This window comes from Pinus tabuliformis, chromosome 4_2 (assembly GCF_031772625.1).
Source record: "Pinus tabuliformis cultivar Carrire ecotype Pingquan chromosome 4_2, CPIR1, whole genome shotgun sequence".
Classification (NCBI taxonomy): domain Eukaryota; kingdom Viridiplantae; phylum Streptophyta; class Pinopsida; order Pinales; family Pinaceae; genus Pinus; species Pinus tabuliformis.
In genome coordinates, this window is record NC_142304.1 from 600940192 (window position 1) to 601012280 (window position 72089).

Genomic DNA, 72089 nt, shown 5'->3' on the forward strand with positions numbered 1-72089 from the left:
ATACATAAGAAAACGTGTTATGTTTTTTTTGTTGTTGGGGCGTTGACCATTATGTTATGAAAATATAACAAGTGAAAAGTGCTACGTTTTTTGTTGGTTGTTTCACATGGGAGATATGTAAGAGCGCAGCAGCGAAAGACCAGAGAGCTCGTGTGTAATTTTTGTTATGTATTGACCATTTTGTAATATGAGAGCTTGGGAGAGAAAAAAAAAAGGAGTGCACAGCAGTGCATGAAAAAGAGCAGAAGTGGAGCGAATATGCTTGAGTGAGGCATGTGTAGAACATCGCACAGCAGTGCGTAGTGTGAAGCAAGGAGGGTATAAAGAAATCAGTGTTGATTTTTTTGAGAAACCAGAAAAGCAGCAGCGTAAGATGAAGCCAAGTCTTTGGTATTGTATTTGAAAATATTTTGTGAGATGTTGTAATGTGCAGAAGCACATAACGTTTTTTTTTTAGCTACATATGTAAAAGTTTGTTTTACAAGTAGTATGTGTAAAATATTTTTACAGCAGTATGTGTAAAAATAGTTTTACACAGTAAATGAAAAAAAGGGGTTTTACAGCAGTAAACCCAGCACAAAAAATTCTAAGAAGGAGACAGTCGTTTTTGGTGAATCCCTCTCAGCAAAGAGGATGAATATGTATCAAAGTTGGCTGAATGTAATTTTTGGTAAATCCCTCTGAGTGAAAGAGGATGAATGTTGTTTCAGGCTTTATATTTTAATGAATAGAAAAGTTTTTTATGGCTGCGTAATACTCTGTTCTGAGATTTTTTTAAAGCTTCTCTGTGCACAAAAGATCCTATGGCAGAAGGAAAACAGAGCATTGGCTCTGTGGTGTTTGTTTGTTTGTTTTTTGGTATTTTCCCATGAAAAATACCCAACAAAATTGAAGGAGTGTTACACGTATATATTTGTTTGAGGTTTGGATTCATTAAATTTTGTTTTATCCCTTGATAATTTGGATTTTTGCGTCATCGTCCTCATGTAACTAACTTGAATTGGCTCTCGCATTGGCATTTTATGTCTCGTTTAAACGTAAGTTCCATTGACCTTTGTTTTATTTGTGAAATCGTTTACGATACTCATTCGAATGCTTTCCTTTCATATGTTCACTGGTCATGGTCATAATATATGGTGTTCCCCTTGATATCAAGATACAATTTATAATTGCGACATTATGTCTGTTTAGAAATGTAAGTCCAAAAATCATAAGCTAATTAATTTAACCACTATGAAACGTAACACAACTTAAATATATTTGTGACATGCCTTTCTTAATCCCTTTATATACATGCTTTATGTGTATGCTTATACCATATACAACATAGCTATATGAGATATATAATTACAATTACTAAGGTAAACAAACATTAGTAATGTTTGTTTAGGTAAATTTTTATAATATTTATAATGTAAAATAACATAATGGTCAATGTGATATATGATACATGAGAATAAATTATTTTATTTATATTTATTAAAGTTATATATAATGTTTACAAGTTGTCTTACATGTTTGTTTGAGTTAAGCGAATGGCATGTGAAGTTAAAGGAAGGCCAAGATCAAAATAACGTGAAGAAAGAAGTCTTTGAAACAAGGAGCCAAAAAAATAAAATTTTCAAATCAAGAACAGCATGTGAGAAAATTTCATTCATAGAAAAACTGGTCAAAAATGTTGGAAATCTTGTATGGTGGAAATCCACTTTAAACAATATCATAAGATCTATCAAATTACTGAAATCTCCGCCCAAAATCACTGATTTGCTCGTTAATATTTTTATGACCAGCTAATATGCCCAAGAAAATGTTTGTTAGAAGTTATAGATGAGTTGATTTAGTACAATGCTATTCTTAATATGCTTCCAATTGAGCAACTAAGGTTGCACGCTGATGCAACCACACTATTGAAACAAATTTTAGTACAATGCTATTCTTAATATGCTTCCAATTGAGCAACTAAGGTTGCACGCTGATGCAACCACACTATTGAAACAAATTCTTTAACTACTTGGCAGATCCAAAGATGTACTAAGTGTCATTGACTATTTTAATATAAAAGTGTTCAGATTCCATTTATTAGAAATTTAATTAATAAATGTCTTTTTAACTAGAATTTAACAATATAATTTAGCTGAAATTGTAATATTTTATTATTTAAAATGTAGTTTTAAATATATAAATAAATTTACCATCTTAAAAATTCTTTAAAACACTTAAATTTTGAAATTTCCACAACTTAAATTTACAATTTTAAAAAATATCTAAACAAACTTTAACCAAATCCAACAAAACAAAACACTACTTAGAATACAACATTCTACTGATATTTTCATTGTAAAGCTCATGATCCAATAACGTTTGTCTTTATGTAATATTAGTATTATTTGTGAAAAATATGTTGCTTTCTTTTAGTGAGTCTTTGCATTTAATTCACATAGAGCACATATTTGAGTGACACATTTGTCTTTTATGATTATTGATGCAAATTTTCCTCTATTTCCCTCACTTTCTTGAGTGGGGTCATGCATTTGGGTGATATGAAGCACATATTTTAATGAAAATTTTGTCCATATTCTTGAAGATTGTCTATGCAAGTTTAATCACTTTCTTTCATGAATGGGGCCTTGCAATTGAGTGATATAACATTTGGTTGACATAGAGCACATACTTCAACAATTTTTATTTTTTTTTAAGTTTGAGTATCTTTTAAGAATTTCACATTTTCATTTTTTTTTTAATTTTTTTTTATAATTAAATATATATGTATGTTAAGATATCTTTACCATTTGTAAGAGTACATTTGGATTGTCTGAGATCTTTACCAATTGTGGGAGTATATTTGGATTGAGTATTAACACTAGCATGCAATGTTTTAAATGTTTGATTTTCGTTATTGGTAATTAGTGAAATATTTTGGTATTTTATAATATGATATTTTTCAATTATTAATCTAAATAGATATGCTGTAAAGAATACATTATTTTAATTATCAATAAAATTTTCCCTAAATAAATTGAGATTAAGAGTAGGAAAATTTTATCCCTTGGGTTTATAATATCAATCTCTTGGGTTTATTAATTTAAGGGTTCAGATTCCTAGGGTTTAATATTATTTGTGCAGGTTTATAATCCCTTGGGTTTTTAGCATTAATCCTTAGGGTTTATTATTCCCTTGGATTTATAATACCAATCATGGTCAACCATGGTCAACCACGTTCCAATATCACATTGTGATAAAGATTATCTCAATTTGAAAAACAATCATGATCAACCATGGTCCAACGTCACGACTCACATTGTGATAAGGATTGTCTCAATACGAAAATCAACCACATTTATTTTAGTGTTTGTAATATTTATCTTAGGGTTTATATGCCTTGGGTTTATAATCATGGTCAACAATGGCCCGACGTTGCATTGTGCCAAGACTTGTCTCAATATTGAAATCAACCATGGTTAACCATGTTTATTTTATGGTTTATATACCTTGGTTTTATAATTTTTATCCCTTGGGCTTATTATCCCCTTAGGTTTATAATATCAATCCCTTGGGTTTATTATCCTCTTAGATTTATAATATCAATCCCTTGGGTTTATTAATCTAAAGGTTCATATTCCTAGGGTTTAGTACTATTCCAATCATGGTCAACCATGGTCAACCATGGTCAACCATGGTTTAGTACTATTCCAAGCATGGTCAATCATGGTCAACCATGGTCCAAGTCACATTGTGACAAATATTGTCTCAATATGAAAATCAACCATGGTCAACCATAGTCAACCATGTTTATATTAGTATTTATATACATTGGGTTTGTAATATTAGTTCCTTGAGGGTTTAATATTATTCTACCATGGTCAACCATGGTCCAACGTCGCATTATGACAAATATTGTCTCAATATGAAAATCAATCGTTGTCTCAACTATTGTCCAATGTTGCATTATGACAAAGGTTATCTCAATATCATAATGATGATAAAACATGGTCAATGATGGTCAACCTTGGTCGAACGTCACATTGTGACAAACATTGTTTCAATATGAAAATCAATAATTATCTCAATTATGGTTCAACGTCAGATTATGATAAATATTACCTTAATATGATAATCATGGTCAACCATGGTCAATCATGGTCAAACTTGGTCAACCATTGCCATCCATGGTCAATCATGGTTGACCATGGTCGAACATCACATTGTGACAAAGATTGTCCTGATATGAAAATCAACCATGGTTAGGCATGGTCAACCATGTTTATTTTAGGGTTTATAATATTTATCTTAGGGTTTATATACCCTTTGTTTATCATTTTTATCCCTTGGGTTTATAATATCAATCCTTCGGGTTTATTAATCTAAGGGTTAATATTCCTAGGGTTTAATATTATTCGCTTAGGTTTATAATCCCTTGGGTTTCTAGTATTAATCCCTAGGGTTTATTATTCTCTTCACTTTATAATACCAATCATGGTCAACCATGGTCCAATGTCACATTGTAACAAAGATTCTCTTGATTTGAAACTCAATCATGGTCAACCATGTTTATTTTAGTGTTTATAATGCTTCTCTTAGGTTTATATAGCTTGGATTTATAATATTAGTCCCTTGGGTTTAGTCAATCGTAAATCAAACATGGCCATCCATGGTCAATCATGGTCAACCATGGTCGAATGTCGCATTGTGACAAACATTGTCTTGATATGAAAATCAACCATGGTTAAGCATGGTCAACCATGGTTCAACGTCGCATTGTAGCAAGGATTGTCTCAATATAAAAATTATCCATGGTCAACCATGTTTACTTTAGTGTTTATAGTATTTATCTAAGGGTTTATATAGCTTGGGTTTATAATCTTAGTCACTTGGGTTTAATGTTATTCTCTTGGGTTCATAATCCCTTGGGATTTTAGTATTAATCCATGGGGTTTATTATTCCCTTAGGTTTATAATATCAAACACGTGGGTTTATTATCCCCTTGGGTTTATAATATCAATCCCTTGAGATTATTATTCCCTTAGGTTTATAATACCAATGATGGTCAACCATGGTCAACCAAGGTCGAATGTCGCATTGTGACAAATATTGTCTCAATATAAAAATCAACCATAGTCAACTATGGTCCAATGTTGCATTGTGAGAAATATTGTCTTGATGTCAAAATCAATCATGGTCAAGCATGGTCACCCATGGTCTAACTTCACATTGTGACAATGATTGTCTTAATATGGAAATCAACCATGGTCAACCATGTTTATTTTATGGTTTATGATATTTATCTTAGGGTTTATATGTCTTTGTTTTATCATATCAATCATGGTCACTCATGGTCAACCATGGTCCAATGTCACATTGTGACAAATATTATCTCGATTTGAAAATTAATAATGGTCAACCATAGGTAACCATGGTACAATGTCACATTGTGACAATGATTGTCTCAATATGAAAATCAACCATGGTCAACCATGGTCAACCATGCTTATATTAGTGTTTATAATATTTATCTTAGGGTTTATATACCTTGTGTTTATAATATTAGTCCCATGGGTATAATATTTTTCAACCATTGTCAACCATGTTTTATAAAATCAATCATGGTCAACCATGGTCAAACATCACATTGTGACAAGGATTGTCTCAATATGAAAATCAACCATGGTCAACCATGTTTATTTTAATGTTTATAATATTTATCTTAGGATTTATATACCTGGGGTTTATAATATTAGTCCCTTGGGTTTAGTCAACCTTGGTCAACCACGGTCAAACATCGCATTGTGAAAAAGATTGTCTTGATATGAAAATCAAACATGGTTAAGCATTTTCAACCATGGTCCAACGTCGCATTGTAACAAGGATTGTCTCAATATGAAAATAAGCCATGGTCAACCATGTTTATTTTAATGCTTATAATATTGATCTTAGGGTTTATATACCTTGGGTTTATAATCTTAGTCCCTTGGGTTAAATATTAATCCCTTGGGGTTTTAGTATTAATCCCTTGGCTATATAATATCAATCCCCTAGGTTTAATATTCCATAGGATTTATAATACCAATCATGGTCAACCATGGTCCAACATCTCATTGTGAAAATATGGCCTTGATATCAAAGTCAATCATGGTCAAACATGGTCACCCATGGTCCAACTTCGCATTGTGACAAGGATTGTCTTAGCATGGAAATCAACCATGGTCAACCATCGTCAACCATGTTTATTTTTGGGTTTACAATATTTACATTAGGTTTTATATACCTTGGGTTTATAATATTAATCATGGTCATCCATAGTAAACCATGTTTATTTTAGGGCTTATAATATTTACCTGATGGTTTATATACCTTGGGTTTATAATATCAATCATGGTCAACCATGGTCAACCATGGTCAATCATGGTCAACCATGGTCCAATGTCACATTGTGACAAAGATTCTCTCAATTTGAAAATCATAATGGTCAACCATGGGTAACCATGGTCCAATGTCACATTGTGACAAGAATTGTCTCAATATGAAAATCAACCATGGTCAACCATGCTTATTTAGTGTTTTTAATATTTATCTTAGGGTTTGTATGCCTTGGGTTTATAATATTAGTCCCATGGGTTTAATCTACCATGGTCCAACGTTGCATTGTGACAAATATTGTATCGATATGAAAATCAATCATGGTCAAACATGGTTAGCCATGGTCCAACATCGTATTGTGACAAGGATTGTCTCAATATGAAAATCAACCATGGTCAATCATGGTCAACCATTTTTATTTTAGGGTTTATAATATTTATCTTAAGGTTTATATACCTTGGGTTTATAATATTAATCTCTTGGGTTTAATATTATTTCGTTGGGTTTATACTCCCTTGAGGTTTTAGTATTAATCTCTTGGGTTTATAATATCAATCCCTTTGGTTTATTAATCTAAGGGTTCATATTCATAGGGTTTAATATTATTCCCTTGGGTTTTTTTTTATCAATAATCCCTTGGTTTTTTTATTAATACAATATTTTCTTAATGCATAATTAATATATTAATATTATTGATAAATCCCTTGGGTTTAGTATTAATTAATATAGAATAATATAATAATATTTAAATTAATATTTACTAATACAATATTTTATTAATACAATAATTTTTAATATTATGGTTTATAATATAGGTTTTATAATTAGGACTTATAATATTGGCTTTGATATTAGGCTTTATAATATTAAGTTTAGAATATAGCATATATTAAGTTGACGCCCATGGTGTATATCAACCACATTTATTATTGTTGTTGTGCTAGTTATATTTTCTATCTAGATTTAAGTTTCCCATGTTAATTTTGACCATGAATAAATATTCAAGAAATAAAATGATGATATGTGGGAAATTATGACACATGAAACCATATATCTTATAGTGATTTTTTGAATAAGCAATCTCAAGTCAACTTCACTTAGTTTATTCCTTTATCTTCATGACATATTTATTTCTATTAATTTTTATTTTGTTCACTCTATTTAGATTTTTAGTTTGTCTCCAAGTTTTTCCTTGGGACACCTAAACTCTCTATCCTTTAGGTGCTCTTTTCCTCAATGCATTTTTGGATTAATGACAAGTGTCAATTTTTTTGTAAGTTAAAATTGTATTGCCTCAAAAAATCATGTCAACCAAATACATCATATAGTTAACTAGTTAAACATGTTTTACAATAGGTTGTATTAATCTTCTTTGTGGGAAACCAAATGTTTGTTACCACCTACCAATATACTAATTTATCCAAAATTCAAACAATTTCAAGAGATTCAACATATTTCTTTTTTTACTTGAAATGGAAGAATGAGAAACCCCAAAGTACTTCCCCACATTTAGTCGATGGTAAACTCGGTAAACTTTCATCCTTGATTATCAGAGTCTCGCCCCAAGGGAATCGAAGAGAGTCGAAATTGTGATAAAGAAACAACTAGCTACTTCACATTTGACTCTCGACCACTTGAGCTAACCCTTGGGGCTTTATAGATTCAACATAATTAAAGTATCTACTGTTGAATTATAAAGAAAAAAACTACCGACTATCATGAACCCTTGGGGCTTAAGAGTTTTAACATAATTAAAGTATCAACTATCAAATTATAAAGCAGAAAACTATGAACTATCATGCAGGAAATTAAGAGTCTGTTGATGTAATAGGGGCCAGATCTCTAGCTTTGGATCTTAGAGGAGTTGAGGGAGCAGGAACACATTGAATATGGCACTCGATGTGACCCAATATAGCATCCATTCTTTCTAAGCACACCCACTAAACCCTCTATACACATTTGATGTCTCCCAGGCTTGCAAATACATTATATCTTTCCTCTTGTTTTTCTGTGAGAACCCTGCCCAATAGGGTTTTTCATTTTCTAGTATAATCATATAGCATTGAAATACTACTTCCTCATCCCATTTCTTGCATAATCTCAGAGTCAGAGCAAGCATGTTTGTACCTAGCAGCAAGGGTTTCCAACTGACGGATTTCATTTCACATTTAAGGGGGATCGTTGAATGATAAGTTTCAACAACCTCCTCGGAAATAAAATAAAATAAAAAACGTTTGAAATGAGTTATGGTTTTTTGGCATCTGTTATTGATGATAAGCCATGGTGTTGACCAATGGTGTAGTAACAATGCCCATTTACAAAGCCTATTTATAAGTTAATAATATCCATGGCAAAAGGGTTTGAATATCTATGGCTATGAATCTTGTTATATTGTAAGTTTTTTTTTTTTTTCCCCTAGGAAAAAATCGTAATTTTATTCATGTTGATAAAATTACATTTTGTAGATGCTTATAGCATATGCAAATGGCTGAACCTGTAATAGGCAGCGACAAAAATAAAAGCTCAAAATGGCAAAAAACAGTTCCTGAAATGACAGGAAGACAAAACAAAAAGTAAATGTTAGCAGGCCTATTTCCTGCCTTTTTTCTTTTCTACTTTACGCCAGACTCCAGTGCTGATAGTAGGATCAAAAACAGCAAGTTGGTTTTCCTCTGAGTACGCTGGTTGATCTTTATCTGAGTCCGATCCTTCTGGGCTATGGGCTCTTTTGACTCCGCTTATTTCCAATTGTAAATTTTGCTGCTGTACCGAGCTGTGTGTCTCCAAATTGGGCTTCTCAGTGCCTTCGTTAGACTCTTCCCCCTGTCTCATTTGTGCATCTGTTGGTTCTGTGTTCAGTGCTTCCTCCTCCAGTGGTTCCGTATGCTGCCAACCTTTTGGTTTTTTCTGTTGTTTCTTGTTCCCTTTTGTCTCCCTACTAGTCAATGGACATGTGTATTGCAGGTGCCCTGTCTGCAGACATCTACGGCATCTGAATGCCGTGTTCTCGTAGTCAAGATTTTGCGTCCACAGTGAATTATTGAAATTCAATGTGATGTGATCTGGCAATCCTTGACTTAGATCCACCTCTACACATATTCTAGCATATGTGAATAATCCCCGCATAGCTCTGTCTTCATTTGTTTTAAGATGTTTTCCTATAGAGTTCCCAATGGCTGTTAATGCTTTGCGGTGCCAAAAATGCAGTGGGAGGTTGTGCAGCCTTACCCAAACTGGTGTTGTCGAAACAATCATGTTGTTGGCATCAAAGTCTGGGAACCAGGGGGTGATGAAGAGGCCAACACTTCCCCAAAACCAAGGCCCCTGGTTAATGATGTTGTCTCGTTCTAGTTCTATGTTAAATCTGACTATGAAGAAACCCTTAGGGCATAGGTATATTTCACATTTGGTTGACCATGATGTAAATACTCACTGATGTAATGCATCTGCTTTGGGCCAGTAACCATTAAATCTGCATATAACGACATTTTTCATTAAATCAGAGTATAGATCTGATACCTACGGCAATGTTACAGTAAGTAAAGGTGATTCTTGCTTCTGTTCCACGATGTAGGGACCTGGTAGCTCGGATGTGGGTGCTGTTCTGTGATTCAGTGGTTCCTTTCCTTTGACTGCGTCGCGGAAGGTTCCTGTAGTTTTAGAGCTGGTTCCCTTACAGCCGCCTCGTAGTCTCAGGTTGAGTATGATGGTTGAATCATTTGCAACTCCATAGTGCTGGAGTGTGTGATGATCCTGCATGCAGAGTCCGGAGTATAAGAGATTTTGGACTGTTGCTGGAATTCCCAATTTGATCTGGATCTCCTTTTTTAACCCTAAGACATCCATCCCTTCCCTGATCTGTATACAGTGATGTCTACCTTCTACAGATCTGATAAATATTTGAGTCAAGACTGACGGATCGGCCCTGTTCAAGCCCCGATCTATATGACTGAGCTTCAGATCTGGCGGATCTATAGTGATTCTGGAGTTTTCATGCCTTTCCGTTGAATAAGAGGGTTTGATACCTCCTATCCGCGGTGTTCTGGCTATCTCTGCCTCCGCTTTTCCACTTCCGCCATCAATATCCATCAAGGACTTATGATTATGGAGACCCTGATACCTGTCTAAAAAAGCCCTCATCTTAATGCTTACCTTGCTGATCGCGTCGCGCTTGATAAATTCGTAGAAATCGGGATGTGCGGTGGCGTAAACCCCGATCTCCGCATCTTTGGCCCTCACGTAGGCCTCGCCGCCGTCCAGTATGCTAAGACTCTGCCGCAGCAATATATTTCCCCCATCGATCTGTAACCAGCACTTCAGATCTATCAATATCTGCATGAAATCTTTGATCGGCCATGCGAATACGGGCATCAGGCTTCCATCTAGTTCTGCTGCTGCTCGGAACAGGTCCTTCTTGCCCAGGACGCGGAAGTTTCTGAATAAGCCTGTGGCGGCCATTCGATACCCTAGGTTCGCGGTTTGCTTCAGAGAAATCGCCGGGAGCTCAGGATTCGGCCTCCTAACAACTTTAGAGAACTTTTTTATTATATTGTAAGTTAATTATAAGTAGTAAGTTTTTATGGCTTATTAGATAAATCTATATATTTTTTCTTTTAGATTTAATTTAAAAAATGTTACTTAAATAAAATAACTATAAATATTTTGATTTTGAAATGAGTTATGGTTTTTGAGCATCTAGTATTCATAATAAGCCATGTTATTGTAACAAAACCTATTTAAAAGTTAATAATATCCATCGTAAAATTGGATGAATATTCATGGTTATCAATTTTATTATATTATAGTCTTATTATATTATAAGTTTATTGTAAGTATTAAGTTTTTATGTTTTTATTAATTAAATTTAAATCTGGTTACATCATTATTTTACACCAATAAATCTCATCCATACCTTTTTTGCTTTTAAATTAAAATTTTAAAATGTTATAAAATTAAATTAAAATAAATTTAAAAAATGTAAACATAATTTTTTTTCTTATATTATGTCTAACACCTACACATCTTCCCATATCTCTATGCTATTATAAATTTTATAAATATAACATGTTAATATGTTTTAAATTTTATAATTATAATAGATTAATACGGTTTAAACTAGCAATTGCACCAGATGTTACAAAGGAAACACTGTAAGGCATAAATTCTAGAAGAATCATGACGTCTAGAAGATCACTAAGTATAAAATTAGTAAACAAAATTCCATTCAAAGCTAGAAGATAAAGAGAAATCACTTATATGATGCTAAATTTACATATTCTAATAACCTTTCCAATATATATTGCCTCTCAAACTTCAAAGATGCTCTTTTAAGTTCTAGAAACAAATATTTGATCGAAAAGATCTTTTAAGTTCTAGCGACAAACATTTGATCAAAAAGATGCATTCATGTACCACTTTCTCTTAAGGTGATTGGAGTTTCATTTTCTTGTCCTTGCTTTACTTCTTTTAGGCATTTGGACTGGTTTGTGACACAAGAGGTTTATTCAAAGTTTTTTTTCCAAAATGACAAATTCAAAATTTACCATTGGATGAAATAGGTTTATTCAAAGTTTTTTTCCAAAATGACAAATTCAAAATTTACCATTGGATGAAATAGTTTAAACCAGAGCTACTAAATAAATATATCAATAAGGATAGTCACTGACATAGCAACTTTACACTTTACACTTTACACTATTTAGGATAGTCACTCACATAGCAACTTTACACTATTTACACTATTTGATAGGAGAGAACTGGATTTTGTTGAGCATTGATTAAATAATTCTTTTAGCTAACATAACAACTTTGATCCACTATTCATAGGTACCATGGTTTACTGTCATCCATTATAGAGGAGCCTATTTTCCTTTCCCACATATCTTGCCCTGTCTTTGTAGCACATGATGTTTTCTATTTTGATTAAGTTAGGATCCTAGAGAATTATCAATCCATTGAGGAATCCTTTGGATGGTATCACTATTTCTTTACATGTGTTCTAACATATCTTCACAAAAGAGAATGATTTTTTTCTTGTCACACTTTGTACACCATAGTGGAGTAGTGGAGTGGGTTTTTCCTGATTGATTATTATCTTTAACATGTGATGTTTTCTAGGATGAGAAGGGAGGTACTTATCTTTTAGGTTAATGGCCTATTATCATTCTACTAAGAGTCTTTTGACTTTATTTAGTTTCTATTTTGTATATTTTCATATTCCATTGTTCTCCCGTGCATTCATTTATCTTACTTTGATATTTGAGAGAGGTCATAATACCTAGTCCTTTAACTTCATTAGATTTTTACGATGACTTAACAAATTTGATATTTCTTCCCAGATATTTCTTTTTTCAACTACTAGAATGATTGAAATTATATATTTTCCAAGTTATATTCTCCATGATCCACTAAGGGGGTTAGGATGTCAATCTACATCATTTAGGTCTCCCTTTCTATTTTATGTGATTCTTCCTTAGACTCTTGAAGTTCCTCTTCCTTTGTCTCAAGTTTTTCTTTAAGATATTAGATTAGTAATGGAGAGCATTAGGTGATTTTTTTTTTTCCTTTTGGAGTTGTGTGGGGTTTATTTTGGTGAAAAATAAGGGCTCTACTCATAGTCCAAGTTTTGCACTAAAATGGAATGTACTCATAGTCCAAGGTTTGGATCCATTCTATATCTTGGTAGCATATGTTGATAGACTCACGGAGCACTCCATTCACATTCACATACACACAAATATGAACATATGAGGTGTAATCATCCATTATAGTGAGTTATGAAACTTTAACAAAGGAACTTAGGTTGCTTTCAACACCTTCAATAGTTTCTTGTTCCTAGAATTCTGAAGGTAATTCATTTTGTTACAAACACAAACTTTAATGAATGTTTCTTTATTAGGACTAAATACTTTAATGAATATTTCTTTATTAGGAATAAATCATATTTTTCAGTGTCTCATATTGATGCAGGAGCATCGGGACGGGCCAGCAATGTGGGAAATTGCCCACATGTTGTGGCTTGAAAAAAAAAACCGTATTTCATTTGCTGTTGATAGAGAGTCGAGTTCACAGTTAGTTTATTGTTGTAATAGTTAAAATATTTCCATTTGGTGTTGATTTGTTAGGCGCATCTTCTGTTGGAATAAATTTATGGTGATCACCTTATCTATTGTTAGAGTAATTAGGGGAGTAACAGCAACTAAAGAAGGGCGATTCTGGTGGAAATAAATGGCAAATTGAAGATCTCTTGGAGCGGATCAACGCCGATTTCTGTGGGCAATCTTGATTTAGAGCGCCTGAAATCTGGTAAATTGTTTAACCATGTGTTATATACCTGTGCTAACCACCGATTGTGGCAATTACAGCTGTGTTGGACCGGATTCTTGGGCGATCATCGAACCTGCATTAAACATCCAACTGAGATATGGCGGAGGGGCGTATTCATTGGAAGAAATTGCGGTCAAAGGAGAATGCGTGGATGCTCTTCCCAAAACGCGCAAGATCCAATCACTAATAACCATTACGGTGGTGGGAATTAGTTGAGGCTCGGTGTTGGACCAGCGTCTTTTTGGTTTTGTTGTTCATTTAGCAATGTAAATTGAGGAATAGATAACAGATGTGTGTTTTTTCCTTTGTTTATTGAGGACCTGCGTTGTCAAGAAATAGATGAACAGATGTTTCGTTTGATTTCTTTTGTTTTTAGTTGTGATCTATTATGCGTAGGTTAAGCCTGTGATGTGCTGGGTGATAGAACGCATCGTATCGGTGGATGCAAATGGATGAATGAATCTGAAACATTTGGTAAATTGTAATAATATAGCGCAGGTGGAATACAACGTACTCTGTTTTGTTTGAACCTCACAGGTGTCATATTTTTTTTATTTGCGTTGGGAAAAGGGTATGATGGCAGCGTTTATATGTTGCTAATAAAATCCCGTTGATGTGAAAAGAATAGAGGCACTGTTTTGATAGTCCGACAATTTCAAGTTGTTGAAGATCGCTTATCTTTACTGAAGTCTGTTGTTTAAAAAGAAACAGAGTTTTCTATGTTTGTAGATCGGCCTTTTAAATCTGAAGCAAATTGATATGTATGGTTGCTGAGTCCTGTTGCTTGTAGATTGAGCTAAAGACTTTCAGGTACATTATTTTTGGTATCAGAGCCATACTAACGGGTGTTTGCAGCAAAAGATGCCGCCAAGGAGAGGAATTGGTCGAGGAAGACCAGAACCTAATGCAGTCCTGATAGAAGAAGTGCGAAGACTGCGTGAACGAATGGAGACAATGGAAACAACCCAGAGAAGAGCGCCTGATGAGGGGGCTGAAAGCTCTTCAGAAGAATCTGAGGAAGATGTGGAAGCAGAAGAATTGAATGAAAACGTTAAACTCGTGAAGATGCTGGCGAAGGTTGGAAGCAAACCCAAGATAGAAATTCCTATGTACGAAGGGAATTTAAATGCCGAGGAGCTCATGGATTGGATCAGATCCATAGATCAGTATTTCGATTATGAAGAGGTTGAGGAAAATAAGAGGGTGAAGTTTGCAGTCACTAGACTGAAGGGCCATACAGCCATCTGGTGGGACGAGTTACAGACATCAAGAACGCGGAAGGGGAAATCTAAGATCAAGCAGTGGGATAAAATGGTAAGCAAACTCAAAGCTAAGTTTTTGCCTAAAGACTATCATTTGAATCTTTTTAAGCAGATGCAAAATTTGAAGCAGAAAGGAATGTCTGTTAAAGAATATACTGAAGAATTTTACAGGTTAAACATCAGAACAGGGCATGTAGAAGATGATCTGGAGAAAGTAGCCAGATATGTTAATGGGCTAAGGTATGAGATCCAAGACGAGATTAGCCTGTTAAGTTTGAAAACTGTTGAAGATGCCTATCAAGCAAGTTTGAAAGCAGAGGAGAAAATATTGCGGAAACAGAGTCAAAGAAACAGAGGAAAGAGCTCAGCAAGAGGTAGAGGATCAGTCAGATCCAGAGGAACACAGCATCAGTTTGAAGCAGGAAGTTCAAGCAGCAGATCACCACAGATGGGTGACTCTAGTAGAGGAAGATTCGCGCCCAGAGGAAGAGGGCGAGGAAGAGATGTCAGGTGTTATACCTGTGGAGAATGGGGACATACGTCGTGGAATTGTCCTCAGAACAAATCAGCAAGCCAGAGAGGTGCAAATGTGGCTGAGGCAAAGCCGGAACCACCTCGACTTGTAGAGAAGGAAGAACCACCGAAGGAAGGTGAATCATTGCTGCTCAGAAGAACTTTGTTGAGATCAGAAAAAGAGATTGGAGAACCTGCGCAAAGGAAGAACTTGTTCAGAACTACATGTAAATCAAAGGGTAAGTGCTGTAAGGTTATAATTGATAGCGGGAGTACTGACAATCTTGTGTCTACAGAGATGGTGGAAAAGCTTGGGTTAACAAAGAAAGCGCATCCTGCACCTTACAAAGTATCTTGGCTTCAGAAGGGTCATCAAGTCACCGTGACAGAGCAATGTAATGTGGAAATGCAGATTGGCACATACAGAGATGTGATTTTATGTGACATAATGCCCATGGACGTATGTCACCTGTTATTGGGGAGACCATGGAAATTTGACCGAAAGGCGATTCATGATGGAAGAAGAAATACATATACCATAGAAAAGGATGGAGTTAAGCATACGTTGCTGCCAGTGAAGAATGACGCTGATAAAGAGCTACCTGAAAATAGTATCATGTTGGTGAGTGGTAAGGAACTGCTACAGGAGGTTGATAAAAGCGAAGAGGTGCATTTCGCTATCGTGGGAAGACCAAAGGTAATTTTAACCTCCACAAATTTAAATGATTTGCCTGAAGAAATTCAATCTGTGTTAAATAGTTACGTGGATATCCTTGTGGATGAATTACCAAATGAATTACCACCCGTTAGAAGTATAAGTCATCATATCGACTTAATACCAGGAGCAAGTCTACCTAACAAAGTTGCATATAGATTAACTCCTCAGGAAAATGCAGAAGTTGCAAGACAGGTTCAAGAGCTGATGGACAATGGGCTGATTCGGGAAAGTCTGAGTCTGTGTGCTGTACCAACGGTGCTTAGTCCGAAAAAGGGAGGAGAATGGCGCATGTGTACCAATTCCAGAGCTATCAACAAGATAACAGTCAGGTATAGATTTCCTTTGCCCAGGATGGATGATTTAATGGATTGTTTAAGTGGATCCAGGTACTTCACTAAGATAGATCTGAAAAGCGGGTACCATCATATCAGAATTCGGGAAGGCGATGAGTGGAAAACCGCTTTCAAAACCAACACTGGATTGTATGAATGGTTAGTGATGCCTTTTGGGCTCACTAATGCGCCCAGCACATTCATGAGATTAATGAATGAGGTTCTAAAAGAATACACAGGTAAATTTGTTGTTGTTTACCTTGATGATATCCTAGTTTTTAGCAAAAGTAAAGAGGAGCATTTGGAACACTTGAAGTTAGTTTTGAAAACTCTGCAGAAAGAGAAACTACTAATCAATCTGAAGAAATGTAGTTTCATGAAAGAGGAGCTGGTATATTTGGGATTTGTGATTTCCAGAGACGGTTTGAAAATGGATCGGGAAAAGGTACAAGCAATCAAAAACTGGCCTACTCCCAGAAGTGTCTTTGAGGTAAGAAGTTTCCATGGACTTGCTAGTTTCTATCGAAAATTTATAAAGGGATTTAGTCAAGTTTGTGCACCAATCCTTGAGACAATCAAGGAGGTCAATCAACCATTTCGATGGACAGAAGAAGCTGATAGGAGTTTTAATCTGTTGAAAAGAAAGATAACAGAAAATCCAATTCTAGCCTTACCAAATTTCGAGAAAGTTTTTCAAGTGGAAACCGATGCAAGTGGAGAAGCAGTTGGTGCGGTGCTAAGCCAAGAGCAAAGGCCAATAGCATATTTAAGCAAGAAGTTAAATGATGCAAAGAAAAAATATTCCTCTTATGATAAAGAATTTTACGCTATTGTGCAGGCATTAAAAAAATGGAGGCATTACTTGCTACCGAAAGAGTTCATCTTATATTCAGACAACCATGCTTTGCAGTTTATTAATAACCAACCAAAGCTAAATCAGAAGCACGCCAAGTGGGTGGAATTTCTGCAAAGTTTCACTTTTGTAATAAAGCATAAAAGTGGTAAGTCTAACAAAGTAGCGGATGCATTGAGCAGAGTAAGTTTTCTTTTGCAAGAATTTAAGGTGGGTGTTGTAGGATTTGACGAAATGATAGAGATGTACAAGGATGATGAGGATTTTAAAGACATCTACACAACAGTGCAGAACCCGGTGAGCAATAACAGAAGTCAATGGATGGATTACCTTGTTCAAGGAGGCCTGCTATTTAAAAGCAACAAATTGTGCATCCCAAAATGTTCCATGAGAGAGAACATCATTAAAGAGAAGCACAGTGGAGGATTGTCTGGTCATTTTGGACAAGACAAAACTTTTGCTCAGGTGAATGCTTTTTATTATTGGCCTAAAATGCAAACTGATGTCAAAAAGTTTGTTGAGAAATGTAGGGTATGCCAGTATGCCAAAGGAAGGAGTCAAAATACCGGACTATATCAGCCATTGCCCATACCAGATCGACCATGGGATGCAGTCAGTATGGACTTCGTTTTGGGTTTACCAAAAACTCAAAGAGGAAATGATTCTATATATGTTGTTGTAGACAGATTTTCTAAAATGGCTCATTTTATTGCTTGTAAGAAGACTAATGATGCCACACACATAGCAAATTTGTTCTTTTCAGAGATTGTAAGATTGCATGGTTTGCCTGTAAGTATTGTATCAGATCGAGACACTAAGTTTGTAGGGCATTTCTGGAGGACACTTTGGAAGAAACTGGGAACTAAGCTCAGTTTTAGTTCAGCTTACCATCCTCAGACGGATGGACAAACTGAAGTTGTAAACAAAAGCTTGGGGAATATATTAAGAAGTTTGGTACATCAAAATCCCAAACAGTGGGATTTGGCATTAGCTCAAGCTGAATTTGCTTACAACGACACACCAAACCGAAGCACTGGAATGAGTCCATTTCAGATTGTGTTTGGAATGCATCCGAGAGGGGTATATGAGCTAAGAGACTTGGGGAAACAAGAAACCAGAAGTGCAAGTGCTGAAGATTTTGTCGAACAAATGCAGAAGCTATAGGAAGAAGTTAAAGGTAAACTACAGGAAAGCAGCAAGAAATACAAGCAAAAGGCATATCTGAAAAGAAGAGAAAAGGAATTTCAAGTGGGAGATTTAGTCATGGCATATTTGAGAAAAGAGAGATTTCCTACAAAAACGTACAACAAGCTGAAACTGAAGAAGATAGGGCCATGTAAAATCAAAAGGAAATTTTCAGCCAATGCATATGAGATTGAGTTACCAGAAGGGATCGGAATATCTCCCATTTTTAATATTGTAGACCTGTATCCATTCAGAGAGGCAAAAACAGAATTGCAGACTGAAGCTACAGGTGATGAAGTTCAAACTGTGGATTGGGCGAAACAGGTAGCAAAAACATTCAAGAAAGAAGTTGAAACTATTTTAGATCAGCGGATATCCAAGAAAACTCGAGGGCAGACATATTTTCAGTATCTTGTCAAGTGGAAGGAGCAGCCAGTGGAAGATTCCAGTTGGTTGACAGCAACTGAATTGCAGAAATATGGCATAACTCTTGAAAGTTTAAAGAAACAATCTTTTCTTCTTCGGGAGTCTGATGCAGGAGCATCGGGACGGGCCAGCAATGTGGGAAATTGCCCACATGTTGTGGCTTGAAAAAAAAAAACCGTATTTCATTTGCTGTTGATAGAGAGTCGAGTTCACAGTTAGTTTATTGTTGTAATAGTTAAAATCTTTCCATTTGGTGTTGATTTGTTAGGCGCATATTCTGTTGGAATAAATTTATGGTGATCACCTCATCTATTGTTAGAGTAATTAGGGGAGTAACAGCAACTAAAGAAGGGCGATTCTGGTGGAAATAAATGGCAAATTGAAGATCTCTTGGAGCGGATCAACGTCGATGTCTGTGGGCAATCTTGATTTAGAGCGCCTGAAATCTGGTAAATTGTTTAACCATGTGTTATATACCTGTGCTAACCACCGATTGTGGTAATTACAGCTGTGTTGGACCGGATTCTTGGGCGATCATCGAACTTGCATTAAACAGCCAACTGAGATATGGCGGAGGGGCGTATTCATTGGGGGAAATTGCGGTCAAAGGAGAATGTGTGGATGCTCTTCCAAAAACGCGCAAGATCCAATCACTAATAACCATTACGGTGGTGGGAATTAGTGGAGGCTCGGTGTTGGACCAGCGTCTTTTTGGTTTTGCTGTTCATTTAGCAATGTAAATTGAGGAATAGATAACAGATGTGTGTTTTTTCCTTTGTTTATTGAGGACCTGCGTTGTAAAGAAATAGATGAACAGATGTTTCGTTTGATTTCTTTTGTTTTTAGTTGTGATCTATTACGCGTAGGTTAAGCCTATGATGTGCTGGGTGATAGAATGCATCGTATCGGTGGATGCAAATGGATGAACGAATCTGAAACATTTGGTAAATTGTAATAATATAGCGCAGGTGGAATACAACGTACTCTGTTTTGTTTGAACCTCCCAGGTGTCATATTTTTTTTATTTGCGTTGGGAAAAGGGTATGATGGCAGCGTTTATATGTTGCTAATAAAATCCAGTTGATGTGAAAAGAACAGAGGCACTATTTTGATAGTACGGCGATTTCAAGTTGTTGAAGATCGCTTATCTTTACTGAAGTCTGTTGTTTAAAAAGAAACAGAGTTTTCTATGTTTGTAGATCGGCCTTTAAAATCTGAAGCAAATTGATATGTATGGTTGCTGAGTTCTGTTGCTTGTAGATTGAGCGAAAGACTTTTAGGTACATTACATATGTAGACTAGTTGAATTGGAAAAAATAGCATCCTCTAAAAATATGCTCATTGTCTTCCACATAGGTGAAGAAACCCTTGGAGCCTAGTTTGAGATCACTTTTTCCTTTCATTTTGCATGTAGTATTGACCTATCATGTGAGGTATTTTTAAGAGGGCCAAATCACCATGAATTTTACAACAACTATGTGGTCCTTTTATTAAATGTGGTTACCCACATTTGGAGATGTGCCATCATACTTTAGGTTCTCCTTCACTTTGGCCAAGCAACCACTATGTAGTTTTAAGGCTATCTTCCTCTCACCAAGTGCATCTATGGTGGTATCCAATCCTTCCTTGCACCACTCTTTCCATTCAAAGGTTGTTTGACAAAAAAAAAACCACATCATGCCACATCCTTGAAAGATAATGTGTCATTTTAAACCACATCATGCCACATCCTTGAAAGATAATGTGTCATTTTCTGACAAGGAGTCACGAATTGACATGCTTCAAAAAGGACACACTGATGTAAAAAACCAGAAAATGTTCAAGCAATAAGAACCAAAGTGTAACATAGTACCTAAATAAAAAAAAAATTGGAAGCACCATCATCATTTCTCAAAATAAAGTCTATATTTAGATCCTATTAATTAAACATAAAAAACTATATAATATAAATTACAAATTCATAGTAATTTTTTTTTCAAATAAAAATATTTCAATGAAATTTTATACTTTCCATATCTATATAAAACTATAAAATAATTCATATTTAAAAATTTATCACATTTTTCTTCTAATTTTTATAGAGATGATTAATTTATAGTTATTAACGAAATAATAATAAATCTTACACTATTATATTATAATTAACCTTAAAAAAATAAAAAGTAATCAATTTACTTTACTACTAAATTTTTATAAACAAATAAAAATCTTCATAAATGTCTTTCATTTAAAGAAAATTTATTCTCATATAATTATAGAATACTTGATCCAATCACTTACGTAAATTTTATGCCATTCACATATTGCCAAGATGTAACTATCAAAATATCAAACATTGTGCCCAAACACTTAGCTTTAGAATGAAAGCTATAGAAGACTTTGAATTGATATTTATGATGAAATATCTATGGTGTCTTTTTTTGCCCAACTTTGATCTGTTACAACATAATCTACCATAATCTACCCGCATAATCTACATGTAAGCTCTGCACCCGTGGCCACTCTGCACCCGTGGCCACCAGTAAAGGAGAAACAAAGGTGCATAATCTACCTGTAAGTTCTGCACCCGTGGCCACCAGTAAAGGAGAAACAAAGGTTCTACCACCAGCAAAGGAGAAACAAAGGTTCTAGAGTGCGTCCTGCACCAGAGTTAATTCTCTAATGCAGTTAATTCTCTAATGCTCATCAATTTGGAGGCTCTTGTCGGGATTTCCTCCATTGACCATCATATATATCTCACAGAAGTTGACAAATTCCCCAGAAAATCCTTGAAATCGCCTCGGATCAAATGGAAAAAATCTCGATGAAATATGTTTACATGCTAAGCCTTCAAAGACATTGAACTTCAAAATAAAAACTACTAAAAATAAAGAAAACAATTAGCTAATACTTTATTTTTCATAACATTATATTTTCAAATTCAAGTTATATTAATATAAATATGAAAAAAGATTAATTAAAATTTAAATTAAATTAAATCTCATTATAAACATTTATGGTAGTTGTTTGTAATATATATAAATTTATAAAAATACAACTTCATTTAACGGGTCGATAATTTTGTTTAAAATTAAAACAGTGTTGTATAAATAGTAATATTTATTTTTTAAAATATTTTAAGAATATTTTGTAACTTATTATATATCTAATTATTTAAAAATATAAGCTAAATATTTAGGCCGATAGGCCTTTCCTATGCATCAACTTTTCGTCAACACTTTTACTTTGATCCGTTAGATTAGATGAAACACTTTCAACCGTTGATCTGAACCAGAAAACAAAACAATGGAAAATCAAGAAAGCACGGAAAGTCAAGAAAGCACAAAAGCTCAAAAAAGATTCTATGCAAAAAAAATCAAGAAAGCACGAAAAAGATCATAAAAATCAAAGATCAAAAGAAAAAAGCTCAGAAAAGCAAAGATTTTTGAGGATTTTTATTTTTTAAATGCAATGTATTATTAATTTATTTTTATAATTTAATTGAAATATAAATTTTCAATTTTCAATTTAAAAATTAGTTTAGATTTATTTTTAGTTGTAAGTTTATTATGTGTTAAGAGGGATTTGTTTTTGAGGTATTGATTTTTTAAGAGTGAAAAAAGATTTGATTTTTTTTGCATTTGGTAGATGTAGAGTTAAAATGAATTTAGATTAGTTTAAATATTAACCTTTAAATAACTCACATTAGAGAAAAATACCATGGGAAAAAACCATAGATTAAAAATATGATAAGGACAAACCATGGGTTGGAAAATTTTACATTTTATATTTTAATTATAATTTGAATAAGTCAAAATGTTAAACATTGTAACATCTCTCTAAAATAATTAAATTCAATTTAATTCCATGCTAGCTCCCATCATTTTCCTGCTCAAAAGATAGGCGTTCTCAACACCTTAGCTACTTCGACGGGCATTGCAAGTTTATGACGAAAATCACCTTGAAGATGAGAAAACTGACCTCTTGGAAGTTTTTAATAAGAATGGTTATAGTAGGTCTCGAGGTCTTAAGGCTTTTCAAAATGCTGAAAAGGGTCCTAAGAGTAAGATTGACCCCAAGGATTGGTCTTCCGGTGTTCATCTTCCCTTTATTCAAGGGACCACGGATAAAATTGCTAGGATCTTGAGGAAGCATGAGATTCATTCTTCTTTTAGACCTCTTAACACTATATGAAGTTCTCTTCATTTTGTTAAGGACCCGATTAACCCCAAGGATTAGAAGGGTGTTTATATCATTCCCTGTTCTTGTCGAGCTCCTTATATTGGTGAGACCGGTCAATCCATTAACCAAAGGATTTGTGAACATGCTGTCGACATTAGGCATGGAAGGTCTCGCTCCTCCGCTTTGGTAGAGCATGCAGAAAAAACCAATCATCACATCTCCATTGAAGAGGCTAAGGTCATTGCGAGGATTGACCATTTTCATTATCGTAAATTTAGAGAGGCCTTAGAAATTGAAAAAAAAGACTTGTTAATTTAAATAGAGATGATGGCTGGAGTATCAACAAATGCTAGATTCCTGCGCTTTCTTCCTAAAAAATTATTTTTATTTATTTATAGATTAATTAATTAATTTTTTTTGTTAATCCCCATATTGCTTAGTTTATGACTCTCTTAAATTATTTTTGGTAATATGAATAGGATTAAACCTTAATATTAATATAATATTATATATAATAATATTCATTAATAAGATTATATAGGGTTATGAATCCTTTCTCACTTGAAGGGGATGTGAAAAACAGAGCGATGAGGGTTCTGTCGGCAGGAGGACTCGAACCAGGGCAGCGGCAGGAGGACTCGAACCAGGGCAGCCTAGGCCATGGGCAGCGGCAGGAGGACTCGAACCAGGGCAGCCTAGGCCATCGGCCTAGGGTGCTGTAGACTAGACCTCATTTTGGATGACGAAGACTAGGAGGTACGGGGTGGGTCAATAGGTTTTCTGTGGAGATGGTCCATACAATGGCCATGTAGGCTGTGGGTTGGATCCAGGGTGCTCAATAGATTATACCCTAAATTATTCATTAATCTAGCATGTCAAAGGTATGAATCAACAATCCAACTGTATATATTTGTGATGCTTACTGGTGCAAATTTTCATTTTTTCACAAATGCATAATAGCCAATAGATTTACCTTAAATTATTCAACGTCCAAAGATATCAATCAACAATTTTCATTTTTTCACAAATGCATAATAGCCAATAGATTTACCTTAAATTATTCAACGTCCAAAGATATCAATCAACAATCCAGCTGTATAAGTATATGTGTGACGTTTACTGGTGCAAATTTTAATTTTTCACAAAAGCAGAATCGTTGTCAGGGTTTACCGGGAAGAGTTGTGGCAGTGTAATCAACCACTCTGATTGAACCAATATCTCTTCTAAAAAAATTCAACAATTCCAATTTAATAATCCTATCGGCCTCTATTTGTACCTTTTGGGACAATTGCTAGTAATACATCTCTGGGCACTCATGGCTACACAGCTATACAAACCTTTAACCGTAATCCTATTTTCTGCAGATAACGCACATGAAAAAAAAAAGCAACCATTGTAACAGATTCAACCTGGGCACCCTCCAAATATGATCCCGTCATGTTATACCGCAACAAACCAACAATCCACACCCCGACGTTGTTGCCTCGGCCCACAAAGATGATTATCCCGGACACCATCGCTGGTGGCACACCCATTATTGTTACCCAATAGTATTATTGTTACCAAATAGTATAGTTGTCCCATTATTGTTACCCCAATAGTATGCTTGTCCCGACGAGGCTTCCCACCCACAAACAAACCCATCTCAGCTGTCAAACCACGAAACCCTATCTGCAGTGGAGCTCCATAGACACTGGCCGCATCCCTCCGGATCCAGTTCACAAGTTTGGACACAGGGTTGCCGCTCGAATAAAAAACAATGCAGTCATTGCATATAAAAGACAATACAAAAACAGTGCAGCCATTACTAATACACTGTGAAAGCTTATTGTCTATCAGAGGATGCCCGACAAACACCTTGGAGAGCTTATCGTCTATCCTAGGCTGCCCATCGAACACTTGTTCGTGTGAATGAAGTCTAGCACAGTATCACATGGAAACCCGTTAGAGATTTGTAACTTACTAATAACCGTTTTCAATCGAATGGCTGAGGCTATTTCTTTCGTCTAACGCATAAATCAAAGGCACACAAACATACAGGCGGCGTGGGAGGGAAGTTCGTTTCAGAAGGAACGCCTTACGGCGTAATAATTATATATTTATATAAAATGCGCCTTCTAGGGTCGAATATCGTGAATTTTTTCTTTGAACACTCTTTATGTTCTAATGCTAACATTCGTGAATTTGCTTTGAACACTCTTTATGTTCTAATGCTAACATTCTTATGTTTTAATGCTAGACAATAGACGTTACTGTAAGAGATGACCGACCTGCTCTAACGTAAAGTTTGTGAATAAAAATATGGTAACTTCAAAGTATTTAACAAAAACAAATTCAAAAGCAGAATGTTGCTATGAAGTTGGAGACTTCAATCTATACCTTTACTCAGACGGAGAAATAATCAAGTTCAAATTATTGTTGTGGCCACCCATAAGTTTTCTGTAAAAACATTAACTTTCAGGATGTACAAAAACAAAATTGGTTATGTCCATCTCGAATGATTCATTCCAATTTCCGAATAGAAAATGATAATGGAAAGAATGAATGATATGAGAAAACACTAGAGCTCCCACTCAAAAAAATGAAACCCATATGAATGGTCTATGAATTCAGAATTCAAGGGAGTGGCAACTTTCAAATTGTACAAATACATTGGGTATGTAGCAGGTAATCACATAACATAATGAATGAATGATATGGAAAAATGATCCTAGGAAAAGTAATGAAACCTATATGAATTATCTATCACTATCAATTCAATAAAGTGAGAAATGTGCCAGGAATTGAGGCTATACAATGCAGAGGCGTCCCATCCATCCAAATATGGTTGTTTTGTCCATAGGCTAATCAAATAATTTCTTTCGAATGAACAGGTCCAAGTGTAATATCCTTTGAACCATGAGAAACAAAACTCTTTCTCTTTTTTTTTTCTTTTTTAAAAAATAAGAGACGTTCTTACATTAATATGATGAATCGTACGTTAGCTTGTTTTTTACCATCCCTTTTACGTTAAAAAAAAACAACACGCATTCTTTCATTAATATGATGAACAATACACCTCTTTTACATTCTGTATCAGTTTCTTACCATCCCTTTTACATCTTGTATCATTTGTGCCAAAAAAAACATTAGCCTCTTACCAGTCCTGCAACCTCCATCTAAATCTAAAATTCTTCTTCTATGTACAACATTGATATCTTTTGTATTATCTCGATGGGAAGTTTGTGATAAGTACTAGGTACAAACATAACTGTTGACCAAAAACAAACATACTAGGTACTAACATAAACATTGACCAAAAACAAACATACTAGGTACAAATATAAAAATTGACTAAAAAGCTAAAAATGACTGAAAACAACTAGATGATTGATTCATACATCATCATCATATTTGGATGTCCCCATCTTTCCTATTTGAGAGGACAACAAGACAATCATCCTCTGGGACAATGGTAGGAACATAAAAGAATTCATCACAATCACGAGTCCTGCATCTCTTGCAATCTACCAATGTAGAAAAGAGAGCAACAAAAAGCATGAGATGATTAAGAGCATATCTTTTCCCAGCACACTAATGGGGACTTACTCCAAATGGAAGCCAGTTTCGTTTATAAATCTGATCCTCTTGACGGGATGGAGAAAATTTGTCTGGGTCAAACCTATGGGCATCTTCAAAGCCCTGAAAGGATGACTCAAACACAGAAGGAAAGACTATTGAGCCTTTGGGAATTGTATTCTTCTCTGTTATGGGAAAATCAATAGCAGCGATGTGAGGCACAAGTGTTATAGGTGGGCGGAATCTGACAACTTCTTTTACTACCATTTCTATGTATTTCATCTCTCGAATCTGTTCTGGAGAAATGGGTGCATTAAAATCAGGCTTGATTCTTCTCTGTTCTTCTCTGACTCTCTCTAGAATTTATAGGTTGGATTCGAATAATGTTATAGCCCACATCAAAGAAGATGTAGATGCATCTTAGGTAGCAAACAGAAAGTCAAAAGTATATCCTCCAATTTCACTGTCATCAGAATGTGGAAGTATAGGGGCATCTGTTCTCTCTGCTTCTTTAATTTCCTTTACTGTCTTAGCCATCCAAAAATAAACTAGACAAGAAGATTCCTCACCCTTATCCATCATCTCCTTTCTCTCATGAGCACAACGTGCCAGAGTCTCTTCGAGACGAGACACCGCGTGCCTAGCTTTATAGATTTCAAAGACCGCAAAACCGATTGGCAATGTTATGACCCCGGTATCAAAAATATTGTAATATCTGTTAAATTTTTCTCTAGATTTATTACTCAAGTATGGACCCACGAAAACATTCTTCGATGTATCCAATTCAAGTCCCTGCAAAGAGGGTGCAAACCATTTTCTGATATGCTTTCGGATGACATTCTACAGTATTGCCACATATAATCCCAGAGCTTTGAGAGTGAAGTTGGGAGCGATCCGCCGCCTGAGATCCTTGTGCTCATCACTGAACATAAAGATAAGATTGTGCTCTCCAAATATCTTTTTGCCAAATGGGTGTCCTACCATTTGAAAAACATCAGGTTTCACATTGGCAAATATCCCACATTAGCAAATATCTTGTGGGAGAGCTCTGAATCACTAACAAACACAATGAATTTACCAAGCAGAAGGTTTCCTGCCAATCCAACACCTCTTGGAGCCTTAGCTTGCTCTTCCCAGAATTTAGTTGGCTTTTGCACCATTCCAATAGTACCTCCTGCAAATGGAAGCACTATTGATGAGCCTGGCAGGGACCCTTTTTTCATTCTGTATGTAAACTGCTGCCAAGCTATTAGTAGGAATACCAGGGTAGCCATCACAGAGTTCCAGGTTAATTCCATTGGGAAAAATCCGAGAAGAAGAGCAGGATCATTGATGGAATCCATTTGGGTAACAAAAAATAAATGAAAATCAATACAATGAAGCCTGAACAAAAGAAAAGAAGGAAAACGTAAGCAACTACGTTAGCGTATTGAATTCAAAATCCTCCCAAAACCTCCCTCCTCCCTTGACACGAAAGAAGTAGTGCAATTCTATCGGATAGCAATGCTCAATACTATTTTCATGCCATTATATTCCATGGCTCACAATTGTCCTTTCATTCACATAAGATCTTCTGTGAAAGCAGTGAATCTTGATCTACATAGAATTCGTCCATGGAAATATATTCTAAGAAGAATTAATTATTTCACGTCCTCTGTCGTCACCACCGCCATGACATTTCAAACTCCGAAGAGTCGCCGCCAACTGATCACGTCGCCTCACCTCCTCAAACATGAAAGGCCAACACCGATTGAATTCGAAGGGGCAACACTGCCTAGAAAATTATTTTTTATTTGATGTAACCGACTTAATTCCTGTTATAAATAGAAGGGATCAGCGAGGTGGATATCATCCACTCGACTTCTTCATTTGTTAATGAAATTATGCAGTTGTAGCTGCGTGATTGAAGTGTGTATGTCTGTGTCTGTTTTTCTCATTTGGTATCAAAGCTAGTGATGTGAAGTGTTATTTATTTGTTTCAGCTGTTTGTTGGAGGAGAGATGCCACTTGGCCTTGTAACTTTCATGCAGGCCTGTAAGTTATAGTGAAAAAAAACTGGGGAGGAGATTGGAGCTTATGCTCTACGCCCGGATGCTGCTTCTGGTTTGCAGTATGTAGAGTGTTGTTGTGTTGTCTTGTCGGTGTGCTGTTTTTCTTGGAGATTCCAGTCCTGTTATAGTTTACTGTGATCTGTCTGCTCACATTCAGTAACCAGTTCGAGCAGGTCTGTTATGTGCCAAACCACCCAAACGAGTACAGTCCGTACGAAATTTGGTGAACTGGAATGCCACATTGGAATCTGGTGACCTGTCCCAGCAAACTGAATTCTGTTGACAGTAGATGCTGTTGTAATTTGCTGAGTTTTCATTTTGCTGGTATCTGCAAGTGAGGTGAGCGTTCGGTCTATTACATCACAAGGAATCAAGAGTGGCCGTGACAAGTCTCATTTCAAAAGGGACCAAGGCAATCCTTTGAAGGTCGAAACATGCAAAGGTGAAGTGGATATTTTTTTTGTCAAAGCCCTTTGTAAAGTTTGAAAGACAATATTGTTTGAAGTCATATTAAACACATGAATTATCCTTAAGAAGTTTGATTTTGAAAAACGATTCATATGTTGTATACATAAAAATTGCTTTGTAAAGTTTGAAAGACAATATTGTTTGAAGTCATATTAAACACATGAATTATCCTTAAGAAGTTTGATTTTGAAAAACGATTCATATATTGTATACATAAAAGTTTTATTATGGAGTTAAAAGGGTGTGATATTTTTTTGTCAAAGCGCTTTGTAAAGTTTAAAAAACAATATTGTTTGAAGTCATATTAAACACATGAATTATCCTTACGAAGTTTGATTATGAAAAATGATTCATATGTTGTATACATAAAAGTTTTATTATGGGAGTTAAAAGGGTGTTTTAAGGTAATTTTTTTTAAAGAGGTTGGCCAAAGTATTTGTAAGGGTATTTGAAATTTATCTCCATTATTTTGTAATTTTTTCCTTTAAAAGGAAAAGGAAACGAAAGTTTTATAGTGCGAAAGTTTTTTTAAATTTTGTTTGAAGATATCAATTATTTGTGAGAGATGGCGTCAAATATCAATACTAAGTCAATTTCTATTTTAATTGAGAAAAGTGATGATTAGTGGTTTATTTGAATGAGAACATTTTTGCATTTTCATGATATTTGGATATTTGTTACTGATGGGTATACAGAGCCTACTAATGAGGCAGTAGAGATGACTCTTATAAATGTTGAACAAATGTTGTTGAGAGAGAACAAAAAGAAGGAACATAAAGCTCTTGGCCTTATTCAACAAGGGTTAGATGACGTCATACTTTCAAAAGTATCAAATGCAAACTCTTTGAAGAAGGTATGGGACACTCTTGAATATTGCTATCAGGGTGTAACGAAAGAGTTGATTGCTTCATTCATTTCACATGAATCCAAGATGTCAAGATATGATGATAGTACATTGGAGAATGCCTTCAAAAATCAGCTTCAATTATGTAGAGGAAGATGGAGAGGAAGATTGAGTAATAGAGGACAAGGCGATAGAGTAGTTGATCAAAGACATCCATGAGATAATTGTGAACATGAAGAGAAATCTCAGCAATCTCCTTCTAATTTAAGGGGGAGTTACAATAGAGGAAATAAAAGGTATGATATGTCTAAAGTTAAATGTTATTATTGCAAAAGATATGGCCATTTTGCTACTAAGTGTTTGAAGAGGCAAGGCATATGTTGTTAAGCAATTTGCACATATCTCAGAAGAATTTGAACATAGTCAGAAGCCAGTGTTTATGACTTGTAACATGACTCAAGAATGTTTGGATGACATTTGATTTTTAGATAGCGGCTGCAGCAATCACATGACTAGAAACAAAGATTTGTTTTCTAATCTAGGCACCAATATTCAACGTGAAGTCAAGTTGGGTAACGATATTAAGGTATGTGTTAAAGGTAAAGGAATTATTGTTGTTTATATTAGAGATTGTGATAGAAGGACAATTGATGATGTCTATTATGTACCTAGCTTGAAATGCAATTTGTTGAGCATTGGACAATTGATAGAGAAAAGATATAGAGTGTTCTTCAAGAATAATGTGTGTACTATCATTGAAAAATATCCAAGTAAGCAGTTGATAACAAGAGTAGAAATTACAAAGAATAGGATGTTTCCACTTATAATGAGAAATGAATTGTCTCCCTCATTGAATGCTTACAAAAATAAGAATTTCGACGAATCGTGGTTATGACATTTAAGATATTTTCATTTATATTTTGGTGGTCTAGATTTTATGTAGAAGAAAGAGACGGTGAAAGGGTTATCCAGTATTCAACAACCAATGAGCTCGTGTGGAGGTTATATACTTACAAAGCATCATAGACAAAAATTTGTATCTGGAGTTTCATTCAGGGTGAAAACTTCATTGGAGATTGTTCACACGAATTTATGTGGACCAATGCAAACACCTTCCTTGGGTGGTAATGTTTACTTTTTGACTTTTATTGATGACCACAGTAGAAAAACATGGGTTTATCTTCTGAAACAGAAATCTGAGGCATTTTATGTATTTAAAATATTTAAAGCTATGTTTGAAAAGGAAAGTGGAAAGAATATTAAAATTTTGAGATCAGATATAGGTGGTGAATATATGCTAAAATATTTCATTGAGTTTTTTCAATCACATGGAATCAAGAGGTAGGTTACTTCCTGTTATACTCCACAACAAAATGGAATAGTTGAAAGGAAGAATCAAACTATTATGAATACGGTTTGAAGTATGTTGAAGGAAAATCATCTACCAAATAAATATTGGGGAGAAGCAGTAGCTTGCGCTGTTTATATTCCTAATAGAAGTCCAACTAAGAACATGAAGGATTGAGTTCCCGTAGAAGCCTGGAATGGTAAGAGTTGTCATAAATCTCATTTAAGAATTTTTGGTTGTCTTGCTTATGAACATGTTCCTAAATAATTGAGAAAGAAGTTAGATTATAGAAGTGAGAAATGTATCTTTATTGGATATGGTGAGGAGTCTAAAGCATATAGAATTTATAATCCCATTACCAAGAAATATATTATCAGTAGAGATGTTGAATTCAAGGAAGAGGAAGCTTGGGATGGAAGCATAGATAAATCTGTTACAGAGACAACTGTATTATCTCATGGATATGATAATGAAGATGATAAAGAAGTACAAGCTGGAAAACCAGTTCTATATACACCTGCTACAAGCACTTCAACAAGCCAATCACCAAGAGTCAGTCCATTACAATTCACAACATCGAGAAATCATGAACAAGGCGAACCATCAGGTTATGGTGGACAAAAAACAATAGGATCAGAGGTAAGTAATGATTCTAATCCTACAATAGCTACATTGAATAATAGAATTAAAGGTCAAAATACTAGAAGTTTAAAGGAATTGTATGAGCAGAATGATGAAATAGATCAAGTTTCAAATTTTGCATTAGTTGTATATGATCGAGTAAATGTTGATGAAGCTATGAAAGAAAAAGTTTAGGTAAAAGCCATGGATGAAGAAATTGATGCTATAGAAAGAAATAATACTTGGGAACTTGTAAATTTGTCTTAAGGTAAAAGTACTATAGGTGTTAAATGGATTTGCAAAACTAAAGTGAACATTGAAGATGAAATTGAAAAGCTTAAAGAAAGACTTGTAGCTTAGGGGTTCAGTCAACAACCTGGTATTGATTATAATGAAACTTTTGCACCTGTAGCTAGACTTGACACATTAAGAATGGTATTAGCTATTGTTGCACAAAATAAATGGAAAATATTTCATATGGATGTTAATTTTGCATTTTTAAATGGTTTTATGGAAGAAGAGGTTTATGTGAAACAACCTCGTGGATATGAAATTGATGGCAGAGAAGATAAAATCTACAAATTAAAGAAAGCATTATATGGATTGAAACAAGCACCTCGAGTATGGTATGGTAGAATTGATGAATATCTAAATAAAAATGGATTCATTAGGAGTCCACGTGAGCCAAATTTGTATACAAAAGTAAACGAGGATGGTAAAATTTTGATTGTGTGCCTATTTGTTGATGATTTGATTTTCACTGGAGATCGCTCAATAGATGATCTTAAGACAAACATGAAAACAAATTTGATATGACTGATTTAGGCCTAATGGAATATTTTCTTGGTATTGAAGTAACTCAATCTGAAGATGGTATTTTCATTTGTCAATCTAAGTATGCAAAGGATATATTGAGAAGGTTTAGGATGGAAAAATGTAAGCCAGTTGTAGCCCCAATTGCAATTGGTACAAAACTCAGTAAGGATGATCAAGGTTAAGACATTGATCAAGCCTTGTTCAAACAATTGTTGGAAGTATTATGTATTTGTCAGCAACAAGGCCCGATATAATGTTTTGTGTAAGTTTAATTTCCAGATTCATGGAGTCTCTGAAAATTACCCATTGTCTAGTTGGAAAAAGGATTTTAAGATATGTTGATGGAACAAGGAACTATAGTATCCTATATGAATATGATTTATATTTTAAACTAAATGGATATATAGATAGTGATTTTGCAAGCAATATTGATGACAAGAAGAGCACATTTGGGTATGTGTTCAGTTTTGGTTTAGGTGCAGTTTCATGGGAATTAGTGAAGCAATCCATTATGACTTTATCATCAGCTGAAGCAGAGTATGTTGTAGCCACAACAACAACATGTCAAACTGTGTGGATGAGAAGAATTTTGAAAGAGTTATTGCATGAACAGAAAGAACCAACTCAATTTTTTTGTGACAACAAATCTGCTATTACATTATCAAGAAATCATGGTTTCCATAAGAAGAGTAAGCATATTGATACAAGGTATAATTTCATTTGATAATTAGTAATAAATAATGAAATATGTATGGTGTTCTGCGGATCAGAAGACCAGTGTGTAGACATATTTACAAAACCCTTGGGAAAATAATTGTTTGAAATCCACAGGGAAAACATAGGGGTATGCATGATGTAACAATATTTTGATGTGATAGCAAAGATTTGTTATTTTTGGTAAAATAATTAAGGGGGAGACTGTAAGAAGAATTAATTATCTCACTTCCTTTGTCATTGTCATTGCCATGAAATTTCAAACCCTGAAGAGTTGTCACCGACTGATCACATTGCCTCACCTCCTCAAATTTGAAAGGCCAACACTGATTGAATTTGAAGGCGTAGAACCACCTAGAAAATTATTGTTTATTTGATGTAACCGACTTAATTCCTATTATAAATAGAAGGGGTCAGCGAGGCGAATATCATCCACTCGACTTCTTCATTTGTTAATGAAATTATGCAGTTGTAGCTACGTGCTTGAAGTGTGTCTGTCTGTCTCTGCTTTTCTCATATATATAGGTCGTTGAATAGGTTATTGCTTAGACAAATCCTCCACAGTCAATATTTAAAATGATGTCAAACTCTAAGAATTAGAGTAAGCCTGTATTTATTATTATATATATTTATTTATTATTATTATTATTATTTTATCAATAAATTAATTAGTGGTTAATAATAATAATAATAATAATAATAATAATAATAATAATAATAATAATAATGATAATAATAATAATAATAATAATAATAATAACAATAACAATAATAATTTATTTTTAGAATTATCTTCAAATTAGATATAGAGTTGGTGTGTGACACCATTTTTTTCTTCTTCTATTTAACTTTCATTATATATATATATATATATATATATATATATATATATATATATATAACATATTTTTCCTTTATTTATTTTTAATATTTTCATTAAATTTTGATTCACTTTACTAAAATGGATGCTCTTACTAAAAACATGCAACATTTATGATATATGTTTGTTTTTTGGGCAGTCTAATTTATAGGCGAAATAATCTTTTTCATCTGAATCTCATAGAAAAAAATTCAAGAAAGAACGTGATTTTTTGTTGTTTACAATACATTTTCAAATGCATATATGGATTCAAACACCCTTAAAAACCCTGTACGACACTCCAAGTTTGCAAATTAAACAACTTAAACTCAAGTTTTTAATAATTGCTAAGTGATTTTGATTACAATTAACCAGAAAACATGATGTGAAAAAAGACATTTTGTGTATAAGTTAGACTAGTATGCCTTTGTTTATTGATTGTTTATTATGGTTTTTTCTCTTTTGTTTTATTTTATTAAGGAATCAATTAGCTGCTTATCATAATAATAATAATTTATTTTTAAAATTATGTTTAGGTTAGCCATCAAATTGGTATATATAACAACCTCTTTGTTTATGAGACAAGAGACTCGCTTTTACAGTAGTTTTGTTTTTTAATAACATATTAGACTAAGCCTTTGTTATTGATTGATTATTATCGTTTTTGCTCTTTTATTTTATTTTATTAGGGAATCAATTAGTTGTTTATCATAATAATAATAGTTTATTTTTAAAATTATGTTTAAGTTACACATCAAATTGGTATGTATAATTTTTTTTGTTTTTGAGACCAGAAACTCACTTTTACAATAGTTTTTTAATAATATATTTTGTTTAATTTATTTTTATTATTTTTATTATTAATTTTTTTTTTTCTGAATAAAGACTAATTCTATTAAGAAAAGAAAAGTATAGTACAATCAGGCTTGCATACAAGCAAAGCAGAAGAGCAAGGGAGCCGTAGGTGATAGGCTATCAACCTCGCTCCTTAGAGACAGTCAAGGAAAGGGCCATAGAAAACACTGGAATACAAAAAGATAGAACTAAGCAGAGAAGCTACCCTGAGGGGTTAGTTCCTGCCACACGACATTTTTTTGCCTTTTTTCTTGCTTACTTTGACCCACCCAGTGGAGTGTGGCTGAGCCATAACAAGTTGTAGACTATTCTGCACTGGTGGCGGAATATCCTTATCAGAGTCTGAGGACGAAGATAAATGAGAACGTTTCTGAGAAATCTGAGGGTCAGAGGGAACCGCCAGACCGACCGAGGGAGCGTCCATCGGAATCACATCATTCTGCAAATCAGCTTCAGGTTCCTCATCAATCTGCACATCTGCTTCAGATTCCTCCTCATCCGAAGCAGAGAAATCTAAATCGTCCAAAGGACGGGGAGGCTCAAAAGGATTCCAGCGCTTGGATTTGGGCTTGCGATTCAGTTTCTTCTTTTTATCGAGGAACTGGGTACATGTACTTTGGAGGTGCCCCGTTTGATGACAATGGCGACAGCAGAAAGCTGTGTTCTCATAATCCAAGGGCTGAGTCCAGTGGAAATCTCCAAATTTGAGATTAATCTGATCCGGCAGTCCTTTGCTGACATCTATTTCTGCACACAATCTACCGTAGGTGTAGAGACCATTTTCCTTTCTTGAGGTATCGGTAGCCAGGTAGCATCCTAAAGTATTGCCAATGGCTAAGAAGACAGAGAAATGCCATAGATGAGCCGGAAGATTCGGGAGCCTGACCCAAATGGGAAGCTTGGAGATGACAGCTGTAGAAGGGTCGAAGTCTGGAAACCAAGGGGTGAGAAAAAGCCCAGCCGAACCCCAGAACCAAGGGCCTCCCGTTAAGGCCTTCTGGTAGTCTTCATTTAAGTCAAAAACCACAATGAAGAATCCTTTTGAACAAAGGAAGATCTTGCTTTTTTTAGTCCAAGAGGAATGGACCCATTGGTAAAGATACTGTGCGAGGCCAAAGCCCATTAAATCTGCATATGAGTGCTGATTCTGCAAATATCTGGTAGCAATTTTCAATCTCAGGATGAGAGAAATTGATGGAGGGAATTTCCTCTGATTTGTCTACCAGAAACGGCTTTGGAGCTCCAGTTGGCTGGGCTGCCTTCGAAGAGAACTGAGGTTGGGTAGCGTCTTTGCGAGCTGCATCTTTATAAGAGAAAGAAGGGGCAGAGGAGGTCTGCCCAAAGGAACCCCCTCTTAAACGAAAAGAAGCCCCAATAGAAGCATCCTTATGAATGCTGTAAAAGGAGAGAGGAAGGGTATTCATAAGTTGCTTACCCTTATATAGCAATCTGAGGTAAGAGGAGGGGATCCCCAGCCGGCGTTCGAGATTTTGCAAAAGATCCTGCACGAGATCTGTTGCGCAAACCCATTGCATCCACGTCTTGCCCAAGAGTTTGACTTGGATCTGAAATGCCTGTGATTCTTCAGACAGATCTGGCTGGTTAGAGGGAGAGAGCAGATCCGCTTCATGCAGCCGCCCTCCGTTGATTTCAGGAAACGATCCGATGAAAATTCCTTCAGATCTAGTTCCTACAGCACCCAAGCCCCCCTTCCTTTTTGCCCCCGTGTCGTTGCTCAGTGCAACCAGCTTTCCTGCGCGATTCTGGGGATGGCTCGTCCAGATCCCTTTTGCAGTGGGCATGAGCGCTGCGTTAACTTTGTTTGTTTCTTGTTTCAATACCCCCCTTCCGCTGTGGCCGAGATTTACCTTAGGTGAGGGCGCATGAGGGTTCCAGGCACTCGGCGGGGCTCCGCGGTTCGATTCCTCCTTGCCTGGGATACCTTTTCCGGTTTCTTGCAGGTTGCGCCGTAGGGTTGCAGGGGCGGCCATGGGAGCAGCGTCCTCACACAGATTTTCCTCCCCTTTTATCTGCAAGTTGTTTTCCTTGATATACTTCCATATCTTCTTAATGGCCTTGGTGCGAGGTATCTCGGAGACGCCTGAGAACTTTTGCATGGCCGGCGAAATGGGACGTGGCTGAGTGATACCTCCTCCTCTGCGGATGTCGCTTCCCTTCTGCATTTCTGTGCAACGATCTGATGAAAATTCCTTCAGATCTAGTTCCTCCAGCACCCAAGCCCCCCTTCCTTTTTGCCCTCGTGTCGTTGCTCAGTGCAACCAATTTTCCTGCGCGATTCTGGGGATGGCTCATCCAGATCCCTTTTGCAATGGGCATGAGCACTGCGTTAACTTTGTTTGTTTCTTGTTTCAATACCCCCCTTCCACTGTGGCCGAGATTTACCTTAGGTGAGGGCACATGAGGGTTCCAGGCACTCGTCGGGGCTCCGCGGTTCGATTCCTCCTTGCCTAGGATACCTTTTCCGGTTTCTTGCAGGTTGCACCGTAGGGTTGCAGGGGCAGCCATGGGAGCAACTTCCTCACACAGATTTTCCTCCCCTTTTATCTGCAAGTTGTTTTCCTTGATATACTTCCATATCTTCTTAATGGCCTTGGTGCGAGGTATCTCGGAGACGCCTGAGAACTTTTGCATGGCCGGCGAAATGGGACGTGGCTGAGTGATACCTCCTCCTCTGCGGATGCCGCTTCCCTTCTGCGTTTCTGCGCATCTGACAACCAGGGGTTGAGAACGGTGCCTTTGATAACCATCTCTTGCTTCCAGAGGGCAAGCGAAGGAAGGGGATAATCGCAAGGAAAACGCCATGAGAGCCCTAGTGCCTGCTCTACAATCCCAAGTCTTTTTCTCTTAATTAAATTTTGATTCACTCTATATTTGTTTATTAATTTATTATTATAATTTTTCCCATTTTACCTTATTTTGAAGAAATTAATTAATACCTTAATTTATTGAAATTTATTATTATAGTTTTTTATCTTTTCTTTTTAAGAAATAATAATTAATTGTTGTTAAGTATATTATATTCCATTTTTCATGCTATTAAATATGTTATATTCCATGGCTCACATTTATCCACAAGTTACACACGATTTCAAAATCTGAATTTGATCCTTTCATTCACCTCTTCTAAGGAGTGAATATGGCAATATATGTATCCCATTAAATAGGTTATTAGTGTAATATTTTTTTCTTTGGAAAAAAAAATTCAGGGCGAGAAAGCATGATTATATTTATATAAGATATATAAAATGGCCACATGTACATTCATTGAATACATAGCATATGTCTCAAAAGGATCTGGATCTGGATCAACATAAAAAGGCCATGATCAAAAATGGGGAGACAGAGCCAAATATACAAGACTGTTCTCCCACAATCTGATGAAAACTGGAAACAGGAACCAAAATAGGATCAGCCAAAGCACTATGCTACAAAAAGATATCCAAAGAAAAACATAGGAGAAAAACTTTGAGATATGTTCCCGTGGAGAGAACAAAACAAGAAACCACATCATGATACAACATACCTGGAAACATATAAAGCATAAAGACAAACTAAAAGGATCTGATGATCTGCAAGAGAGAAACTAAAAGTCATAAGGATAAAAATCATGTATGGAGCATATTTTCCTTTCAAAAAAGACCTGTAGATGCCAAAGACGAGGAGCCTCAAGAAGACCCTTCTTCGATAAAGCATCTGTCTGCCAATTTTTATCCTTGTAGATATGATGTATTGAGCCATCCTTCAGAAGATTCCAGTAGAACTTTATCCTGTCTAACCATCCAATGAGGTGAGGACTGGAGATGGTATTTTTTCTTGTGACATATTCCACCATGATTTTTGAATCTCCGTAAATAGAAACACCCCGAAGATTAAGAAAGAGGCAGAAGTTTAAAAGGCCAGCGAGGGCCATTGTCTCGACTATATTGTTGGTGCCTCTTCCCCCGTTCCAAAAAATTAGAAATTGAGTGTCTATATCTACTAAAATAAGAAAACCACAACCACATGATCCATTTTGCTCAAGGCTATCAAAAAACGCTCTTGGCATAGACGAGTGTACCTGTGAAGGGTTAATGCCAACTCGTTTCTTTTGTTTCGGGGATAAAAAAGGGATTGCTTCATAGAGATAAATAATGTTAAAGAGGATTTCCAAAAAAGGGGAGCTTCTTCCTTTGAAAATGAAATTGTTGTGCCATTTCCAGATGCTCCATATAGAGGTGATGAAAATTATCCTCCACGACTCTTTTTGCTGACTCCACCAAATAAAAGATTCCTTTATAGTAGCGGGAGACAGATGTTGAATGCTGAAGTAATTCTCCAGAGATAGCCACAGTTGCTGAGTACCAGTGCAGTTAAAAAATAAGTGATAGTTATCTTCCTCTGCAGACCTCCAGATGGGGCAGAAACCTGGCCCCTGCCATCCCCGCTTTCTTAAGTTCGCCCATGACAAATTTTTATTGTGAAATAGTAGCCATGAGAAGAAAACCATTTTGGATGGGCATCCAACTTTCCAGAGAACGGGAGGGAATGTAGAATTGCAAGAAGACTGTTTTCGCCTAATCAAGCTCTGATAAACATCCTTTACCCGAATGGAATTCATCCCCTTTGCATTTTTCCAAGTTAAATAATCATGCTCCGACGAGCGGAAAATGCCACAGTTCCTGAGCTTTATCCTGAGAAGGTCCCATTGAGCTGCAATGTCAGCCGGCATTTTCAGACTATCCGCTTCGCACCACAGTGGAATAGGACCCTGCCATCTGGAGATTAAACCATCCCAGAAAAAAATACCTCTTCTGTGGAGGAAAGCTAGGAAAGATTCCGGAACAATGATCTCCTCCATGCCACTTAGAAATGAATCTTTTCCGATAAGGATCTTTTTTCCAGATTGAAATCGCCATATCAAATTCTTCAGAAATAAGTTTACAATTTTACGAAGACTTAACCAAATTGACGATCCATAGGATGAACCAATCCTATCTTTTCTGAACCAAAAAGATAAATCCTTTCTGCCTAAATACTTCATCTGAATAGCTTTGCTCTAGGGCCCTTCATCGAAAACACCCCTCCACAACGTTTTTCATAAGAGGGCCTTTCCAAAAGATCACATATCCAAAAGACCCCATCCCCCCATATCCTATAGCAAAGTAATATGTGACAATTTCGTGAGGTGATATTTAGTTTTTCCAGCCTGTCCCCCCAAGATAAAATTAGCAGTGAGCTTATTCATTGTTTTAATTATGCTTGAGGGGAGGAAGAACAAATGAGCCCAATAGACAGCCAGCTGGTTTAAAATTGACTGTGCCAAGATTACTCTACCTGCCAAGGAGAGAGTTCTGTACTCCCATACTGATATTTTCTTGTAGTATCTCTCTGGGATCCATTGCCAGTCCGCTATTGAGTAAGCATTTGCTTTCAGTAAAAATCCCAGATATTTAATTCCCCCACTGATGGATAGAGTCTCAATACCGAAAAGAGCAAATAACCAGTCGATATCTTCCTGATTTATATCATTATGATAAATAATAGACTTCGAACAGTTAATCTGCATCCCGGTTGCCCTCTGGAAATTTTTGAGAATTTCATAGTATGAAAGCCATGTGATTCTGCATAAAATCCCAAACAAAATGATATCATCCACAAACAGATTATGAGAGATCGCAATATTTCTACAAATTTTCATCGGCCGGCACCTATTTTCCTGAACAGCGTTATTTATATGTAAACTGAGAGAATTCATAGCTAATATAAATAGAAGCAGGGATAAAGGGCAGCCCTGGTGAAGGCCTATGGATGCAAGGAAGAAAGATGATGGAAGCCCATTTATGATAACCGCATAATTCACCTTTTCCATGCATGCCATGATCCAGTTTATCATGCCGACCCTCAACCCAATCTTCACAAGCAGACATCTAATGAATCTCCATTCCAAACAATCATACTCTTTACGAAGGTCTATCTTGAGAATGACTGCATCACTCTTTTTTGCATGGATAGCAAAAATACCTTCTTCAGTTGTTGCCACCGCATCTAGTATATTTCTTCCCTGTAGGAAAGCATGCTAGTCCATTGTTATGGATGACGATAGGATTCCTTTGATTCTTTCAACAATTATTTTTGATATGATTTTGTAGGATATATTACACAGTGACATCGGACGGAAGTCCATGAAAGACTTTGCATTCCCTTTTTTTGGAATGAGAGCAATATTAGTGGAGGATGTCTTTTGGTTGATGCTGCCTGATATCCTCGTTGCTTCTATCATCTTTAACAGGTCAATTTTGATTAGATCAAAAAAGTGAATGAAGAACTCTGTTGACCAACCATCCGGGCCGGGGCACTTATCCCTTTTAAAATATTTCATTGATTTTAGCAATTCCTCCTCGGATACCAGCTGAAAAATCTGATCATTTGTAGCCTCGTCAAACATGTGTGGAAACACTTCAATATCCCAAAGAATATCCTGGATACTTTTGTCTTCAGATCTCTTATACTGCCTCTCAAAAAATCTCACTGCCTCCTTTGAAATTTCGTGTTGAGAATGGAGAAAACCACCTTTTCCATCACTTATTTTCCAAATAGAGTTCTTTTCTCACCTAGAGTTTGTGAATTTATGAAATTTTCTTGTATTTTTGTCACCTTCTCTTAGCCACAGCGCTCTGCTCTTCAGCCTCCAGAATAGTTCCTCCTGCTCTAATAACTTTATTTTCTTCTTTTGTAATTTCTTTATGTGAATCCTCATCTGAAAAGATAGTTGATGAGCAGCCATAGCTTCCGCTGCTTGATCCAATTCCGACTGGATTTTCCGAAGTTCGCTTTTGTTAGATTGTCTTTTGTTGTATTGCCACTCTTTTACCACTCTTCGGATATGTTCCATTTTGTCTCTGAACGTCATTAAGAACGAGCAGGGATTGGATGATAACATCTCGCTCCAGGCATTTTTAATGAGTTCATTAAACTCAGGATCCTCCAGATAAGTTCTGTTAAATTTGAAGGAATATCCTTTCCTGTAACCACTAGCCTTCCATCCAAGCACAATCGGTCTATGGTCTGAAATGAAAACCTTCTCAATCATTGAGAAAGGCATACCCATCTCATCAATTAAGCTGGCATGAAGAATAAACCTATCAAGTCTCTTTGCTATATAGGCCTTTTCAATTCTTCCATTTTCCCACATCAGATGCATTTGGGGAGGGAGGATATCCACAAAATTTCTTTTCAGCAGCTCGTTTTTAATTCTCGCAGCCAGAGGATCCCCTTTCCTATTGATGCCCCAGATCTCATCCATGTTTAGAGTGACATTTAAGTCCCCTGCAATCAGTAAATATCCAACATCAAAAATCTTAGAGGCAAATAGTTTGTCCCAAAAAGGCAATCTATTCCTGTAGGGAGCATATATATTCAAAATGTTTATAGGTGCTTTTTGTCCTCTCATTTGAGCTGAGATTAGAATTCCTGCCAGACAACTATAAGTTTTTGCTTTGATCCATGCCGGGTCCCAAAGGACCGCTAAACCACCCGAGAGACCTTTTGCTTCAACAACAGATATGTACCAGGAAGGGAACATCTTCCTAAGATAGGCGATTGCCATAGAGGAAGCGTGCATTGTTTCTTGAATTAGGATAATCTTGGGGTTTGCTGAGATAAAGAGATTTTTTAATGCCAAAAATTTTTGGTCTGCTCCCAGACCCCTTATGTTCATTGATAAGATAAAATTCATTTTGGAAGTTTCTCGGCCATGCTTGCTCTAAGAGGCCCGTCTTTTGTCATGTCTATGACCGGAACATCTATAAGGGATAAATTGCGAACTCCCCTTCCCACCCTATCACCTCTTCCCATGTTACCAATTTTTAATCTCAAACCTTCTTAGAAACATCTTAGGTGTCATTGTCGTCTTAATCTCCCTCGACATTCAATGCGTGGCAAGTAATCCGACAGGAAATCGTTGTCCCAACGGAATTGTCATTTGTTTAAAAAAATTCTCCATTGCTATATATATCATGCTATCACTTTTTGGATTTAAGCAAGTACAAAACCCAACAAGTGGCATACGGTCTATGGATAGCACAGTCAGCATTTAAAAAATGTAAAATTATATGATTCATAATAACCTTGTATTTATTATTGTATATATTTATTTATTGATTTATTAGTGTTTCTTCTCATATTTTATTTTATCAATAAATTAATTAGTTATTTGTAATAATAATAATTTATTTATAAAATTATATTGAAGTTAGGTATCTAGTTGGTATGTGAGGTCATTTCGTTTTTCTTCCATTTAACTTTCACAATATTTTTTCTTTATTTTTAATTTTTTACTTACATTTTTATTCACTTTACTAGAATGGATGCTGAAATCATGCAACATTTATGATATATATTTGTTTAATGATGGATTATTATGGTATTTTCTCTTTATTTTATTTAATTAAAAAATTAATTAGTTATTTATCATAATAATAATAATAATAATAATAATAATAATAATAATAATGTATTTTTAAAATTATGTTGAAGTTAGTGATCAAATTAGTATATACAACTTTTTTTATTATGAGACAAGAGACCCACTTCTTATATATATATATATATATATCTATATATATATATCTATATATATATATATATATCTATATCTATATATATATATATATATATATATATATATATATATATATATATATATATATATATATATATATATATATATATATATATATATATATATATATATATATATAAGTTTATTTCCAAAGAATTAATTAGTACCTTCATTTATTTTCACTTTCTAGTGGAATTTTGATTTACTTTATTGGAATTTACTTTATTGTATATACATCTTTTATTGATTATTATATATTGATTATTGAAATTTATTATTGTATTTATTCTCTTTTATTTTATTTTAAGATGGAATTAATTAATTGTTTCTAAAATAACAATAGCAATAATAATAAAACAGGTTACTACAAAATAAAAATAAAAACTAATTCGTTAAAATGGATACATTCTTATGTGCTGGGTTAGTAAATATTAAGACTTAGTCTAACTTATACAAAAAATGACCTTTTTCACTATATTTTTTCTAGTTAATTTTAACCAAAATATAGCGAAGATTTTTAAAAACTTTAGTTTAAGTTGTTTAATATGTAGAATTCTAGTATCCCGTTGATTTTTCAAGGTGACGAATCCATTTATGCATTCAAAAATACTTTTTAAACAACAACAAAAACACATTCTTGCTTGAAATTTTATCACCAAATTCTTGTGAAAAAACAATTCATTTGTAAGCTAGACTACGTCAATATTAAGTCTCCACAAGGAACCTCATACTTTATCAAATTTACAGATCATACATCTAAGAAGGTTTGGGCCTACCTTATTAAAAGCGAAGATGAGGTATTTGAGAAATTTAAGATAAAACTATCGAGAATATTTCTCCAATGCAATCAATGAGTATTGTAACAAGTTTGAAATAAGACATGAAAATATTTTCCCTCATATTCCTCAATAGAATGTTATTGCATAAAGAATAAATCCCAATTTCATAGGAAAACTAAGCAGTATGTTCTCAAATTTAGGATTGGAAAATCATTTTTGGAAAAAAAGAGATAAAAGACAACTTCACACCTCATAAATCGATCTCGTACTGCAACTTTTGGATTGTGGTATATTTGAAGAAGTTTGGACTAGTAAAATGGAAAATCGTTCCCACCTTAAAAACCTTTGGATCTAAATCATTTGTGCATATTTCCAAACAATATAGAACTAAGCTAGATGATAAAGATAACATATTTTCTTAGGGTATGTGGAAGGTGAACTTATTTATTAATTATGGACCTAGTTAAACATAAAATTATTAGAAGCAAGGATGTCATATTCAATGCGTTAGAGATGTTTACGAATTCTATAAATAATATGGAGGTCAAGATCTTTATTTACAGGTTTGTTGAATGGAAAATAGATATTCCACCACTGCAAGAAAATGGGTAGCATATTCAAGAAAAATCTAAACAACAAATGGAAAATAATGAAAATTAAGAAGAAGAAATTGTACATGAACCATTAGAAGAAGTCCAATTCCAAAAGACACCACCACAATTGGTCTACAACTATACTAGGCCTCACAAGATTTCACAAGGGTATCCTCTCTCAAATTATATTTTATTAACTAATGAAGGTGAACCTGATTGTTTTCAAGAGGCTTGTATAGTTGATAAAAACAAAGAATGGAGGAAGAAATGGTGTCCTTGTTGGAAAATAAAACTTGGGATTTGGTGAAGCTTCCCAAAAGAGGAAGAGCCCTCCAAAACAAATGGGTGTAAAAGACTAAGCATGGAAGAAAGGAAACAGGAAAGATACAAGGAAAGGGTGGTGATGAAAGGATTTTATCAAGAGGAAGGCATTGATATTACTAAAATATTTTCTCGTGTTATTAAAATGATTTCAATTAGAACTATTTTTAAGGCTAGTGGTAGTACCGGGTTTTCATCTTGAATAGATATATGTGAAATAAAATATTATCCATGGAGATTTAGAGAGGATATTTATATTCAACAACCATAGGGGCATGATGTTAATGGGAATGAGAAATTATTTTTAAGGTTGAGGAAGAAACTATATGGCCTAAGACAAACTCTAAGGTAGTGGCCTTTGAAATTTGGTAGGTTCATGGAAGAATAAGGTTATAATAGATATCATTATAACTATTGTCTTTATTTTAAGATACTAGATAATGACATCTATATTATCGTGTTATTGTATGTATGTTGGAGCACCATTTTGGGGTATATGTTTTGGGATATAAACTGAGGAGAATTACACAGAAGGGTATCGTGCAAGAAGGTGGGCCGAAGGTTAGCACACGGTAATGAGGAAAATATGGTAAGTCGTTGAGCTTATTTTGGATGTTTTTCCCATGGTAATATTTACCTCCCATAGTAAAACGGTTTTCTTTTGGTGGACTTGTGCTTAAAATGTAAAATTATAAATAGGTTAAGGCCACAAAGGGAAATTAGTACTTGATTACATGCTTTTGAGATAGAATATTGCACTATAATGTTGAATTATTAGGTTGGTGAGTCGTAATATAAATGTTTGTAATGAAGACTTGACCATAATAATAAAATATTTTGTTTTACCTTATCTTCTGTGCTTATGCATTATGCGATGGATTGTTTGTTTCTATATTATAAGTTTGTTAAATATCTTTAAGAATGAATTTAGTAACACAAAATAGAGGTATACCTTAGTTTCTTTTTATGAATACCAAGGAATAACAATATGTTGAATATAATAGTAGTACTAGAAAATCTATGTTGCCTTCATCATTACATAAATGTCCTGGTTACTACGGTCCCTTGTAGATGCCTTAGGTGAGACGTCACCTACTTGTAGGTTTTGCTGAAAGGGCCAGTGTCTAAGGTTTTATTTTCTACTTCATTCTTAACCTGGGTCTTCCCTATTTGCTCCAAAAGATTCTTTTGTTGCCAGGACTGATATCTGCGACTGAAGGGGATGTGAAGGCATAGTAAAGAAAAAATATAACAATGGAAGGAAACAAAGGAACACAAATTTTATTGTGAAACACAAAAAAAAACCAATGAATCAGTCCACGGAAATGGATACAAAGATATGACTTTACATATTTTCATGAAATTTTCTTCGTTGAATTCTAGATTGTTTTGGATGAGTGGTTTCAAATATTGGTAGAATAAAGCAGAAATAGGCACCCTGTGGTACCACACAATTGGACTTCAAAATTAATCCAAAGAGTAAAATTTGTGAGTAGTAAGATTTATTGCATAGTATACTTTTGGTTGAATAACATATTGGAGAGTTATGTTGTTGAGTTTTCTATAGAGAGCACTCAGTCATATAGTGTGGTTGAAAGGTAATTTTTTAAGGGTTTATAAGGAAAATTATTGAGATGATTGTTTACTTCGATGAAGATGTGGTTGTGTGAAAAAGCAGTTATGTCATTGGAATCTGGTACCATAAGTGGCTAGATTCCTTTGCACCTGATGAGGAGACTGGGGACAAACTAGCAGATGGATTGAGGGAGTAAATGTGATGGATACAATGAAGCAAGTACAGACCAGATGAGTTGGGGATGTCAAGACATCAGAGAGATTAAAGTGTTGAAGATATAATAAGAGTAAGAGTGCACACATTAGCATTGGAAGAGAGCGTGATGGAAGAAGTTAATGGAGTACTATGCAGTGGAGTAATATTCTGGTATAGTAGTGAGGTAAGGGAGATATTTGCATCACACCTTTGATAGATAGAAGGAAAAGAAGAAAAATATAGAAGGAAACACTGTAGTGAAGATTGATAGGTTAGAGATAAAGAAGAAATCAACACAGAACACCTGCCTGATGGAGTACCACACATAGAAGATAGGAAAGGATTGTGTAGTGAAAGAGGAAAGAATAAGGAAGGAATTGGTCAACTCATCTCAAGAAAAGAAGATCCAGTGTATCCCAGTGACTCTACTGAAGCCATACCCTATGTCTTACCCATGACCATGTGTGCTTCTCCAAGCCAAGAGGTAAGATCATCTAACAAATTTTTGCAGATAATTTCAGTAAGTAAAGGTAATAGAGATAGTAGTAACGATAGTCAAGGAAGTGGAAGTGGCTAGAAAAAAGGAGTAGGACCACAAATTCATTCAGTAGTATCACAAATAAATACCATGTAGAACACAATGTTAGGCATTGAAACTACATTAAGAATGTTTGTATTTCATGGAACTGTTACAGAGGATCCTGAACAACATCTCTTTGTTTATGAAGAAGTATGAACTCTCAAAAGGTCCAAGATGAACCATCGAAGGTCATGCAGTTGGAGACCACCTTTAAGGATTGAGAATTCACTCAGTATATGAATATAAGGCTATTGCACTAGAAATACAAACTAAATCTTTGGGAGAAACAAGGAAGGTGTTTCTAAAAGAATTCTATAAACCAATATTACAATCCCAATGTATCACATAGATTAATTAGATTAAACAAAACATTAATGAATCAGTGTGGGACTTCAATCATAGGTTTAAAGTCTTGTTACGACTAACATTTCAAATTCTAGATGCATAGCAAAATGATTTGTTTTATTACAGGATTACTTTCTCATATATGTATCACGCTAACACAGTAGAAGATTACATCATAGACTAAGGCCCTGGAAATTGCTATGAAGTTGGAAGCATATCCTCTAGGAAGTGAGAAAATCACAAGAATGGTGCAATTTTAGTCATAGTTAGCATCCTTCACAATATAATTGCAAGATCTATAAAAAGGTAAGGAAAAGTGCAAATAATTTTGGTGTACTATATACAGGAAAGAAATCCATCATATGAACGAGTGCCAAATTGTGACAAAACACATGGACATTAGAGCTACAAATCCTTTGGCTTAGTGCATGGGACTATGGTGTGAATTTTGTAGAGTACGGGCGTATATATCGATAGCATTTCCTATGATGAAGAAGTACCAAATCTTAGTCAAAACTTTATTCGATGACTTTTACAAGACAATAGGGAATGACATCCATACCTGGCACGTGTTGGCTTTGATGAGAGAGCACATTATTGACGCATCAAAGGTAAAAGAGGAAAAAGTATTTGAAGTAGATGCACATACCTACAACTAACCCATAAATTATAATTAAGGTAGAGAACAAAGGTTACGAGGAATAGAACAAGGATTCCAAGGCCAAGACAGAGGAATATTTGGAAGTGGAAGGGGTTCGATAATCTACTATATCTATGGATAACCATGACACATTATGTGGGATTCCTTAGCCCCTACATAACGTGCACACATTGCAAACAACTATATCATGCCACAAAATATTTTCCTCATCTTATTGCGAAATGGTAGGGGAAAAGTGGATAAAACATTAAAATGATAGATGTTGAAATGCATAGAGACTGTCCACAGGTTGGAGCAATTACATGTGGTGGGATGAGGACTGGGGTAGATAAAATTTGACAAGGAATCCAACCATGCCATTAGGTAGGGAAAGCTGCATAATTAACTCTAATATATAATCTAGTGAAAGAGAAGGACACATACAAGGAAGCCAAGATAAAACTAGTTGAAGTAGAATAGGGTGCATCAAGTTCAAACATGTAGCAAGGACTACATGTCATTGACATGCCACTGATCAATGATAAGTATGCACCTAGAGAAAATATTGAATAGGTAAGATTGATTAGAAATTTTTTAAATAGTTGTATAGAGTTAAGGAAGGATGAAGCGGCCCTCAGAAAGATACACAAGATGAGTGACTAGTGTGCACAATGGTAGGAATTTCCTACCGTGCAGATCCTCGGCATAAAGTTAAGAATCTTATGCACAAGAAAAGGATGAATAAAGATTTTAGACTTAACATGCATATAAGAGCTAATGGTATGGACAATATTATACTAGAGCTAGGTTCAAATGTAAATATTCTTCATAAGAAGACTTGGGAAATGATGGGGATGCCAAAGTTGACTTGGTCACCTATTCAGCTAATATTGGCAAACTAGTTTAGGATTTTCTCTATTGGTAGACTCATAGGGGTAGAGTTCAAAAATAATGAAGTAAGAAGAATTGCTAATTTTGAAGTCATAGAGATTGTGGATGATACCAACCCATATCATGTGTTGCTAGGAATTGACTAGGATTTTGATAATTAGGTCATAATCAAATCAAAGAAATGACAAATGATATTTGACTCAGGAGACTTAAATGTTACTACACCATTAGACCCAATAGAAAGAGATCGATATACAACTATTTGCATATACAAAATATTTTGTATATGTGTTCATATACAAAATCTTCCATATATGTGCACATATACATGTATGTGAATATACAAAAGATTCTATATATATCTTCATATGCAACTATGAACATATACGAAATATTTTGTAGATGCACGCATATAAGGAAGCTTCCATATATGGGCACATATATGGAAGCATCTTGAAGCTTCCATATATGTGTGCATATATGGAAGTTGGACATATACAAAAATGTGCATATATAAAAGTCTTTGTCTATGCACATACTAATTATATATGTGCACATATATGTACATATATGAAATATTTTGTCTATTGTTATATGTGGAACTTCTATATATGCACACATTTATGGAAGCTTCAAGATGCTTCAAAACTTTATAAGCAATTTTATTAATATCATTAATGAAATGATTTAGATCAATTAAATGAATTAATAATTAAAAATTACCACTTGATAATATCTTATTTTATTGAAAAGTTTAAACTTAAAATATAAAATCAATATTAATGAAATACTATAAATAATTTTATTAAAGAAATTAGTATACCCTTTTCTTTATCATTTTTTTAATCTTAAATTTAATTAATTTTATCTTTAATTAATTTTTGTACATTTCTTTGATTATTTATATTTATAATTGCTTATTTGTGTTGAACATTTAGAATCATTTAACCTTTTATATTAATATGTGTTCACATATACAAAAGATTTTATATATGTGTGCACATACAAAAACTGTGCATATATAACTGTGCACATAGATGGAAGATTCCATATACAATTATGCACATAAAAATAAGATTCTTTATAGACACATTTATTGTCACATATACAACTATATCTATAAATGCAAACTTTCATATATTTTCGTAGTTGTATATGCACAACTTTTGTAAATGTGTGCCTATACAGAAGCTTCAATGGAAGCTTTCGTATATGTGCACATATACAAAAAATTTCATATATGTGCATAGTTATATATGTGCACATATATGGAAGCATAAATATATGAAAGTCACACATATGGATGTCTCTGCAATTGATTTAGGGAAGGGTTGGGAAAACAATTGCTGGAATAGAATTTAGATTCCCTCTTTAGGTTGATGTCGATCATTGTACAAATACCATGTCCTTTAACATCGTTTCCCCTTTCGAACTTGAACACTAATGTTTCACATTGTTTCACTTCCTTGATGTCTATCACTTTAACTTATTAATCTTGGTTGGTAAATGGATCGAATCTAGCCATAATCTAACAAACCTAAATCTATAATAACCAATGGATGAATACTAACCTTTGCATACATGTAACTTCATGGCTCTAAATTAACATGATTTTAGCACTCATATAATACATTTTTTCCCACCATTTCCCCAATTTCCATCCTTTCTTCTTACCTTTTCCATCCATATTGATACATTTTTGGGAAATATATGAGTATCCTTCTCTATGTCATTTTAATGCTTATTCTTATCCATGTTTTAGGAAATTTTTTCTTTTCTTCAGTAATAGTGGCATACATGATACAAACAATACATAGGTACTACCGAGCGTAGGTGTATCAATAATGGATGCAACTCATTCTAGGCACTAAAACTTCTTGCACATACAACTACATACTAACTTAGAGAAACCTAGATCATTTTAATGCTTGAGAAAGCCATTTTTAGATGCTAGTGTGATTTACCTTTTTACAATTTACTTGCCTACAACATATATTAGATAGTGTGCCATTACATTCCTACAAGTGTGGTGTGATTTAGATTGCGTGATGACTTGTAAAATCCTCTTTATACCTTGAAACTTCCATATATGTGCACATATAAAAAAGCCTCCAATATGTGCACCAATATGGAAGCTACCCATATACAACTGTTTATATACAAAAACTTCTATATATTCGCATATATTTATGCATATATGGAAGTTGTGCATAGATAAAAGAATCTATATATGTGCGCATATATGGAAGCTTCTATATAAGTGTGCATATATAGAAGCGTCTTAAAGCTTCCATATATGTGTGTAATATGGATAAAAAAGCCTCCAATATGTGCACAAATATGGAAGCTACCCATATACAACTGTTTACATATATGGAAGCTTCTATATATGTGCACATATACAAAAACTTCTATATATTTGCATATATTTATGCATATATGGAAGTTGTGCATATACAAAAGAATCTATATATGTGCGCATATATGGAAGCTTCTATATAAGTGTGCATATATAGAAGCCTCTTAAAGCTTCCATATATGTGTGTAATATGGAAGCTTCCATCTATGCACATAATGGTATATGTGCACATATATGGAAGCTTCTATCTATGCACATAGTTGTATATGTTTACATATGTGTGCATATATATGGAAGGTTCCATATATGTGTGCATATACAACTATGTGCATATATGGAAGCTTGAATATATGTGTGCATTTACGAAGGATTTCATATATGTGCAAATTTACAGAAGTTGTTCATATGAAACTATGTGCATAGATGGAAGATTCCATATTTTCGTTATGTGCATAAACAAAATCTTTCATATATCTGCATATATACGCACATATGGGCATATATACAACTATGCACAAAGATGGAAGCTTTGATATATGTGCATCATTTTATATTTACACAAATTCCATATATGTGCACATATATAGAATATTTTGTATATGCACATAGTTGTATATGCACACATAGTTGTATATGTGCACATATATGGAAATTTCCATATGTGCGCACATATATTAAAGGTTTTATATATGTGCATAGTTATATATGTGAAGTTTTCATATATGTGCACATATATGCACATATATGGAAGCTTCCATATATTCTCTAAGTACTTCTTGACAGTGATGGCTATTGCCAACATGCAAGGGGGTCTCCCCGATGAAAAATCTCAATTATAATTCACACCATTTGGTGTAGGAGCCCTTCCAGAAATAAGGCCTAATTTCCATGTGTTCTTAGAGATTTTCCTTGGCTACAATGATCAACATAAGAGAGTAACACACATGTACTTTCATATGAACAAGTGAGTATGCATTGTGGAATGTTCAACTGTAGAATCTATTGAGGTTCTTCTAATGAAAGGGAGATAAAATTTATCCTTTATAAGAAAAGTAATATTACTAATCTATTAAAGACACATGACCATATAAATTTAAATGAATCATTGATGAATTAGAGAAATAGTGCACATAGTGGCAACGATTGTTTAAACACATACAACACACCTTCAACAAGATAAGTACAAAATCCACCAAAATAGTTCAATTTTACTAGTACTGATCAAAACAACATACATCGAAAACATTCAAAGAATAGTCTTACAATATTTACAACATACGCATGAAAGTGTGTTAGCTCAATGAGCTTCGAAAATTACACAAAATTTCCAAGATACATTAGTAAAATTAACACCACTAACACCAATAGTGGCACATTAGAGCAACCACTTGCTGCTCCAAAAGAAATATCTTCCTCTTTAATGCATGGTAGGAGAATCCAAGGTTAAAAGTCCTTTTCATGAGCTATGAGGGTGTATATATAACGAATGGGGAGATCATTCACCTCTCTTATGACTCTTGGACTACCCTCATGACTGTTTGACTTCTCTATGACCTTTTGGCTCCTTCATGACTTTTCACATTCTATAGATGAACCTTGGACTTCCATTTTACATTACATTTCTCACATATTGAAAATCACATAATCCACAAATGATGTGGAAAATTATGACTCATATAAATCTTGATATGGCACCTTGACAAGAAATGACATGACATCATGATGATATGGAAATTTCAAGCCATTATTTCTATTGTTATCTTTGTGTCCTCTTGAAAGATGGTGCATGTTCTTTGTCTTCCTCCTCCATAAGGCTTGAAGGTAGGGAGTCTTAAATATGATCTTAATCTTCAACTGTTTCCGCAATCTAGTCTCCCTTCTTCTTCTTATTCAATGATCATGTTATCTTTGTAATTACAAAGGTGTCTTCTAGGAGGTTCTCCCTCTTTTCTCCTTCATCATCGTCCTGTCATGAAAGATATAATACTTGCAACTGAAATCCACTCATGATAGAACGACATCAGTATGAAACCCTTAGTCTAAGATGCTTCATGAAAACCACTAGCAGATCTGGAATCGAGTGTTGGGATGAGAGACTGGCTTAATGATTGCGCAGTTGCATAGATCATGAGGTCAGGGGCTAGGAATAAGGTGTGAGACTACATAGTGTGAAGTTTAAGCAAGGTAGGGCAAGGTGACTACATAGTTAAGGAGTTCAAGGAGGTAGGCTTGTGGCTTGAGGCTTGAGGTTTCCCATTGCATAGTTCTGGAAGGAAAAAGGCCTAGGGCTTGCACAATTACAAATTTCAAGGGGTATGGTTGGAGGCTTGGTGCTTGAGACTACACAGTGCATAGAAGAAGGTGACTGGGAGGTAGGGTTGCATAGTTCTGGAGCTCAAGGGTTAAGGCTAAGGATTGAGACTGCACAATGCACAGTTTTAGGAGAAAAGATATGTGCTTTGGGAAGTTCCAAGAGGAGCTTTTTGAGATTGAGGGCTGATACTGCATAGTACGCAGTTCAGGAAGGCTGAGTGAGTTCAAGTTTTTCAAGAAAGAGTTTTTCCAAATTTATCCAAGTGTTGGATCGGTAAGGCCAAAGTTAACAAGGACAAAACTTAATCATGATCACACACTCAAAAAAGTTTATGACTTGACATTGATCACTAAGAACACATGAAAAGCATAATACCCCCAATGCGACGATAATGCAACAACTTTCCCCAAGCGTGGCACTAAAGGTACACTTTGCAACGACACTTGTGTGACAATGCTTGAAACTTTGGGAATAAGTATAATACATGTATAGATGTTAGATATGACTCATTAAAAAAAAAAATTCCCCTTGAAATGAACCATAACTACGTTTGATATACGACTCTTGTCATGCCAAAATATTCCACTTTGGGCTTTTTTTCCAAACTGGACTGGAACACTTAGAGAAAACACATGGAAAGAATCTTACAGATGACAACATATAGAGTCAAAATAAGTTCTAAAATTAGATGTAGACCAAAATTTTGGTGGGTGTTGTAGCAGTGACAATACTTAGCAACATACTAGTTGGATTCCAACTTCTCTACCTTGGTCTAATATTTTGTGAAGAGTCTAGTTTTTAAGGAAGTATTGATTCATCATACAAATTACAATGGATTACCCAATTAACTTAGTTATAGACATAGTCCCCTTCATCTATTTCTCGGTTGAACAAAATCATAAGTCCAACCATATAACAATGTTTTGATTTAGGAGAAGGGTAATCTAATTCACGCGCTTAAGATATTAAGAGTATTAGTTTTCATCTCTAGTGTTGCTCTACTGTAAGCAACACTTGACAGTACCCTGATGGAGTCACTATAGGAACAAAAGCAATGCTTTACTGCCAGCAACCCTGGACAGTACCACACAAAATTTACTTACTTCACCTCCCAGTGCAAGAATATTTTCTCTTCTTGCACACTTTATTTATTTATTTTTATAGGGCTGTGCTTTGAAGCTCATTTATTTCATGGGGTAGAAGAGGGATCCCAACTTATTGAGACAAGAAGAGGTTTTTCCTTTAGAGAAGCATATATAAAACCTATCATATGAGTTTGCTTGTTATATTTCCCCTTCCTTCCATACTTGGTTAGATTAACATGGAAAAAACTGAAACATAAAGAATCGAGCATAGAAACGAGGCTTCTAGAATAGATACGGGTGTCATGGTTTCACACAAATCTCTCTTTACACAAGAATCATATCTTCCATCAAAGCATCATCAACCAAGAGGCATGAACCCAGATGAAGAAGTAGGATGAAAGGTTAGCCAAAAGTTGTAGTGTCATAAAGCCATTTTCGATTCGGCCACATGCAATACAACCCAAAACACACTTCCACATGAAGCTTAAATGAAAATACAAAATGATAATACTGAACATAACAAAAAAACAAACAAAAATAACAGATTATGTACATAGGGTAGGGCAAAACCTTAGACTATGATTGAAAAATATTGTTTCAAATATTGGCCATTTACAAGAAGAGAGAGTCTTCCCGTCCAAATATTAGAGATGATAAGTATGATGACCAAGCCTCTCATGAACAATAAATGGTATTCTCCATAAGGATTGGAAATTAGTGTGATTCCCCTTTTCTTTGTGGGATTTGTCCCACTTCAATACCACGTTATCCATAATGAATTCCTTCTTCCCTACAGACCTCTTATAAAACCATCTCTTGATATGGTTATAATGAAGAGAAATTTTTCTTTTTCTTTCCTCCTTTCTTCCCATAACTTCAAGAGTGTTTCTATCCTACTTTGAACCAAAAGATAAGGCTTACCCTGAGATACTTGTGAGAGTTGAAGGGCAAGCTAGTAAATTTTCAGAGGTAGGGTGGCTTCCTTTTCATACACTAGAAAGTAAGGAGAGGTATTCAAAGAAGGTTTATGTGTGACATAGTCAACCCATAGAGTACTTACCAAAGCATTTTTCCAGTTCTTTTGTTTAGAGAAGACACTCTTTTTAATTATGCAGATAAGGTTCTTATTAGTTGATTCAACAAGATTGTTACCCTGTGGATAGTAGTTAGCTGAATGCTTCAATACAATGCCATTTTTAATGTAAAATAATAAAGTTTATATTATGAGAAATATGTTTCATTATAAAAAAAAGTGAAGTCTAAATGTCGAACCTAGTGATAATGTTCTACATGAGGAAGCTGATGACTTCCTGATCATTCACTTGTTTTAGAGGAACCACTTCTTTCTATCATGTGAAGTAATCTGTAGCAGTGAGAATGTAGTGATGCTACTTTGATGAGTGTGGAAATATCTCACCAATAAAATCTAAGCCCCATTGATGGAATGGTTCTTCTATAGTGATGCGATGCAATGGGAAGTTGACTTCTTTTCTTAGCCAGTGCATTTCTGAAAAATCAAGTACTTGTGGGAATAAACATGGGAATATCTTAAGAGTGTGGGACAATATAAAATAGGTTGCATAACGTTGTGCGTAGTAGTGTCACTCGTGAAATTTCCTCTGACTAGCTCATCATGGAGGTCGCACAATACCCATTTTGAATTTGGTTCCTCCAAGCATCTAAGAATGACCCCATTGTGGTGCTTCCTAAAAAATGCTTTGTGCACCAACTGATAATAAAGATATTTCAACATAGTAAACCTCATTTGTCTCACTAATAAATGAGAGGGCAGAGTATCATGCTCAAGATATTTTTACACATCTACGTACCAGGAGGTGGATGTGTCAGTGGGGGTAGCTTGTTTGATATTATACATTTCTATTTCTTGCTCCCATTCAGAAGAAATAATCTTTTGGTGAACTTGTCGCTTCTGCTGCTAGCTAGAATAGACCATGGGCTTTAATCGTGTGAACTGGTTTGAAATCAATATCATGCTCCTAAAATCTAGTCATCCAATTCACTCTTCTTTCACCCATCTCTTGTTGAACAAACATTTATCTAACAGTTGGGTGTGGAACAAAGATAATAACATGATTCTTCAGAAGATAAGGCCTAAAGTGTTTTACTTCCTTGTACATTGCATAGGCCTATTTATCGATGGCGGGGTAATTAAGTTCTGATCTTTGCAAGCCATCACTCATGAATGATATAGGTCATTCATTATCCCAATCATCCATGTGCGTAAGAACAACTGCAAGGGAAGCATTAGAAGTGAAGGTGTACAACAAAAATCCTTGTTGAAATTTTGACTATATCACATGGGTGCTTATGTGATTTCTTACTTTATATAGGCGAATGCATCCTTTCCCTTTTATTCCGTTTATAGATCACATCCTTCTTTATCATCTCTTGTAATGGTTTCACTATCTGTGCATAGTATGAGATGGACTTGTGAAGGGAATTAATTGTCCCTAAGAAGGATTGCATGGCTTTCCTATTCACTGAGAAGGTAACTTGAGTAATGGCTTTTACCCATTTAGGATCCACCTTAATCCCACTCTTCATAATGATATGGCACAATATATTTCCCCCGGACACTGCAAATATTCTCTTCTTGGGATTAATAGATATCTAATATTTGTGACATCGCTCAAAAATTTCCTTTAGGTGGCATAAGTGGTCATAGATTTTTTGGAAAATATTGTTACGTCATCTAGGTAGACAACAATGCTCTGTCCAATCAAACCATGAAATGTGATGTCCATACACATTGAAAGTCAGAACTACATTAATAATCCCAAAAGGCATTCTTTTAAAAGAAAATGTATCCCTCGTAGTATGAAATGTTGCCTTATTCTTGTTGGGTTCTGACACCAAAACCTGGTTGTATCCTGAAAATATGTCCAACAATGAAAACATTTCAGACCCTGATACTATCTATAAAATCTATTCATCGATGGCACTAGATATTTATATTTGTCCTAGGCATGATTTAGATTACAAAAATCACGTATTTCCCCGGACTTCTTCCTTATCAGAGCAACATTTAAGATCCATGTTGAATGACGAAATTTGAAAATGATCTGAGCATCCAACATCTTTCTGAGCTCTTTCTGAATTAGGGGCTCAATACTCAGATGGAATTTCCACAACTTTTGTTGGAAAGGCTTGGCCCCTTCTTTAATTGGAATCACATACTATATTATTCACATGTCGTAAGTTTTATGATCATCGTATGTCCACGTGAAAACATCTCAGTACTGCTTAAAAAGGAAAATGAAAGCTTGTTACTCTTGAGGTGTGCATCAAGTATCAAGACTAACAAACTTCAAATCTTCTTCTATGCCAATATTTATTTGTTTGGCGACAGAGTGGAACTATGAGTCTTTGACTTGACTAGTCCCTTAAAGCAATTTTGCATATCATAGAACTTTTACAATGACACCACACCCTTAGGCATGGTGTTCCCTTTATTTGCTTGAGATGCGTCCTTCAAAGCTTTATCGCGTCATCTTCATCAATAGTTGCATCTTTAAGTACATGAGTGTTCACCAAAAAATCCAGTATCTGCTAGTCATCATTGAAAAATTCAAAATTATTGATATTATATGGAACAGATGGCCTATACATAATTTCAATAGAAAATTCATCCCTTAATGGTAACAACCTAGTAGAAACATTTTCTAATGTATCTACAACAATGTTACAAATTCTATTAAGAGAAACAATATTAAAAGCTTGGAATTTTGAAATCAAGTGTCATGCCTCTTGTTAATAACTTTTAAGATTAGGTGACACACAACGTATCGTATTGTGTACCTGATGTGCAATGATTTCAAAGTCACCTATTGCTTTGAGAACCTCAACTTTAACTTTAATGGCTTTCTTCATACCCCAAATGAGTGCTTCATATTTTGTGACATTGTCGGTGCACTCGAATTCCAAGTGACAAGAGATCATATGTTTTTTTTTAGTTGTGGATCTATTCAACTACAACCATCTCAAAGAATTCCTGTGTTTTCGAAACATTTAAGTATAAAATCTAAATGTTAGAAATGCTAAAGCTATGTCCTACACTACCACTATCTACATCTACTATACAAAGGTCATTTCCACTAGCTTGATTTTGAGGGAGGAGTTCCAATTGTGTATCAGGTGCAACAGGTGAAGACCGTGCCAGATAACATACGTGATCTACTTCCAGAAAATAGTTTCTGAAAATGACATCTTCAAAGCCCATTCGTTCATTTTTTTCCTCAAGTTGTGTCATGGTATGCTTCATGTAAGGCTCTCTTTCAACTTGAATATAGTTATTTATGCCCTTGTATAGAAGCCATAAGTTAGTCCAGTCCATCACAAGGTACCTTTGGAGTTTACTGGACTAATCTTTGCTAAGAACTAATCCATCGACTTCGGAAATGTTCACAACTACAATATTTATACACTGGTGAACTTTGTGATCAAATGACAAACGAATAATAACATTATTGATTTCACCAATGGCTTAGATAAATGATTTGTCTAGTTTTATGATTCATGCATAAGTTTTTATCCCATTTAGCATTTATTTGCTTAGCCACCGATAGTGGCATAACGTTCACAGATGCGTCGAAATCAACCAAACAATTGTGAGCACTATAATTAAAAAATTCAAAAGTTAAAAAAAATGGAGGGGAGAGAGTGTTACAACTTAAATTTACAACAATAACAACATATTCAACAATATCGCAAGTGTTACCAAACATTACCTGAGGAGCAAAAACTTCTTTACCCAACAAAGAGTGAGATGAGGGTGCTTGAATTATTAGTTCTTGCTAGCCCATTATCTTTGCGAGCTCGAATATTGAAATGTTAGCGTGAGATCTTTTCATATCTTCAATGTCATTCTAACCAATGATTTATGTCTTAACGGGTCGTATTGATGAATCAGGTGGTGTAAGATGCAGCGAGAGTGGTGGACTTGTTGTTGTTGTTGTTGGAAGTCTTCTTGATAGGAGGCACACTTACAAATTTTCTCAGTGAACTCTCAGCTTGATTGGAGGGTGGTAGGATTCTACACAACAATTTCTTCTTAATTTCCTTCTCATAAATAGGTCCCTTTCTCTTCAAGTTATAATGGCCATTCGAATTCTTGGGAGGAGCTTCACTCACTAATGATTGATCAACACTCTATTTGTCAGCATTGTATATAATGCTAAACATATTCACTGAATTTCCAACACTTGAAATTTGTTCAGTGGTGACAGGTTCATTTGTTTCTTCACTCTACTCAAGTTTTTATTCCACTAATAGAGTGTCAACAAGATTAGTCATCATAATGTTCATATTTTGGTTCCATTTTAGGCATGTCTTCTCCGAACGTTTTTCTTGCTGACACGTGTAGAAATTATCTATGCCCAAGCTTTCAACATTGAACTCTACATTAGAACTCTGAGCATATTTGGCTAATTGAGAGTTGTCGTTCTTTCTATAGAATGGAGGCCTGAAATACCCGTCACTAGTGGTATATGCCTTGCTTGACCTCCTCTTCAAATTTGATACTTCTTTCATAAGCAAATTCAGAGACTTGGTTAAGCTTTCCATATCAAAAGAATATTTGTCTCTAGTTTTGCTGGAAGGGGCTTATCTTTTCTTGCTAGCTTCTTTGGAGTCTTGAGGATCATCAGTGTCTTCAATAACTCCAATAGGATGCAAATATTTTTCAACAACAAGGGCTTTTGCAAAGTTTAAGGCCAAAATTTCCTTTGCAACTCTTTAAAAAAATACGGAGATGTTAGTTAGCAAGGAAGGTGTATAATAATACTTAGTGATATCGTTGTGAGGGTGCACATCGGTAGGGAATTTTTTCAGCAAATGAGTGAATATCTTATTAAATATTTAACTCTTTCTTTGTCCCCTATTTTCAAGTTCCCAAGTTTTTTTCCTTAACATGGCGGGAGTCTTATCGTAAACAATTGTTTCCATAAATAACTTCTTAAAATCCCTCCATCTATGGATTGAATTGGCTGGAAGATTGTGACAACATACAAATTCTCTACCTTCTCAATTGTAAGTAAATATTCTTCAAGCAACATCGTTGAAATGTACCTCAAGCATCCGTAAATGCATGTAGAACTCGTCTAGATAGTCTTCAACTTTGGTCTTCTAGTCCAGGTTGAACTTTGACAACAACATTTCTAGATGTTTCAACAGCTTGTGAATATTGTCTGAAAGAGCGAGTGGAGCTTGGTCCATCCAATCCAAAAGTGCATCAACTTTGTATTCATCTTTTTCTTCCTCCTCTTCTTCGAAATCTGAAGAATATTCTCCTTCACTATTCAGACCTATGTCATAATCAAGATGCTCCTCATTTGAAAATTGAAAATATTTCCTTTTGTTGTCTAGATTCTCCTCAACTTGTGGAAGTTCCCCTTGAATTTTTGTAGGTTTAACCAACTCTTTAAGGTTTGAGATAACCAAATATTCCACTGAAGAAAAAATCACGCCACTAGGATTTGTTTCTTTCTTTACAAGCTTATGAGGTAGAATAGTAGCAACATGGAGTAAATTAATAGCTCTCGCAAATTGATGAGTGATGGGTCATATAGTCTGGAGTTGGTCGTAAGTGACCTCAAAGGCTTGTCCCAGACTAGACTCAACAATTTCTTCATTTTCAGGAGTATGAGTAGGAGTGGAAATCAGAACATTACTACCATGTGGAGAAGTCTTTTTGTTAGGATGTGGTGTGGTGAGTTTTCAGCCATAAAAAGGTGGTTGCCCTCCTTGTAACACCAGGATGTTGATGGTGTTGGATACCACCAACATGCAAGGGGGTCTCCCTAATGAAAAATCTCAATTAGACTAAACACAATTTGGTGTGGGAGCCCTTCTAGAAATAACACCTGAATTTCATGTGTTCTTAAAGATTTTCCTTGATTATGATGGTCAGCACAAGAGAGTAATTTACATGTATTTTTGGATGAACAAGTGATTATGCCTTTTGGAATGTTCAACTATAGAGTGTATCAAGTTTCTTCTTCTGAAGGGGAGATAAAAGTGATTGTTTAAAATTAAAGTAATAGTACTAATATAGTAAAGAAACATGAGCATATACATATGAATGAATCATTGATCAACTAGTGAAATAGTTCACATAGCAGCAAAATTTCTTAAAACAAATACAACACACCATCAACAAGATAAGTACCAAATCCACTGAAATAGTTCAATTTACTTAGTATATATGAAAAAACCATACATCATAAACATTCAAAGAATAGCCTTACAATATTTATGACATATGCATGAAAGTACGATGGCTCAATGAGCTTTGAAAATTATGCAAAAGTTCCAAGATACTTTATTACAGTGAAAACCACTAGCTCCAATAGTGGAGCGTTAAAGTAAATAATTTCTCCTCCAAAACAACTATCTCTAATGCCTAATAGGAGGAGCCAAGCTAAAAATTCTTTTGCATGAGATATAAGGGTGCATATATAACAAATTGGGTGAACATTCACCTCCCTTGTGACTCTTGGACTACCCTCATGACCTTTTGACTCCTTCATGACTTTTCACATTCTATAGATGGATCTTGGACTTCCACTTTAAATTACATTTCTCACATATTTAAAATCACATAATCCACAAATGATGTGGCAAATGGTGACTCATATACATCTTCACATGACACCTTGACAAGACATGACATGATATTGATGACATGGATTGCATGATGACATGACAATGTGAATCCATTGTTTCTGTTGCTATTTTTGTGTCCTCTTTAAAGATGGTGCATGTTCTTTCTCTTCCTCCTCCATAAGGCTTAACAGTATGGAGTCTTCAATATTATCTTGATCTCCAGTTATTATCGCAACCTCGAGTCCATTCTTCTTCTTGTTCAATGATTAACTTATCTTTGTAGCTACAAAGGTGTCTTAGGGCAAGGTTTCCATGTTAGTTTTCTTCATCATCATCACATCATAACAAGATATAACACCTATAATTGAAATCCACTCATGACAAAGATCACATTAGTCCAAAACCCATTATCTAAAATGATTCATGGAAACCACTGACTGAGATGGAATTTCGTGCTAGCTTGAGAGACTAGCTCAAGGATTGCATAGATTTGCAACTTAGGAGGTTAGGAGCTAGGACTAGCTTGAGGCTACAGAGTGTGCAGTTTAAGAAAGCCACGGCAAGGTGACTGCATAGTTGAGGAGTTCAAGGAGGCAGGCTTAAGGCTTGAGGTTTCCCACTACATAGTTATAGAGGGACAAAGGCCTAGGGATTTCACAATTACATGGTTGAAGGGCTCAGATTAGAGGCTTTATTCTTGAGAATTCACAGTATCAAAAGAAGGTGATTGACAGGCAAGGCTGTGCAGTTTTGGAGCTCAAGCGTTGAGGCTAAGCACTAAGACTGAGCAGTGCGCAGTTATGGGAAGCAGGATTTGTGCATTACATAGTTCCAAGAGGCAAGGTCTGAGTTTGATGGTTGAGACCTGCACAATGTGCAATTTAGGAATGCTGAGTGAGGTCAAGTTTCTCGAGAAGGAGTTTTTCTAAATTTGGCTAAGTTTGGGATCAGTATGGCCAAAGTGAACAAGGAAAAAACTTAATCATTATCACACACATAGAATAGTTTATGAAAAAGAATTGATCAATCATAACAAATGAACAACAAAATACCCCCAATGCAACGACAATGCGACAAATTTCTCCAGCTGCGACACTAAAGGTACACTTTGCAATGACAATGATGACACTTGTGGGAAAATGTGTCAAACTTTGGGAATGAGTATCATACAAGTGTAAATGATAAATAGGACTCATTGACACCAAATTTTCCCATTGAAATAAACCATAATTACGTTTATGTGATATGTGACACTTGTCATTCCAAAAGATGACACTTTAGTTTTCTTCCAAACGAGATTGCAACACTTAGAGAAAATAAATGGAAAGACTCTTACTGCTAGAGATGACAACATATAGAGTTAAATTACTCTCCAAAATTGGATGTAGGCCAAAATTTTAGAGGGTGTTGTAGCAACGAAAATAGTAGTCTACTTCTAGGAAACTTTTTAAAGCTAATATCAAAATTACTACATGTCATTTGATAGTTACGGTTGGCCATACATATGCTATAAAGAAAATTATTTTCTAAAACCAAAACATGAACTAAGAAGACTGGCCAAGCATCATTTGTCAGAAGATATTATGGCTAGGTCTTAAGAACTTGTGCCTAGTTGAGGTTTAAGGCGACATAGGAGGTGACCTTTCAAATGTGCCAGGAAGGCATCGAGGTTGACCATGCAGGAGCATTGGTGGTAGTGAACTCTTTGAATTTCATTTGACAAATGGAATGATTGCATTGTATTTATCATGCTTTTCTTCCATATCTCAAATGAAATCCAAAGAGTCTAATCCCATCAATGCTCCTTCTTAGCCAGCCTTGACTCCCTCCTGACACATATCAAAGGTCACCTCCAATGTGACCTCAAACCTCTAGTAGGAATAAGTTCTTAAAACCTTACCTTGATAACATATATTGACAAATGATGCTCATTTAGTCTTCTTGGTTCATGGTTTAGTTTCAGAAAATAATGTTTTACAATATATGTTTGGCCAACTTTAACTCACAAATGACATGTAGTAATTTTGATATTATCTTTAGAACTTTTCCTAGAAGTATACTAGCTAGAGAATATATAGAAGCTTCCATATATGTGCACATATATTGAAGCTACACATATAAAACTATGCATATAGTGTGCATATAAAGAAGCTTTCATATATGCACATAAATGTGCATGTATACAGAAGCTATGCATACAAAACAATGCGCATATATAGAAGCTTCCATATTTGTGCATTTATGGAAGCTTCTGTCTATGTGCATAGTTGTATATATGCACATATACGAAAGCTTTTGTCTATGCACAAAGTGCATATATGGAATATTTGGTTGATGTGCATAGTTATATATGGAAGCCTTCATATACGCACACAGTTATATATGGAAGCTTTCGTATATGGACATAGTTGTATATGCACATATATGTGCATGTGTGACATTACATTCCTACTAATGTGGTGAGATTTAAATTAGTCGATGATTGGTAAAATCCTATTTATACCTTGAAGCTTCATATACAAAAGCTTCCATATATGGAAGCTACACATATACAATTATCCGCATATCTAGAAGATTTTTTATATGTGTGCATATATAGAATATTCCATATAGGTGCACATATACGAAAGCTTCAATATATTTGTTCATATACGGAAGCCTCCATCTATTTGCATAGTTGTATATGTGTGTATATGAGCATATATGTGCACGTCTGACATCACATTCCTACTAATGTGGTGAGATGTAAATTACTCGATGACTGGTAAAATCCTATTTATACTTTGAAGCTTCATATACAAAAGCTTCCATATATGGAAGCTACACATATACAATTATCCGCATATATAGAAGATTTTGTATATGTGTGCATATATAGAATATTCCATATAGGGGCACATATACAAAAGCTTCAATATATTGGTTCATATAGGGAAGCCTCCATCTATGCGCATAGTTGTATATGTGTGTATATGAGCATATATATGTGCATATATGAAAGTTGTATAGTTTTATATGTGCACATGTGCACATATAAAACTATACAACTTTCATATATGCACATATATATGCTCATATACACACATATACAACTATGCGCATAGATGGAGGCTTCCCTATATGAACCAATATATTGAAGCTTTTGTATATGTGCCCCTATATGGAATATTCTATATATGCACACATATACAAAATCTTCTATATATGCGGATAATTGTATATGTGTAGCTTCCATATATGGAAGCTTTTGTATATATGCATGTATATGAAGCTTCAAGGTATAAATAAGATTTCACAAGTCATGTGCACATATAAAACTATACAACTATCATATATGCACATATATATGCTCATATACACACATATATAACTATGGACATAGATAGAAGCTTTCATATATGAACAAATATATTGAATGTTTCGTATATGTGCACCTATATGAAATATTCTATATATGCACACATATAAAAAAGCTTTTATATATGGGGATAATTGTATACAAAAACTTCTATATATGGGGATAATTGTATATGTGTAGCTTCTATATATGGAAGCTTTTGTATATATGCATGTATATGAAGCTTCAAGGTATAAATAAGATTTCACAAGTCATTGAGTAATTTAAATCTCGCCACATTATTAGGAATGTAATGTCACACTATCTAATATCTCGAGAGATTTAAATTGGAAGAAAAATTCATGTTCATTTCCCATTGAAAGGAGCATGACTGTATATGAAGCTTCAAGGTATAAATAATATTTTACAAGTCATCGAGTAATTTAAATCTCACCACATTATTAGGAATGTAATGTCACACTATCTAATATCTCGAGAGATTTAAATTGGAAGAAAAATTCCTATTGATTGCCCATTGAAAGGAGCATGACTGCATTTACATCTACTTGTCATACAACGTTCCATGATCAATAACCGTATCCACAGATGATTGGTAGAAAAGCTGGTGCCAGCTGAAGTGGAACATATTGGTGCTTCTCATGGTTCAAAGCATATTGCACTTGGAACTGTTCATTCTGGAGAAATTATTTGATTAGAATGGACAAAACAACCATATTTGGATGGATGGGATGTCTTTGCATTGTATATCAATGCCTGTCACATTTCTCACTCCATTGAATTGATAGATCATTCATATAGGTTTCATTAGTTTTCCTAGGCTCATTTTTTCAAATCATTAATTGATTCTGTTATCATTGCTTGCTTTGGCTGCATCAACAGAAACATACCCAATATGTTTATACAACTTGAAAGTTGCCACTCCATTGAATTGCTAGACCATTCAGATGCATTTCATTAGTTTGTGCGGGATACTCAAGTCTTTTTCTCTCACATCGTTCATTCTTTTCATTATGATTGTCTACCTAAAATGAATCAACGTAAACATTACCAAGTATTTTTTTGTGTGTCCTGAAAGTTAAATGTTTTCACAGAAAACTTATGGATTGTCACAAAAATAATTTTAACTTGAATATTTCTCCTGCAAGGGTACAGATTGATGTCAACATTCTACTTTTGAATTTATTTTATGTTAAATTCTTTGAAGTTACTCTATTTATATTCACAAGGGGCCTGACAGAGACCTTTTTTTGTCTGTTGTATATAAACTGCTATTAGCAGCACTACCGCAGTGGCCATCACAGAGTGCTAAGTTAATGTCATTGGGAAAATCCAAGAAGAACTGTAGGATCAATGATGGAATCCATTTTGGTAACAAACAATAAATGAAAATCAATAAAATGAGGTCTGAATGAATTGATTAGAAAATGGAAGATTTTTTTTAAGGTTAGAAAGAAAAAAACATACATACTCTCATTAGAAAAATGTAGTTACAATTTCTTTGGAACCTTTGTTTTTACTAAGAAAAAAGATTGACTATCCCATTCTTTTGCTACAGAGATCTATCATCTATCCACTGTTTTCTTTCTGAACTAAACATGTATCTCAGTTTTTCCAGAATGGCTAAATTGACTTCCAAAAAGATGCTATATAGTAGGTCATTACATACACATTTTCATTCAAAACCTCAAAAAAGAAGAGATAATTTCCCATCATATTTGAACAACAGGCCTTACTATAGTTTGTTGAAAATAGCAACAAGAAATGCTAAAAATAGCATTTCAGGATATACTCCAACGAGTCTGTTGGATATAGCAAAAAATAGAAATGGTAAAAATAACATTGCTATAAATAGCATTTCAGGATAGATTCTAATTTTAATTAGTCCTTGAATTAAAATTGAGAATTTGGTCTCAGCAGCTGTTTGAAAAATAATTAATTAATTCATATTGAGTTAATTAGTTGTAGAAAATCAAACATGAAGTCTATGTGAAGACATGCAACAATTTCTCCTTTGATTGAGGAAGTTATCCCTTGCTTAAGGAGATTAGGATGAGTTGTACTTTGAGTTGTAATTAGTTAGCCCAGTTATCTGAGTTAAGTCTAGTTAGATTAGTTCCAAAAGTTTGTGGAACTGATTGTGAGTTCAATTAGTTAATGTATGCATGCATGTAACTGCTACACTTCAGATAACTAAATATTCTCTCATATATAACTCATGCATGTCAGTTCAGTCAGAGACCCAGTTGAGATTAGAGGAAGGGATAGTGTACTATCAGTTGGAGGAATTTTCCTATCTAGGAAACTCATCCATGAAGAAGGAATTATCTCCTTCACGATTGCGCAGTTATTTCAGAGGTCAGTGCTGTGTGTGAGGTGAATTCACATAGGTGGCAGCCAGAGGACCCAGGAGAAACTGCGCAAGGAAATAGGAGGCTTGGAGGACTGAGGAAAGGCATATGTTGTGTCTACTCAGTCTATGAGCAACATTAAGGGATTGTAATGAGAGCTGGATAGATTGTGAGCTAAAGCTTTGTGTAATCCGAACATATTTCCACTTGTATGATAACACAAAGATTGAGGTTTTTAGCTCAGGCTTTCCCTAGAGTATTCTTTTGTGTTTCATGTGTGATTGAATCTCATTCTCTGTTATATGTGTTCTATTTGATCTTGCTCAAATTGATTAAGCTTCCACAAAGTTTGATAGTAGAAGTATATCAAGTATTTTTTTTGGTATATTGCATTATTAGGTGATCTACGGTGAAATTTCTACATGGTATCAGAGCAAAGGTGATCAAAACAAAGAACAATATACAAAGAAGGGAGAAGTTCGAAGTTTGAAGTTCCTGATTATAGAATTCAAATTCTTATCACATCTCAATTTCACCAATGGCATTCAATGGTTTAAGACTCGAGTATGCCCTTGATGGCAACTCGAATTATATAGCCTGGAAGGATTGTATGGAAGCAGTATTAGAGGAAAACGGTTTGAAGGTCTTCATTGATCAAGAAGTTGCCAAGCCAACAACAGCTAATGCTACAAAATTGGCGAAATGGAAGAAATGTGTGGCTAGAGTGAGGAGAATCATTCTAGAGGGAGTTCGAGACCACATAGTCTTGAGTCTCCATAGGAAGGAGACACAGTTTTCAATGTGAGAAACATTGAAATATCTATATCAGAACAACAGCGATTAGAGGAAGATGGCGTTGAAAGACAAGCTTCGGAAAATCAAGTGTGAAAAGGGTGACACGATCTCTACATATCTGAACAAGCTCACCACTTGCAGGGATGAGCTTGGAAGTGTAGTGATCACGACAGCCGATGATGACATGGTGAGTCTTGCTCTCCTCGATCTTCCTAAGAGCTACCATAGTTACTAAGACTCGGTAAATGGAAGAGGGAAACTACTAGATTGGGAAAGACTTTGGTTGGATTTGATGTAGGAGGAGATAAGAAGAAGCACCAGAGATGGCTCTTCATCCAAGGAGGATGAAGAAAATTACACCTTAGCGAGTAAGGCGAAGAAAGGGAAGGAGAAGGATTCTCGTCCCAAATCGAGTTCTTCCCATGGTGGGAAGAAGTTTGACAAATTGAAAGTGCGATGCTTTCATTGTCATGAGGTCGGCCATTACGCAACAAGTTGTCCACAGAGGAAATCCAAGAAAGGATCCTCGAAAGGATTAGATGGTGAGGCACTGACCTCACAGTTCAAGTTGGATTTCACCCTCATCGCATGCATGGTTTCATTGATGATGGGTTCCGGTTGGTTTCTTGACAGTGGAGCTTCATTCTGCATGACTGGCAATAAGAGTTTGTTCAGTACCTTGGAGGAGAAACACCTCCAGATACTCATAGAGATGGGTAATGAGGAAAATTATAGTGTCTCAGGTGTAGGCATGGTTGTTTTTCAGAGGGAGCATGGAGCTTGCATTACCTTGACGTATGTGAAGTATGTGCCAGGACTAAAGAAAAACTTGGTATCGATCGTGATGCTAGAAGACAAAGGCTATGATGTAGTCTTCAGTAAGGGAAAGGTTTTCCTTAGACACATCACCATGAGACAGGTGAAGAAGATCGGTTCACGAGTCAAGAACCTGTATGCTTTGGAGGTTCAAGATGCATGCAAAGCCTTGAGGAGCAGGGCAACTGTTGGAGACTTGGTGGTTGAGAGGGAGAGTACATTACCTCTCAACATGCAGTGTGAGAAGAAGTCTCAGACAATTTTGGAGGAGCCACAGTTGGTGAAGCAGCTTCAGAGGTTGTGGAGCAGCTAAAATTGGAGAAGCCCAGAGGAGACCGAGTGGAGGCATCCACTCATGCAGAGACCTCCAGTAGGGGGAAGTTTCGAGCCACGTGGGTAGACGGATCACATGCATCGATACCTCCGAGTAGGAAGTGGGGTGATGTGGAGTGGTAATCCTAAGAAGGCCAAAATAAGGGTAGGATCCTTGAGGTACCTAGCGTCTTCGATTATACCATGCTATGGGAGCCCTGACGAGGAGTAGCAGGACTGGCTAAGTGGGTAGATATAGATATAGATGGAGTGACAGAGGAAGCTTAAGCATCAAAGGATGTTTCTAGCCCAACAGGGAGCTCAGTTGGGAGATCAGTTACTTACTTCTCAATAACTGAGTTGCAGTGCAGCAGCGGGTAGCACGATGCAACATGATGAGAGGAGGTGCAGTGCGAATGCAGTGTTGGGAGAAAGGACCAGCAGCAGCACGGATGTAGCAGGAGGAATTAGTGTGATTGATGCAGTCAGAGATCAAAGTGACAGGCTAGAGCAGTTAGATACTAAAGGGCATAGAGGTGCAGAGTTTTCAGTCGACAGAGGAAATAGTAGTCAGAGACCTTCATGACAGAGACATCATTCTGATTCAGGTTGGATATTTTTTGTGTTCCTAGAGTTGCTGGAGCAACAACACTTGAGAGAAGTGTTGCATTTAAAACATTCCAAAGGTTCAGGATTTGGTTCGAGTTGAATGTTTTTCTTGTTGAGAGGGAGTGTTGAAAATAACAACAAGAAATGCTAAAAATAACATTGCTATAAATTGCATTTCAGGATAGTTTCCAATTTTAATTAGTCCCTGAATTAAAATTGAGAATTAAAATTCGAATTTGGTCTCAGCAGCTGTTTGAAAAATAATTAATTAATTCGTCTTGAGTTAATTAGTTGTAGAAAATCAAACATGAAGTCTATGTGAAGATATGCAACAATTTCTCCTTTGATTGAGGAAGTTATCCCTTGATTAAGGAGATCAGGATGAGTTGTACTTTGAGTTGTAATTAGTTAGCTTAGCTATCTGATTTAAGTCCAGTTAGATTAGTTCCAACAGTTTGTGGAACTGATTGTGAGTTCAATTAGTTAATGCATGTTGTAACTACTGCACTTCAGATAACTAAATATTCTCTCTTAAATAACTCATGCATGTTAGTTCAGTCAGAGACCCAATTGAGATCAGAGGAAGGGACAATGTACTATCAGTTGGAGGAATTTTCCTATATAGGAAACTCATCCATGCAGAAGGAATTATCTCCTTCAGGATT

The 72089-nt window shown here is 35.1% G+C and overlaps 1 pseudogene; it reads right to left on the bottom strand.

Moving 5' to 3' along the window:
• Positions 1-26518: 26518 nt before the first annotated feature.
• On the bottom strand, positions 26519-28032 carry LOC149170723 (cytochrome P450 710A1 pseudogene; annotated as a pseudogene).
• Between the last annotated feature and the right edge of the window lie 44057 nt (positions 28033-72089).